The sequence below is a fragment of the Apodemus sylvaticus genome, chromosome 4 (genome assembly GCF_947179515.1).
Source record: "Apodemus sylvaticus chromosome 4, mApoSyl1.1, whole genome shotgun sequence".
Taxonomy (NCBI): Eukaryota; Metazoa; Chordata; class Mammalia; order Rodentia; family Muridae; genus Apodemus; species Apodemus sylvaticus.
The window spans coordinates 79613653-79682453 of record NC_067475.1 but is presented as its reverse complement, the minus strand read 5'-3'; the positions used below and the strand labels follow the sequence as shown (position 1 = coordinate 79682453).

General features: G+C 47.5%; 5 protein-coding genes across 11 annotated transcripts in view; 3 read left to right on the top strand and 2 right to left on the bottom strand.

The window, feature by feature from the left end:
• The window catches only part of Prcc (proline rich mitotic checkpoint control factor), a 27882-nt gene extending 16233 nt beyond the window's left edge, over positions 1–11649 (bottom strand). The window contains exon 1 of the mRNA XM_052180172.1: positions 10925–11649. Coding sequence (XP_052036132.1) covers positions 10925–11386 — 462 coding nt within the window. The 5' untranslated portion in view covers positions 11387–11649. The remainder of the gene's footprint in view (positions 1–10924) is intronic.
• A 16494-nt stretch (positions 11650–28143) lies between these two features.
• Hdgf (heparin binding growth factor) lies at positions 28144–38259 on the top strand. Its single transcript, XM_052180175.1, has 6 exons — positions 28144–28757; positions 35300–35376; positions 35522–35660; positions 36258–36443; positions 36612–36829; positions 37001–38259. The coding sequence occupies exons 1-6, from the start codon at positions 28671–28673 to the stop codon at positions 37005–37007; spliced, it is 714 nt and encodes a 237-aa protein (XP_052036135.1). The 5' UTR covers positions 28144–28670; the 3' UTR covers positions 37008–38259.
• Positions 38260–41972: 3713 nt separating this feature from the next.
• On the top strand, positions 41973–45243 carry Mrpl24 (mitochondrial ribosomal protein L24). 4 transcript variants are annotated; one of them, XM_052180178.1, is made up of 6 exons: positions 41973–42117; positions 43813–44044; positions 44122–44217; positions 44389–44492; positions 44746–44876; positions 45017–45243. In XM_052180178.1, exons 2-6 carry the CDS (start codon positions 43862–43864, stop codon positions 45151–45153), a joined length of 651 nt encoding a protein of 216 aa, XP_052036138.1. In that variant the 5' UTR covers positions 41973–42117; positions 43813–43861; the 3' UTR covers positions 45154–45243. The 4 variants fall into 4 exon arrangements, with proteins under 4 accessions (XP_052036138.1, XP_052036136.1, XP_052036139.1 ...); XM_052180176.1 differs by having other exon boundaries at positions 41973–42171; XM_052180179.1 differs by having other exon boundaries at positions 41973–42192.
• A 52-nt stretch (positions 45244–45295) lies between these two features.
• Positions 45296–53474, bottom strand: Mettl25b (methyltransferase like 25B). 3 transcript variants are annotated; one of them, XM_052180169.1, is made up of 9 exons: positions 53351–53474; positions 52765–53030; positions 49481–49605; positions 49123–49315; positions 48612–48674; positions 48287–48430; positions 46905–47389; positions 46256–46440; positions 45296–45642 (listed from the first exon to the last, which is right to left on the bottom strand). In XM_052180169.1, the coding sequence occupies exons 1-9, from the start codon at positions 53472–53474 to the stop codon at positions 45521–45523; spliced, it is 1707 nt and encodes a 568-aa protein (XP_052036129.1). In that variant the 3' UTR covers positions 45296–45520. The 3 variants fall into 3 exon arrangements, with proteins under 3 accessions (XP_052036129.1, XP_052036131.1, XP_052036130.1); XM_052180171.1 differs by lacking the exon at positions 45296–45642 and having other exon boundaries at positions 46325–46440; positions 46948–47389; XM_052180170.1 differs by lacking the exon at positions 45296–45642 and having other exon boundaries at positions 46344–46440; positions 46900–47389.
• Positions 53419–62691, top strand: Isg20l2 (interferon stimulated exonuclease gene 20 like 2). 2 transcript variants are annotated; one of them, XM_052180173.1, is made up of 4 exons: positions 53419–53517; positions 54265–55231; positions 60802–61002; positions 61451–62691. In XM_052180173.1, exons 2-4 carry the CDS (start codon positions 54419–54421, stop codon positions 61562–61564), a joined length of 1128 nt encoding a protein of 375 aa, XP_052036133.1. In that variant the 5' UTR covers positions 53419–53517; positions 54265–54418; the 3' UTR covers positions 61565–62691. The 2 variants fall into 2 exon arrangements, with proteins under 2 accessions (XP_052036133.1, XP_052036134.1); XM_052180174.1 differs by lacking the exon at positions 53419–53517 and adding an exon at positions 53524–53654.
• Positions 62692–68801: the final 6110 nt, after the last annotated feature.

The window sequence follows — 68801 nt, the reverse complement described above, 5'->3', positions numbered from 1 at the left end:
AAGTACTAAACACTCTCTAGAAATCCAGCCTGGGCTGGAAAGATGGTTCAGTGGTTAAGAGCACTGACTGGTCTTCCGAAGGTCCTTAGATAAAAAAATCTTAGAAATCCAACCTGGGCCATTTATTCTAATGTGCCTGAAGAGTTTCTCTGTGACCTGTGTGATCGATCTGCTCACAAAGAACTGGGATGCCAACAAGCATGACAATGCCCAAATAACTGTGAAATGAAGTAATTAAAAAAAAAAAAAAGCTGGGCAGTGCTGGCTCATGCCTTTAATCCAAACATTTGGAAGGCAGAGGCAGGCAGATTTCTGTGTAGCCATTATGAGTACAGTAGCAGCATGTGTGTATGGAATTTGCGTGCTTTCTTAGGAAGCTCTTGCTATGTAACCTTGGCTGGCTTGAACTTGTGCTGACCCTCCTGCTCCTGCCTTAAGTGCTGTGCTGGGATTTTACTGAGGCGCACCTCTACATCTGGTTACAGAGGCTTCTAATAACACTAAAACCTCAGGGTGAGGGTGGAGCTCAATGGTAGAGCACATGGTCAGTGTGTGTGGTCCTAGTTACCAATCGCCTGGGGATCTGCCCCCAAAGTCGACAGCTGTGTATTGAAGAAAACATACCCATTTCACTGTTTAGACAGTAACACCAGACTGGCAATGTTGGCGCCTGAGGACCACACTAAAGTCACACAGGGTATCATATGGAACAGCACAAATCAGAACACAGGTTTTTGTGGCAGCCGTGTCACCTACTGGGTAGGAAAGGCAGCTACTCACCCTACCCAAGGCTAGCTAGAATACTACTACCCGTCATAGTGACGCTGAGACTGTACCGGCTACTGTCCAAGAAAATGCATATAAACCAAGGTTGCTAGCAGAGCTCAGGGTTATCATTCTCTCTCCCTCACCACAAGAAACACTCAACCAAGAAAAAGGGATACCCCCCTCTCTCCTGCCTTCTGATCCTGGAGAGCTCAAGAAACCCCAACACCTTGCTCTCTCATGTAGACCTCAGGGTCTCATGTAGCCCCAGCAGGCCTCAAAATGACTGTGCAGCCTGGATGCCCTTCAACTTCTGTTGCTGCCTCCAGAGTGCTGAGGTTACTAACCTGCATGGACCACCATGCCAAGTTTTAAAATTCAAGGCTGAGACTCAAATTTAGGTCCTAATGCCCAAGGCACTCTAGCCACTGAGCTGCAACCCCAAACATAGTACTGATGATTATAAAGAAGGGGGAGGGGAGGACACCATGAATATAGCTTCCCATATTATGTAATACAAAATGGAAGATGTATGCTTGGAGCTATTTCTGGAATTCTCAAGACCTAGAGAAGGTTCCGTAATTCAGAGCGTTTGCTACTCTTCCAGAGGACCAAGGCTGGCTGTCCAGCACAAATATGGTGGCTCACAAATCCCTTCCAGCCATCATGGGCACGGCACATCTATGGCACACAGACATACACGCAAGCAAAATACCCATATCTATAAAATAAAATTAAAAAAAAACTTTGAAATAAAAAATGCTGAAAATTCTATTCCAATCTCAAGTCAAAATTCATTTTTTCTTCTCTTTTTTTGAAACAGACTCTCATGTCATCTAGGCTGGCCTTAAACTTAGTAAACACCCAGGGAAGATGTCCTTTAGCTCCTCCCAGTCCTCCATCATCCACCTCCATAGGACTGGGATTATAGGTTACCACCACCCCAGGCACTCATGAAACAATCTTAAAAACGCATTACACTTATTTGTACTGACTTGTGCATGCTGTAACATGATGTTTGCTGGAGCACACAGGTGAAAGCATGTTTTCCTGAAGCAGACACAGTTTTGATATAGCAAGCACATGACAGGCCCATGATGCAGGAACATAAATATGACCCGAGACTGTGAATGAGCACTGAGCATGGGCTTGGTCTGTTCCGCCTCCCCATTCTTCGCTAACAATGCACATGTATTGGTTCACCTTACAGAGCCTTGTCGAGCCCAGCTTCTGGTAACACTGCAATCGAGAGAAACTCACCCAAGAACTACACGTGAGGTTCCAACTTTCCCCTCAGAATACTAAAATATGCTAATCTGATCCTTGCATCACCTTTCTGTCACTCAGATAATAGTGACAGAAAACTATCAAAAGCTTTGTTTTCCATAATTAAGCCATATGCTCCTATAGGAGCTGAAAACTTTGTATAAACAATAGGAATATGGGGGCTGGAGAGATGGCTCAGAGGTTAAGAGTACTGTCTGCTCTTCCAGAGGTCCTGAGTCCAAATCCCAGCAACTACATGGTGGCTCACAACCATCTGTATTGGGATCTGATGCCCTCTTCTGACCTGCAGGCACATATGCAGGCAGAATGCAGTATACATAATAAATAAATCTTTAAAACAAAAAACAGTAAGAATACTATAATTCCGGGGCTGGAGAGATGTCTCTGTGGTTAAGAGCTCCCGCTGCTCTTCCAGAGGTCCTGAGTTCAATTCCCAGCAACCACATGGTGACCCACAACCATCTGTAATGAGATCCAATGCCCTCTTCTGGTGTGTCTGAAGACAGCTACAGTGTACTCATATACATAAAATAAATGAATAAATCTTAAAAAAAAAAAAAGAATACTAAAATTAAGGTCTGAGGTAACTTTGTAGATAAAGTGCTTACCACACGAACATGAGGACCTGAGTTTAATATACAACCTAGATAAGGAAGGAAGGAAAGAAGGAAGGAAGAAGGAAGGCAGGAAGGAAGAAAGGAAGGAAGGAAGGTAGGCAGGCAGGCAGTCAGGCAGGCAGGCACAGTGGTGACCCACAACTAACTGCTTGAAACTCCAGTTCCAGAAGACCCTGATGTCCTGTTCTGCCTGCTCCACAAGGGCACAAATCCACACCACACTCAGACTCACACCTAAGTGTTTATATAAGCAGTATAGACAGTACAGATAGCTGCAAAGATATTCTCTTTAACCTATAGAGCTGCTTACAAGTCCTGCAGAACTTTTGTGGGCTGTCAGCAATGCTCGTTTGGTTGTGAATCCTGAGTTGTGAATTTTTCTTTTCTTTTCTTTTTTTTTTGTTTTGTTTTTTGTTTTGTTTTGTTTTTTTGTTTTTTGGATTTGTTTTTTTTTTTTTTTTTTTTTTGGAGACAGGGTTTCTCTGTGTAGCCCTGGCTGTCCTGGAACTCACTCTGTAGACCAGGCTGGCCTCGAACTCAGAAATCTGCCTGCCTCTGTGTGAATACTTTTTAAATTATTTACCTTATGTGCATTGTAATTTTGCCTGTGTGTATTATGTCTGTGAGAGACTGTTACTCCCCTAGATCTGGAGTTTCAGACAGTTGTGAGCTACCATGTGGGTACTGGGAATAGAACTTGGGTCCTCTGAAAGAACAGCCCCCAGTTGTGAATATTTACAACCCTAATAAACTCCATGATTTCCCAAGGTGGACTTTGGTAGTATATTTGGTGTGTTGTAGGTCCTGCATTTGGAGTAAGGAGACATTGTTTAAAATTCCCCAGGAATAATGTTATACAGCACTGTTGTGTCTCAACCTGTACTACTGAGTAAAACTGAGACGGGGAAGGCATTGATATACCTCTTAGCCTCATGGAACCCTAAACCTCAGTGGCCACCACTGTCCTCTCTAGCTGCCAAGAGTGACATTCTCCACACCCAGAGACTGCTGAGCAAGGGCGGAAGCAGACAAGCTCCATTAGGCCAAGTCCAGCGGGATCTGCGCATCTCTCAGTGCCTCGATCCCCATGGCAGCCTCCCTCTTATCTTCTGAGGCTCTGGTTCTGAGACTCTCTCCAAAAAGCAATCACTGGCTCTCAGGGCCAGGAGCCAAGTAGGAAATCAAGGTTAAGAACAGACACTCCACCTCGCCAGACTCCAAATAAATTATACTATTATCTCATTAGCTGGATTCACCAACTTCTTTAACTCTTTGGTCTCTTATCTGCCCTTTGGTTAGGATTTGTTTTTTGACTTCCTTTCTGATTAGTGCCTGCCCAAGGGTCTTCTCCTTATCTTTTCAGTTAATATGAAGAAGAACCAAGGACTCATAGGTTCAAATCTAACCTCAGCCTCCACTTCAAAATTATATGGTTTGAGGAAACTTGTCAGAGTTCTCTAAACCCATTTCCTTCTAGGTAAACTAGAGTTAAGTGCCTTGCACTGAAAGAAGTGGAGATAGGCGCGTGTCTGGAACACGCCCTAGCATTTGCCAGGTGAAGGCAAGAGGATCACAAGTTAAAGTCACCCTTCACCACATAGGAGAGTTGCTGACAGCCCAGGCTAGACCTTATTTTAAAGGGGAGAGAAAAGAGCTCAGTGCTGTGCCAACATCTTCAGAAGGTGCCCACAAACATGAAGGTGCCCACAATCATTAGCAGGGCCCAACCCCTCAATTTGTAATGTTTGAAATAGGGTCTCACCCTGAAGACCAGTCTAGCCAGAAACTCCAGAGCTCCGCCTGTTTTTTTACATCCTGTGATTTAAGTTTTAAGTGCTGAGAATTAAAGGTGTGTTCAACCACATTCCACAAGGAACCAACCCTAAAAGTTCTTTTTGTGTCAGAATATACTATGAAAATTCTAACGTAAGACTTGCTATCCTAAGTCTGTCTTTTTCAGTATCTTCACCCCATAGGCCTAGAAAAAAAATCAACCAATGACTTTTGTAAGGTTTCAGTAAGAAGAGGAGCAGGGTCTGGTGAGATGGCTCAGCAGCTCCCAGCAACCACACAGCAGCTCACAACAATCTGTAAAGGGATGCAATACCCTCTTCGGGTGTGTCTGAAGAGAGCAGTGGTGTACTCACATAAAATAAATAAGTAATTTTTTCTTTAAAGAAAAAAATTTATTTATTTGATATATGAGTATCTTGCATGCACACTTGCGTGCCAGAAGAGGGCTCAAGATCTCATTATAAATGGTTGTGAAGCTGGGCATAGGGGTGCACGCCTGTAATCCCAGTACTTGGAAGGCAGAGGCAGACAGATTTCTGAGTTCAAGGCCAGCCTGGTCTACAGAGTGAGTTCCAGGACAGCCAGGACCACACAGAGAAACCCTGTCTCAAAAAATAAATAAATAGGGGCTGGAGAGATGGCTCAGCGGTTAAGAGCACTGACTGCTCTTCCAAAGGTCCTGAGTTCAAATCCCAGCAACCACATGGTGGCTCACAACCACCTGTAATGAGATCTGATGCCCTCTCTGGTGTGTCTGAAGACAGCTGCAGTGTACTTACATAGAATAAATAAATAAATCTTTAATAAATAAATAAATAAATAAATAAATAAATAAATAAATAAATGGCTGCTGGGAATAAAACTCAGCAGCCAGTGCTCTTAACCACTGAGCCATCTCTCCAGCCCCCAAATAAATAAATCTTTAAAAAAACAGGTCAGGAACCTGTGATGCTATGGTCTCTTTCAAACAAAACAAACAAAAAGACCAAGAAGAACAATAAAGGGGAAAGAAAAAACAGATAATCACCCACTCCACGGATCATTATTAAGTCAGAAGCCCAGAGAAGCAGGGCTCGAGGCACAAGCCTATAATCCCAGCACTAGGGAAGCTGAGGCAAAGGATCTTGAATGTAAGGATAACTGGGAACTAGGCCAAACACACAGTAAAACCCTGTCTCAAACACAAACACACACACACACACACACACACACACACACAATGGTAGGAAATGATAATCATCAAGGAAAAAAGAAAGCTGTCTTAATTTTGGACAAATTAGTTTACTGGGATGATGCATAAAAGGAAACTTAAAAAACAACCAAACAACCCAAGATGTTGTAGGTGGCTTCTTCCTTTTTCCCCTGAAACAAAGCTGAGAAGTGCTAAAATCCTAAAAACAAAACAAAACAAAAGCTTTCTGGCAGCGACTTATCCATGTGCAGTGGTTTGGAAGAAGCTGCCCCATCGGCTACAGGAAGTAGCACTATTAGAAGATCTTGCCTTTCTGAGGTAGGCAACATCTTTGTTTGGGGGTGGGATTTGAGGTCCCAGAAGCTAAGCCTGGCCTAGTATGTCTCAGCCTCTCCCTGCTGCCACTGGATCTAGAAGCAGAACTCTCCGCTGCCCCCCAGCACCAAGTCTGCCTACTTGCCACCATGCTTGCTGCTATGACAATAATGGGCCGTAAGCCAACCCCAATTAAATGTTTTTCTCTATAAGTTGCCGTGGTCATGGTGTTTCTGCACAGCAAAAGAAATCCTAAAACATTCTGCAGACATGCACAGAAGACCCTCTATATGCACAACATGGTGCTCAGAACCAAAGCTACTAGAACCACAAGGGACCAGGTGACAGGGCTGGAGAGATGGCTCAGCTATTAAGGCACTGGCTGCTCTTCCAGAGGACCCAGGTCCAACATCCAATACCCGCATGAACTAACAAACAGCTCTAGGTCCCTTCTGGGGATTATACGCCCTCTTCTGGCCTCTGTGGACACTGCATGCATGCCATGTAAAGACACATTCTGGAAAAGTACCCATCCACATAAAATATAGGCAGAGCGTTGGTGGCTCCAGCCTTTAATCCCAGCACTCAGGAAGCAGAGGCAGGTTATCTCTGAGATTAAGAAACTGTCTTTCTTGTTTTGGTTTGGTTTTTTTTTTGTTTTTCGAGACAAGGTTTCTTTGTATAGCCCTGGCTATCCTGGAACCCAGGCTGCCTTTCCCTAAAAGTTATGTTCAGGGGCTGGTGAGATGGCTCAACGGTTAAGAACACTGACTGTTCTTCCTAAGGTCCTGAGTTCAAATCCCAGCAACCACATGGTGGCTCACAACCATCTGTAAAAGAGATCTGACACCCTCTTCTGGTGTGTCTGAAGACAGCTACAGTGTACTTAGATAAATAAATAAATAAATAAATCTTAAAAAAAAATAAGGGTGCTAGAAAAGGGGAAATCATTTGAAATGTAAATAAAAAATAAATCGAATTAAAAAAAAAAGTTGTGTTTAAAGAACAAAACTACCAATGTGAATAAGACCCAACTGGGAAACAAACAGCTGGGGCGTGGCATTCACCTGACTGCAGTTCCTCCGCACTTCAGAAGCTCAGTGGGTCAAACACACAAAAGCCTTCCATTTCCTGCCACTTTCACAAACTACAACTTCCACCACAAATCTTTTTTGGCTATATGAGACAAGGTCTTGCTATGTAGCCCTGTTTGGCTATGTAAATTCAGAGGGTCCTAAACTCAAGGCATTCCTCCTGCCTCAGCCTCACAAGAGCTGGAATTACAAATGTATCCGAGCAAGTTGTTCTAATGCTACCTTCCTGCACAAGATGAGCCTTTCCACAGCTGTCACTGTGGAGAGAAGCGTTCCCCAAATTCAGCAAATCCACTACACAGTTAAGTCTAGGGGAAGAGGAGCCGAGGGGAGCAGTAGCAGGCAGCCGTCTCCACTCCACTCATGGGGCAGCCTCTCTCTGGCCACAGTTAGATCAAGGTCAAGGTTAGTTTCAATGGTGAAACAGAAGGCTTTTGTAAAATCTTAGACCAAGAAATGACAAACCTAGGTGAGAATAAAGGACAGGCGATATGAAAGAAAGTTTTGAAGCAGACTGGAGACTCTAGGATCTCCTTCCAGAAAGAATCCATTTTAGTTCACTCATTCAAAAAAGAATGTAGAGTGCTCCCCATCATCAAGGAAATTTTCTCTTCACAACAGATGGAGACCACCATAGAAAACCACAGCAGCAGCCGGGCGGTGGTGGCGCACGCCTGTAATCCCAGCACATGGGAGGCAGAGGCAGGCGGATTTCTGAGTTCGAGGCCAGCCTGGTCTACAGAGTGAGTTCCAGGACAGCCAGGGCTACACAGAGGAACCCTGTCTCGAAAAAACCAAATCAAAAAAAAAAAAAAAAAAAAAAGAAAACCACAGCAGCTAATCAAAATGCAGGGCTGTGAAGCCCAGTCCCAATGGACAGATCCACCTATCAACAACTCCTACACCCAAAGGAGAGGTAACCTTAGAGAAGAGGGGGCGGCCAGATGACCAGGCAGTTTGCTATGACAGGGTGTCTCCTAGTAACATCAGAAGCTACACCCACGGCACACGGCTGCGTAAACATGAGCTGAACAAGGGCAGCAGCCACAGCTCTCCACAGAGAACTACAGGCAGCCATGCTGGGAGAGGACGGTCCTCCCCAGGCAGGAGCACACCAACCGCTGACCAACCGAATGGTCATCCCTGAAAACACAGGTAGAGAACAACATACAGTCTGAGCGTCTGAGCACCTTACATATTTAGAAATACATATACATACACACACACACACACACACACACACACACACACACACACACGCGCGCGCGCACGCACGCACGCACGCATATTAACAACAATAAATTAAAAAAGGACATGAGCCAGGAGTGGTGGCACACGCCTGTAATCCCAGCACTTAGGAGGCAGAGGCAGGCGGATTTCTGTGTTCGAGGCCAGCCTGGTCTACAGAGTGAGTTCCAGGACAGCCAGAGCTACACAGAGAAACCCTGTCTCAAAAAACCAAAAGAAAAAAAAAAAAAGGACATGAATTTGAAAGAAAGCAAAAGGGGATATATATGAAAGGACTTGGAGAGAAAAAAAGAAAAATGATATAATTACAATTATAATTTCAAAAGTAAGAGAAGTTAAAAAAAAAAAGTAGAGTCCTAAGTAACTTCTGCCTTCATGGAGTTTCTATACCAGAGAAGGAAGAAAACCTAAATATATAATGTAATGGAATAAGGTGGCTAAACTACAGAGAAAAACAAAGCAAGACCCAACATGGTGGCTCACATCTCTGACCCAGCACTCACAAAGCAGAGGCAGGGGGAATTTGAGGGTCTATGTAGCAAGTTCCAGGCCAGCCAGGGCTCCATACTAAGACCTTGTCCCCCCAAAAAAAATCAAAGCAGGGAGGGGTGGGTGACAGGAAAGGGCAGGCCAGAAGTGCTTCGAACATGCCTCACAAGCCAAGACTCCACAGAGCGTGATGAAAAGACCAAGACAGCTACTGAGGGAAAACTGGGAGAATCAAAGAACTTTACGTACAAAAGATAAAGATGAGGCTGGAAAGATGGCTCAGCGGTTAAGAACACCTTTAACCGCTCTTAACTGCTCTTCCGAAGTTCCTGAGATCAAATCCCAGCAACCACATGGTGACTCACAACCATCCGTAATGAGATCTGAAGACAGCTACTGTGTAATCACATACAATAAATAAATAAATCTTCAAAAAAAAAAAGAGCCTAGGATGGACCAATTTATTTACTAAAAGATAGAAAGTAGCTGGGCAGCCAGGCAATGGTGGTGCACACCTTTAATCCTAGCACTTGGGAGGCAGAGGCAAAGGCAGGGATGCAGGCAGATTTCAGTTTGAGGGCAGCCTGGTCTACTGAGTGAGTTCCAGGACAGGCAGGGCTACACAGAGAAACCCTGTCTTGAAAAAACAAACAAACAAACAAACAAACAAACAAACGATAGAAAGCAAAGAACTGTCACACGCTGTCTCATTTATCTTGGAAGTCCTCATGGAAGAGGCCTCATCTTTTCCCGCTTAAACATCTGAAAACAATGTAAGTCAGGCATGGTGGCACAAGTCTTTAACCCCAGAACCCAAGAGGCAGAGGCAAGAGGATCTCTCTGAGTGCAAGGTCAGCCTGGTCTACAGAACAAGTTATAGGGCATCTAGGACTACATAAAGACCATCAAATAAACAAACAAACAAGAAAACAATATAATCTTAGCTGCCCCAGCTAGAAATTATACCCTAATCCTCATCTAGCCTTGACAATATCTAGGTGGTGGAACTGAAGGTTTATACAGACCCAGTTGTCCATCTCCATTAAGATCTTGCATACCAGACCACACTTCACATCTGTAAACAGTATGGCAGGGCTAAAGATACAGCCCAGCTGACAAGAATGTGCACCTAGCATGCACCAAGCCCCAGCCATGAAGGTAAGCCGCAGAAAACAGGAATGTGGTGTTCAGCTGTAATCCTAGCACTCAGGAAGTAGATGAAGGAGGAGCTGGAGTTTAAGGCCAATCTTAGCTACTAAATTTGAAGCCAGCCTGGGCTACCAAGCCCTGGTTGAGTAAGTTGTCATCCCAGCTACAGGGGAGACTGAAGCAGGACAATCTAAAATTCAAGTCAGCCTAGACAATCTGGAAAAGCCATTTCTCAAAATAAACAATGGGAAAAGGGCTGGGTTTTGTAGTTCAGTGGAAGAGCATTTACCTAGTATGTGTGAGGCTACAGGTCCAACTCCCTGTGTGTGTGTGTGTAGGGTGTGGGTGTGTGTGTGTAGGGGGGTAGGTCATACTCAAATTCTTAGCCCAGGGATAGCATAGCATACTTTCTAACCCAGCACTAGGACTCTGAAGCCCAGGCTGGGCTACACAGAGATTAAGGAAAGCTTGAGCTACCTTAGCATCTCAAAATAAAGAAACATTCCAACACCACTCATGCCCTTTACCTCCTTCAGGTGCTCTTATTCTCTTATTCTAGAGATGGGGCAAAGGCTAAGGCTGGTCCTGGATGTTCAACAGGAGCACTCTAGTCCTACCAGCTGTCACTTCAGGTACCACTTTTAACCTGACCTCAATATGAGAAGAGAGGCCAACCGAGATGAAGATGCTAAAAGGTAAAATAGTGTCTCTATTCATGCGCCTTGGCCTGTCAGTATCAAGGATACCTACCATGCATCCCTTTCTGCAAGCAAGCCCCAAGTTCCGGAATGCCTCATGGCCAATAACCTAACTCCCCAAAGCAGACAAGTGCAGCTGAATATAACCGCCTTCTAAGAGGATTCTAGCGGCCCTGAGTCAACGGATGCGTTTGTTGAGCTCTATTATGGCTACAAGTCCCTCCTACCTCTAAACTCAAACCCAATGGGACCTGAGGTGCCCCCCTAGATACTCACATCGCCCTTATGCAGCTCCGGCGCCGCTATCCTAACCGGTTCGGTTCTCTTCTTTGGCTTGGGAAGCCCCAAGGGGGGTCCGACACCGCCCACAGCTGGGGGCACACTGAGACCAGGGCCTTGAGGGGACGGCAGCCCCAGCCCCTCCCCAACTCCCGCAGCTTCGGCCGGGCTCACTCCTGCAGGTGGCGGGAAGCCGCCCAGGCCAAAGGGCAAAGGTGGAGGCGGCTGCAGTCTGGGGTCTCCGGTGGGCGGGGGCAGCAATAGCGGCGGGGGAAAGGCTGGGGCCAGCATCTGGGGGGGCGGGGGCAGCAAGGCCGGACCTTTGGGTGCGGGAAGAGAAGCGAACAGGCCTCCTAAAGTGGGCCCCGGCATAGGAGCAGCCACGTCTTCTTCCTCTGGCTCCGGCTCCGGCTCATCCGGCTCACTATCGTCGCTGCTGGCATAAGCAACCAGAGACATGGCGCCTCCCGCCTTTGGGACGCCCTTGCTGGTAGACTAGGCCTACTTGAGACCCGGGATGTCCCGGCGGCCTAGTAGGCCCTACCAGCGGGCAAGGCGGGGAACCGAAAAGCGCTCCCTGCTCCGTGCTCTAGAACTATCCCCGGCAGGAACCCATGGCCAGGGTTGATTTCCACCGAGTAGGAATTCCCGCTACACTTAAGCTCCTAGCACCAAGCAACTACACACAGCTAATGGCCGCCGAGTCACTCCGCCTACTAGTCGCCTCACAGACTTAAGAACTACAATTCCCAGAGAACACTTTAGCAACAACCCCATTCTCTACCTCAGGGAACTCAGTGCAAAGCATGGCGGGAATTGAAGTCTGAAGGTGGAGTAACGGGTGCTCAGAAAGACTGAGAGAACGCTGCCTCTGACGCAGGGATTCCTGGGATTCGTAGTTTGTTTGTTTGTTTGTTGTTGTGTCTTTCAAGTCCTATGTTACTACAAGCCCCATGGATCAGTGCTGTAACAGGGAAGCATTTAGAGCATTTCGGTACTTGAAGTTTCTCAGAACACCTAAGGTTTATGGGAACTGTGGTACCCTTAGAAACTGCAAGTGTTGTCGGGAAAGTGATGATGTCTGGGAAAGTGGACGAGTAAATAGCTTAAAGGGAAAGTTATCTGTAAATAAAATGTGATGCTTCCGAGTCGACCTGGGAGTTAAAACAAAGCACCCCAAGAAAAGCCAAAGCTCCAGGGGATGTGTATAAAATTAAGACTGCAAAACCAGAAAGAAAACGAGGCCAAAGGCATCTGAGAGCAGGGGTGGTGGCACCCAGCCTTTAATTCCAGCCCTAGGAAATCAGACACAGGCGGAGGATCTGTGAGTTCAAGGCCAGCCTGGACTACGAAGTGAGGTCCTGGACAACCAAGGCTACTCAGAAAAATCCTGTCTCTGTCTCGAAGGAAAAAAATAAAAAGGGAAGATGTGATCTCCTTTGTCAGTGCGCTTAACCACTGACTATACCTGTATACATATACATCTAGGACCCGTACACACCTCCCTTGAAACCTATCTCCAATGACGGGTGTGGGTACTTGGGCTCCTTCCGCAGCAGCAACTAGTGAGAAGCGCGGGAAGCTAGGGCGAGGTATTCGAGAGTCATCACTTTACCTCAGTAAAGGGACAGACTATGACCCAGTACACTTCAAAGTTGTGAGGAATCACCCTATGGTGCCTGTGTCTTTGGCATTCATTTTTTTTAAATATATTTATTTATTTTATGTATATGAGTACACTGTAGCTGTCTTGAGACACACCAGAAGAGGGTGTCAGGTCTTATTACAGGTGGTTATGAGCCACCATGTGGTTGCTGGGATTTGAACTCAGGACCTGCAGAAGAACAGTCAGTGCTCTTAACTGCTGAGCCATTTCACCAGCCCCTTGGCATTCATTTAATAGCTGGATATGCTGTCTGCTCTGCCTTTGTGGATCTGATACCCTCTTCTGGTGTGTCTGAAGACAGCTACACTGTGCTCATAAATAAAATAAGTCTTAAAACAAGATTCTCTTGGTTCTTTTTTTTTTTTTTTCAAAAAAAGCAAATACTTGTATTCTGACCTAAGAGGTTAGATGTGGGGTGGATCCCAAAAGTCTGGCTCTTTACGAAATTCCCTCAGTGGATTGCAAAGCAGGCAAACAGAAGATTATACTGAGAAACTAGACTATCAAGTCCTACCTCTCAACTGATGTGGATTGCACAATGCTGACTTCTAAGGCCTGCTTTGGGACCCAGGCTCCTCAGACTGCTCCCTGGGGACCTGGGGCCACCCTTCTCTCAGTCTCTCTTTCTTCCTTTTGTTTTGTTTTAGTGGTGGTGCTTTTATCTGTTTCTTTGTCTCAGTGGGCAGTCAGTCGTTACCAAGGCCTTTAATCCCAGCACTCGGGAAGCAGAGGCAGTCAGTGCTATTCTGAAAAACCAGGAAGAAAAAAGAAAAGAAACAGGGTCTCACTCTGTAGCCTAGGCTAGCTTTAAACTTCCAGTGATCCTCCTCCATTTCCCAAGCGCTGGAATTACAGACACGAACTAGAGATAGGATCCAGAGCTTCATAAGTGCTAGGCCAGCACTCTACCAAGTGAACCATTAAGAATATGCTTCTTAAAAGGAAATTCAGCTTTTTGAGGTGTTTTGTTTTTATTTGTTTGTTTGGGGGTGTTTTTGTTTTGTTTTGAGATAGTCTTTCTATGTAGTCCTGTTCCTGAACTCACTATGTAGACCAGGCTGGCCTTGAACTCACAGAACTTTTCCTTCTAAGTGTTGGGATTAAAGGCATGTGCCACCATACCCACTTCAATTTTTTTTTTTTAGATCTATTTATTATTATATGTAAGTACACTGTAGCTGTCTTTTTACACACACCAGAAGAGGACATCAGATCTCATTATGGATGGTTGTGAGCCACCATGTGGTTGCTGAGATTTGAACTCAGGACCTTAGTAGTCAGTGCTCTTAACTGCTGAGCCATCTCACCAGCCTGCCACTTCAACTTTGAAAAAAAAAATTGTGCGTGTGCGTGTGCATGTGCGTGTACTGGGAGGTCAAAAGGGAGTCAGGTTACCTTGAACTGGAGTTACAGCCAATTTCCAGCTGCCCGATCTGGGACTTGAACTTGGTCCTCAGCAAGAATAATATGTCCTCTTAAACACTGAGCCACCTCTCCAGCAGCTAAAACTAATTTTGAAAAGCTTTAAACCTGCAAAGAGGCTTTCAGAAGAGGAGACATTCTGAAAAGCAGATGGAAACTTCAGGGTACGTTGGGAGTTGACTGAGTGAAAAATGAAGAGAAGCCATGCTGGTTACAGGGAATGTTGCAGTATTGGGGGGCTCTGGGGGGGACCCACTCTAGGTTTAATGAAAGAGATGCAGAGACACGTGTATAGTTGCGGCTGGTGGCCTTTTGCTGGGGCACACTTTCCCGTCTTCCAGCCATTACAGTCCCATGTTCCTTCCCTCCAAACTACTGTCTCCTCTAGTCCATGTCACCACTACCCGCCAACTCAACCTCCAGCCCTTAGTTCTCCAGAGCCACATTCCAGTTTGAACCAATCAGATGCAGGACAACGCCCAATCTCTTTGGATTGCCCTTTGGCCCAGATGAGGGCTATGTGACCTCCTTCAGGGCAGTTTTTTATTTTGTTTTGTTTTGTTTTTTTCCTAAAGATTTATTTATTTTATATGAGTGCATTGTGACTGTCTTCAAACACATTGGAAGCACCCCAACACTGCAGAAGTATCCAGATACTCAGGAGTGGTAGCACCAAGTGGCTCTAAAAGGGGGGTGGGGGGGGGAGAAAAGTGTTGCTTAAAAACTGAGAGAGAAGCTGGGTGGTGGGCATGGGTGGTGGTGGTGGTGGTGGTGATGGTGGTGGTGGCTCACACCTTTAATCCCGGTGCTCAGCAGGCAAAGGAGGATCTCTATGAATTTGAGGCCAGCCTGGTCTGCAGAGTGAGTTCCAGGACAACCAGAGCTACACAAAGTAACCCCCTCTTGGAAATAAAACAAGGCAAAAACCAGGGAGTGCTGGGAGATGGCTCAGGGGTTAAGAGCACTAGCTATTCTTCCAGAGGACCCAGGTTCAAGTCCCAGCAATTTCATGGCAGCTCACAACCATCTGTAACTCCAGTTCTGGGGTCTGACACCGTCATACAGATTGAAAGGATAGAAAATAATACAGCTTAACTCTAATGACCCCAAGAAGTCAGAAGTTTAAAATGCTATCTCGCTTTGTTAGAAACTAGGTAAAAGGTCACATTCCAGAGCCCGCCCTTTGTTTAGACCTAGCAGAAAGGCCTTGAATAGGTGATCCTGGCCTCATAAGGTAACAGGAAATGGGCTAAGCTTATCTTGCTTCTGTAAACTGCTTACGCCATTACCCCTATGTAGGAGTTCACGCAACTATAGACATTCAAGAAAATAGGAAACTAATTGGTCCACAGAGCATGGGCTCCGATAATTTAAACTGATTGGCCTAAAAACTATGGAGTGGTACAAATTGATTGGCTTACATTTCGCGGGCTCTCCATGCTAAGAAATGATTGGTTTGTGATTCCCGGGCTTTGTCATAAAATTATAAAAGCTGCCACAAGCCGGGCGGTGGTGGCGCACGCCTGTAATCCCAGCACTCTGGGAGGCAGAGGCAGGTGGATTTCTGAGTTCAAGGCCAGCCTGGTCTACAGAGTGAGTTCCAGGACAGCCAGGGCTACACAGAGAAACCCTGTGTCAAAAAACCAAATCCAAAAAAAAAAAAAAAAAAAAAAAGCTGCCGCAATTCGGCACTCTTGGTCCACAGTCCTCTAGCCCTGCACAGTGTACAGCTGTGGAACCCAGAATTCTGGAATAAAGAAATCCTCAGCTGGGCGGTGGTGGTTCACGCCTGTAATCCCAGCACTCTGGGAGGCAGAGGCAGGCAGATTTCTGAGTTCGAGGCCAGCCTGGTCTACAGAGTGAGTTCCAGGACAGCTAGGGCTATACAGAGAAACCCTGTCTCAAAAAACCAAATCCAAAAAACCAAAAGAAAGAAAGAAAGAAAGAAAGAAAGAAAGAAAGAAATCCTCATGTTATTGCATCAAGACCATTTCTCGAGAGTGATTTGGGTGTCGCCTTCTGAGACGTGGAGTGCTGGGGCACTCTCGGTTTTTGGGGGTCTTACAAGATGACAGTCAAATCACCAATGTACATAAAATAAAAATAAATATGTTTTTTAAAAGCTAAAAAGGGCTGGGCAGTGGTGGCGTACGCCTGTAGCCTGTAATGCCAGCACTCCGGGAGGCAGAGGCAGGCAGATTTCTGAGTTCGAGTCTATCCTGGTCTTCAGAGTGAGTTCCAGGGCAGCCAGTGCTATATAGAGAAAGCCTGTCTCTAAAACACAAAAACAAAAAAATAGGGAAAAAAAAAAAAGCTGAAGAGGTGAAGAGGTGAGATCTCTGTGTCTGCATGAACAGAGTTTCTTCTCCAAATAAGCAATAAAGGTTTCCTCAGCAGGGAAGCCCAGGCACAGTAAGGGGCAGGGCCAAGGCTATTGAGGCAGGTGAAACTTTATCAAGGTCTGGGCTGGGACCCTGGGATAAGATACTATACTTACCTGATACATCCCCAGGTACCAGCACCAAAAACTAATCAAATAGCTATGACTCCTTCTGCCATATTTCATTGGAATACAAACTCCCAGGACTGTATCCTTCTGAGAAGGTGCTTGGGAAAATTTATCCCACCTAAGAGAAAAGAGTTTCTACAGGTGGTACCCAGAACTCCCCTAGGAACTTCTGGATTATTCTTACATAAACATCTCAGTTGTCTAAGTCATCCCAACTCAGGAGGCTGAGACAGGGGGATTACTAGAACTTACAGGCCAGCTTGGATGCTACATAGTGAGCTCCAGGCCAGCCTGGGCTATCTGAGACCCTGTCTACAAAATAAGGATGAGGAAGAGGAGGAGGAGGAGGAGCAAAGGGACAGGGCCTGCAGCTAATTTGATGGAGCGCTAGCATAACACCCACAAGCCATATATTCCAGCTCCAGCACCAGACAAATCAAACATGGTGGCATACACCTACAGTCCCAGGTCTCTGGAGGAAGCACAGGAAATCCAGGCCAGCCTGGGACACAGGAGCTGGCACAGTGCTCAGCATCTTTAATTCCCAAACCTGGGAGACCAAGACTAGCAGATCTCTGAATCTGAGGATAGCCTGATCTACATAGAGAGTTCTAGGACAACCAGGGCTACACAGAGAAATACTACCTTGGAAAGAAAAATAAAAAACAAAAAATTAAAAAACAAACAAACAAAAAAAAACCACAGCCCAAAATCTCACATTAGCATGGCTGCTGTGGACTAACTTCCCGCTGTGGAGTGTTCAGATGTAGGACGGAGTGAGACCTCTTAAGATGTGATTAGTTCAGGCTGGAGAGATGGCTCAGTGGTTAAGAGCTCTGGCTGCAGCCGGGCATGGTGACCCACACCTGTAATCCCAGCACTCTGGGAGGCAGAGGCTGGCAGATTTCTGAGTTTGAGTAAGTTCCAGGACAGCCGGGGCTACACAGAGAAACCCTGTCTCAGAGAAAAAAAAAAAAAAAAAAAGCACTGGCTGCTCTTTCTAAGGTCCTGAGTTCAATGCCAGCAACTGGAGGCTCACAACCATCTGTAATAGGATCTGCTGCCCACTTCTGGGGTGTCTGAAGACAGAGTCAGTACAGTCCTATATATACAAAATAAATAATACATCTTTTTTTTTTAAATGTGATTAGTTCAAAAAGGGTTCTGGCCCTCATAGACTGATTCATGGATTATCTTGAGGATGATTTTGTTGTTAAAAAAAAAAAAAAAAAAAACTGGGGAAATGCCTCAGCATGTAAAAGCGCTTGCTATGACAGCAAGAGGACCTGGTTGGAGAGATGGCTCAGCGGTTAAGAGCACTGACTGTTCTTCCAAAGGTCCTGAGTTCAAATCCCAGCAATCACATGGTGGCTCACAACCATCAGTACAACTACAGTGTACTCATATACATAAATAAATAGCCTGGCTGTGCTGGCGCACATGTTTAATCCCAGCACTTGGGAGGCAGAGGCATGTTGATTTCTGAGTTCGAGGCCAGCCTGGTCTGCAGAGTTCTAGGACAGCCAGGGCTACACAGAAACCCTGTCTCAAAAACCCAGAATAAAAAAAAGAACATAAATAAATAAATATTTTCCAAAATAAATAATATCTTTCCAAAAAAGAGGACCTGAGCTCTACATGCCTACCCACACAAAGAACCAGTCATGGCTGCAGACGCCTGTAATTCCAACTTTACAAGTCGGTTCAGGAGCCCAGTAACCAACCCGCCTAGTAGAAATAGCAAGTCTCAGGTTCAGTGTAAACCCCTGACTCAAAAGATTAAGGTGGAAGACTAGAGACATGGCTCAACAGCTTTTTTTTTTTTTTTTGTAAGAAAAAATCGCTGCCTGCTTTTCTAGAGGATCAGGGTCCAACATCCACATTGAACAACTCACACCCAACTCTAACCCTGCTTCCAGGAGATCCAAAGCAAGACAAATAAATACTAAATAAAATAAACATTAAAAAACTAGGCCCATCTTTTTGTTTGTTTTTGGTTTTGTTTTTTCGAGACAGGGTTTCTCTGTGTAGCCCTGGCTGTCCTGGAACTCACTCTGTAGACCAGGCTGGCCTCGAACTCAGAAATCTGCCTGCCTCTGCCTCCCAAGTGCTGGGATTACAGGTGTGCGCCACCACCACCCGGCTCATCTTGAGACTTTGGAATGACCAGAAAGAAGGCCTACACCAGCTCATGCCCCTGGACATTTAAAACTTAAGACTGTGAGCCGAAAACCTTAATTTAAACCTTTAAAAATTACCCAGCCTGAAGTATTCTGCTATAGCAACAGAAACTAGATGAAGGGAGAGCCAACTATCTGATAGGCCTGAGGATAAGACAGAGTAATCTCGAGATTTGTGAGTTTCTCCAAACCCTTCTAATGCTGTGTATCTTTTGTTGTTTTGTTTTGTTTTTGTTTTGTTTTGTTTTTCAGAGACAGGGTTTCTCTGTGTAGCCCTGGCTGTCCTGGAACTCACTCTCTAGACCAGGCTGGCCTCGAACACAGAAATCCGCCTGCCTCTGCCTCCCAAGTGCTGGGATTAAAGGTGTGCGCCACCACCCCCTTGCTTCTTTTTTCTTTCAGGCTGTGTCTCATGTAGCCAGGCTGGCCTCAAACTTGCTATGGAGCTGAGGATGACTTTGAAGTTTCTTTTATATTTATTTATTTTTATTTTTATTTCATTTTTTTCCTTCCTGCATGACACCATGTCCATGCTGGGTGGTTGCAGAGACCCCAAGAAGGCATTAGATCCCTTGGAGTTACAAATGGTTGCAAGATGCCATATGGATACTAGGAACCAAACTTGGGTCCTCTGCAAGAACAATGTTCTTTACCACTGAGCCATTTTTCCAGTGTGTGTGTGTGTGTGTTTCATGTGCTTGCTGAGCTCAGCCAGAGCCTCTGGACCTGGAGCTGTAGACACTTGTAAACTATCCAGTGTGAGTTCTGAGAACCAAGTCTCAGTCCTCCTCAAGAGCAGCAATCCTCTTACCTATGGATCTGTTTTCCCAGCCCCTGACATTGATGTTAGTTTGTTTGATAACTGGAGACAAGTTCTCATTATATGTTCCTAGTTGGTGTGGAGCTCAATGACCTGGGCCTCACCCAGACCTGCCCGCCTCTGCCTCCCAAGAGCTGGGATGAAAATCATGGGCTATGATGCCCAATCCTCAGCATCATTCCAGCATCATTTTTTAAAAGAATTATTTATTTTATGTATAGGTACACACTGTAGCTGTCTTCAGACACACCAGAAGAGGGTGCCAAATCACATTACAGATGGTTGTGAGCCACCATGTGGTTGCTGGGAATTGAACTTAGGACCTTCGGAAGAGCAGTCAGTGTTCTTACCTGCTGAGCCATCTCTCCAGCCTCCCAAATGGATGATATATGTGGCCCATAGAGGGATTGGACCGAGACCTTGGTGTTATCAGCACCTTGCTCGAACCAACTGAACCAACAGGCCAGACTCAGCATCATTTTTTATTTTTCTGTGTGTTTGTATGGTTTGGTTTGGTTTGGTTTTTTGAGACAGGGTTTCTCTGTGTAGCCCTGGCTATCCTGGAACTCACTCTGTAGACCAGGCTGGCCTTGAACTCAGAAATCCACCTACCTTTGCCTCCCAAGTGCTGGGATTAAAGGCATGTGCCACCACTGCCCAGGGTAGCATCATTTTTTAAAGAAACAACTAATGTATGTGCTTAGAAAGAGCTAAGTACCAGGATCGCTGTTAGTATTAGATCGAATGTCCAGTCTATGGGATATCCTGGCTTCTAACCCCAATAATAAAAATGAAGAAGAGGATTGAATTTAGGATTTAGAAAATACAGTAGTAGTACATACCTTTCATCCCAGCACTCAAGAAGCAGAGGCAGGTGGATCTCTGACTTAGGGGCCAGCCTGGTCTATAGAGCAAATTCTAGCAACCCTATCTTAGGAAGAAAGGAAGGAAGGAAGGAAGGAAGGAAGGAAGGAAGGAAGGAAGGAAGGAAGGAAGGAAGGAAGAAACAAAGAAACAAAGAAAGAGGAAAGGGAAGAAAAAGAAAAGTCTGGCATGCTACAAGGTCAACGGAAATGCCCAGGGCAGCGTGGAGGAAGGCGGGAGGAGAGCTAGTCCAAATGCAAAAGGTCACCAGTCAAAATAGATCAGTGGCTGGCGAAGGAGAGCAGCGAGAGGTGAAGCAGGTGGATACCTGGTCTAAGCACTTTGAGGCTGAAATGGGGAGTTCATGCCTCATGGATCACAGCCTGGGAAAGTGAGCAACAAGAAACAAAAGGTTCTGGGAAAATGAAATGTGTGTAAAAGGAAAATAAATGGAAGAAAAAGGAAAAGCCGGACAATGATGGTGTATGCCTTTAATCCCAGAATTTGGGAGACAGAGGCAGGCAGATTTCTTTTCTTTTCTTTTCTTTTTTTTCTTTTCTTTTCCTTTCCTTTCTTTTTTTTTTTGGATTTTTTTTTTTTTTTTGATTTGGTTTTTTCGAGACAGGGTTTCTCTGTATAGTCCTGGCTGTCCTGGAACTCACTCTGTAGACCAGGACAAATTTACTCAGAAATCCACCTGCCTCTGCCTCTCAGAGTGCTGGGATTACAGGCGGGTGCCACCACTGCCCGGCCTGCAGGCAGATTCTAAATTCGAGGCCAGCCTGGTCTACAAAGTGAGTTCTAGGACAGCCAGGGATACACAGAGAAACCCTGTCTTGAAAAACCAAAACCAAAGAAACAAAACAACAGGAACAGAAGCCGAGGCCCTGGAGAAGCACTGGTTACTGTCTTGCTCCCCGGGGCTTACTCATCCCACATCCAGGCCCACCAGCCCAGGGGTGGCACCACCCACAGAGAGCTGGGCCCTCCCATATCAACGGTCTATCAAGACAACAGGCTTGGCCGCAGGCCGATTTGGTGGTGACTTTTTCTCAGCTGGGACGCCCTCTTCCCAAGTGACTGAGTTTGTGTCAAGCTGACATGGAGCTAGCCAGCAATCTCCCACAGGGTTAGCCCACAGCTGATGCTTAGGATTGAAGAACGCGAAGGATAGTCATAAAAGCACAGTAGTTAGTGAGATGGTGGAAAGGCACCAAAAAGACGTTTCTAATGCGTCGAATGTTAAATGGGAATGTTGTCTCTGGAGAGAGGAAATAGAGGAATTTGGATTACAGTTTCCTGGAACCGTGTTTCCTGAAAGTCTCTGCCTTTATCTTCTGCCATTGCTGCTGTTGCTGAGCAAAAGTCTTGCTGTGTGGCCCACACTGTTCACGAATTTGTGATCTTCCAGCCACTAGAGCTGGCATTAGAGGTTTGGGACACCATGTCTCACTGTGTGCATCCTTGGAATAAAAATGTCAGACTGGGCTACCTCAATGACAGCACATTTTCTCAGCATCGTAAGGATCTGGGTTCTGGAGCTGGAGAGATGGCTCAGTGGTCAAGGGCACTGGCTGCCCCCTCTTGTTGTTTGTTGTGATGGCCATTTCTGAACTCCATGGGCACTGCATACATGTGGTGCACAGAGGCGTACATGAGGCAAAACACCCATGACATCTAATAAAGTAAATAATATCTTCCTGTCTCTACCTACCTTCTATGCTGCCAGTTTCTTATTTCTTCCTTCCTTCCTTCCTCCTTTTTATTTATTTATTTTTATGAGTACACTATCCTATTACAGATGTCTTTGAGCCACCAGGTTGTTGCTGGGAATTGAACTCAGGGCCTATGGAAGAGCAGTCAGTGCTCTTAATCACTGAGCCAGCTCTCCAGCCCCCTTTTGTTGTTTTTTCTGCCTTTTCCCTTTCTTCTGCTTGCTCCAGATTTGTTTCTCATTACAGATGGTTGCGAGCTACCATGTAGTTGATGGGATTTGAACTCATGACTTCCCGAAGAGCAGATGGTTCACCTAACCTCTGAGCCATCTCACCAGGCCTGTTTTTTGTTTTTTAAGACGGGGGTTTCTGCCGGGCAGTGGTGATGCACGCCTGTAATCCCAGCACTCAGGGAGGCAGAGGCAGGAAGATTTCTGAATTAGAGGCCAGCCTGGTCTACAGAGTGAGCTCCAGGACAGCCAGAGAAACCCTGTCTCGGAAAAAACAAATTAATAATAATAATAATAATGTGAGTGTGAATAATATGGTACCTCTCCTTTCCCACAGGAGTCAGACCCCTGCCGCTTTTCTCTCTACTTTGAAGCTAGAAAGGGGTTGAGGTCTCTGCCAGCAATACTGCTCACAGGAGCTTGTTGACAGTGGACCACAGAGGGCATGGGAGCCACCAGTCTAAGTCAGGAACCTCGAGTTCCTCTGCTCTCCTTGTAGTCCCCGGAGACTAAAGGACAGCTTTGGAGGCAGAGTCAGAAGTCAGTTGGGTTTGACATCTGGTTACACCCTTCATTTCTCCATCGAAGGGTGTTGCCACAGAGATACAGGGGACAGGAAGTGAGGGGGTCTGCGTCTCCCCATCTGGACTGATAAGATTGTTAAGCCCTGGTGGGCTCTCTGCCTCCTCCTCAGGGATGATAACCTCTTCTGTTGTCAAGCAGAAAGTCTGGCACTGCTGCAGAAGGCTGATTGTCGTTTCTGGTGAGGACAGATGGCAGTGGTGGGTACTGAAAGGCCATTTTACCACATTCTGCCTGTGGGGTGGGCTCCAGGGCTTGCTTCTTTTGCTTGTGCCTTCAGTTCTCCCAGGATCTTTCTTGGCTGCTGGAGGGCAGACCTTGGCTCGGCCCTGGGGCTTGGGAGGGACAGCAGGGTGTGGTAATGCACACCTTTAATACCAACACTTGGGAGGCAGCAGAAAGTAGATTGTTGTGAATTCCAGGCCAACCTAGGCTGTAATGTGAGTTTCAGGCCACCCAGAGCTACATAATGAGAAATGAGAACTTTGTCTCAAACAAACAAACAAACAAACAGGAAGAAGGGGGTAGTTGTGTATCAGAACTGTGAGGAGCATAAAGAGACTGCTCTTCAGATCCATTCTGCTAGTCACGTGGGCATATTCTGTCCTTGCCCTGCCCACAGTGGGACAGTTTGGAAGCTTATAATATGTATTAATGCATTTAGTTATTATACCATTAAAGATGGAACCCAAGACCTTTTTTTGGTTTGTTTTGTTTGTTTGTTTTGTTTTTGCTTTTTGTTTTTTCAAGACAGGGTTTCTCTTTGTAGCCCTGGCTGTCTTGGAACTCTCTCAGTAGACCAGTCGCGCGCCACCACCGCCCAGCTTCACACTCACATTATTGATGTTAACCAATGACAGTAAGCCACTCAGTCCCAGTTGAATGGGGCCTGGGGAAACCTACAACAGAGAATGGGTGACCTTTGCATCTTCCCAGGAAGGAATCTTATATGTACTGCTAAAAAGAAATGAGGAGGGGCTGGAAAGATGGCTCAGCAGTTAAGAGCACTGACTGCTCTTCTGAAGGTCCTGAGTCCAAATCCCAGCAACCACATGTTGGCTCACAACCATTTGGGTTTTTTTTGTTTTTTGTTTTTTTGTTTTTTTCAAGACAGGGTTTCTCTGTGTAGCTCTGGCTGTCCTGGAACTCTGTAGACCAGGCTGCCCTTGAACTCAGAAATCCGCCTGCCTCTGCCTCCCAAGTGCTGGGATCAAAGGTGTGTGCCACCACAACCCAGCTGCTAACAACCATTTGTAATAAGATTTGATGCACTTTTCTGGTATGTCTGAAGACAGCTACAGTATACTTACATATAATAAATAAATCTTTTTTTTAAAAAGACATTGTATTTTTAAAAAAAGAAAAGAGGAAATGTAATGAGTGTGTTGTGGTAAAATTCATGCAAAAGAAACACACACACACACACCTTAGCTTTGTTTGTTTGTTTGTTTGTTTGTTTTTCCATGACAGGGTTTCTCTGTGTAGCCTTGGCTGTCCCGGAACTCACTCAGTAAAACAGCCTGGCCTTGAACTCAGAAATCCGCTTGCCTCTGCCTCCCAAGTGCTGGGATCAAAGGTGTGTGCCACCACAACCCAGCTGCTAACAACCATTTGTAATAAGATTTGATGCACTTTTCTGGTATGTCTGAAGACAGCTACAGTATACTTACATATAATAAATAAATCTTTTTTTTAAAAAGACATTGTATTTTTAAAAAAAGAAAAGAGGAAATGTAATGAGTGTGTTGTGGTAAAATTCATGCAAAAGAAACACACACACACCCCTTAGCTTTGTTTGTTTGTTTGTTTGTTTTTCCGTGACAGGGTTTCTCTGTGTAGCCTTGGCTGTCCTGGAACTCATTCAGTAAAACAGCCTGGCCTTGAACTCAGAAATCCGCCTGCCTCTGCCTCCCAAGTGCTGGGATCAAAGGTGTGTGCCACCACAACCCAGCTGCTAACAACCATTTGTAATAAGATTTGATGCACTTTTCTGGTATGTCTGAAGACAGCTACAGTATACTTACATATAATAAATAAATTTTTTTTTAAAAAGACATTGTATTTTTAAAAAAAGAAAAGAGGAAATGTAATGAGTGTTGTGGTAAAATTCATGCAAAAGAAACACACACACACACACACCTTAGCTTTGTTTGTTTGTTTGTTTGTTTGTTTGTTTTTTCCTTGACGGGGTTTCTCTGTGTAGCCTTGGCTGTCCTGGAACTCACTCAGTAAAACAGCCTGGCCTTGAACTCAGAAATCCGCTTGCCTCTGCCTCCCAAGTGCTGGGATTACAGGCGTGTGCCACCACTGCCTGGCTGAGGTCTCTCTTCTTCAAGCCCTAGAATGGCTGGTGCCCACTCTGAGAGCCCACTGAGAAGAGCCCTTCTTCCAGTGAGGCAGATATTGATGCATTAGCTTCCCAACGCTCAGATATATCCCTTGTTTAGATTGTCATTTTTTCTGATACTGTTTTTGTCTTATTTTTAGGATTTTTAAAAAATTAATTGCTGGGCGGTGGTGGCGCACGCCTCTAATCCCAGCAGTCTGGGAGGCAGAGGCAGGCGGATTTCTGGGATTTCTGAGTTCGAGATCAGCCTGGTCTACAGAGTGAGTTCCAGGACATCCAGGGCTATACAGAGAAACCCTGTCTTGAAAAAACCAAATCCAAAAGACCACCACCAACAAAAAAAAGTAAAAAATTAATTTATTTTTATGTGCATTGTAGCTTTGGCTGTATGTGTGTCTGTGTAAGGGTGTCATATCTCCTGAAACTTAAGTTACAGACAATTCTGAGGTACCATGTGGGTGCTGGAAATCAAACGCAGGTCCTCTGGATTAGCGAGCAGCCAATGGTCTTTACCACTGAGCCATCTGTCCAGCCCTGTTTTAGGATATACTTTTATTTATGTGTGTGTGCTGTGGGTAGGTATGAATGGATGTACACATGTACTTGCGGTATCTGCAGAAGCCAGAAGAGAACACGGGAGTTGGCAACTCAACTCCAGCCCTCTCCAAGGGCCAAGCAGGTTCATGATGGCTGAGGCCTATTTTACAGTCCTATCACTTCTATAAGTCAGGATCTTATACATCTCAGGATGGCCTCAAACTTGCTCTGTCTCTGAGGATGGCCTGGAGCTTCTGATCCTCTGCTGTGGGTATTGTACACTGTTCCAGGTTTATGAGGTGCTGGAGATCAAACCCAGGCCTCAGGGATGCTAGGCCAGCGCTCTGCCAACTGAACTGTATCTCCAGCCCTTTTATACTTTTATACAAAAAATATCAAAAAAGGAGAATCAATAAAGTTTTATTGCTTAGATAAATGTTCATTTTCCTTTTAAGTGATCACAATCTTGAGACATGCTGGCACTTTAAGGAGACTGTGAACAGGACACTGTACAGTTAGAAAGTGTGAATAGGACACTAGACAGAATCAGTGTGAGGATTTTTTTTTTCATACCTGTGATGGTCTTTGTCACAGGTTTATTTATAGGTGAGGTCTTAACTGAAGGCTAGAAAAACCAAAACGCCAGTCACCCTTCCTTGAGGCCTTATTGTTCCAATGGTGGCGGTTTGCAGGTGCTGCTCTGTCTTACAGCTTGTTAGAAATGCACACACCCGCAAACCTGGCGAAATCTGCTCTTTAAATTCCCAATCTCAAAGAACAAAGGGAAGCCTGACTCCCCTAGGGTACAGGCTTCAGCTCAGACTGTAACTGAACCTCTGAGGTTCTTGGCTTGGGTTAGGGCAGCTGGGGGAGTGGGTGTAAGAACGTGGATATTAAATTGCAACCGAAGCCAGGAAGGTTACAGCAACAAAAGGAACACTACTTGTGGCTGCTGTTGGCATGGGCTGTTGAGGAGGGAGTGGCTAAGAGGCTGCTGCCAGCAGAAATGTGTGTGTGTGTGTGTGTGTGTGTGTGTGTGTGTGTGTGTGAATGAAACTGGGTATCAAACCCAAGGCTTCTTTCCTGCTCTACCACATGAGTTCCATTTTCAGCCCCATCAAACATTTAGAAGTTGCTGTTCCTGTCTTCCCTTCCCTCTCCATTCCCATCCTCTCTCCAGTGTTTGTGGCCTCTACTCCTTTAGTCTCTCTCTCTGGCTCTCCTCTCTCTCTCTCTCTCTCTCTCTCTCTCTCTCTCTGCCTTTCTGTCTCTACTATCCCCTCAACCTCCCTCCCCATGCCCTAAACATATTCTATACTACTACTACTACTAATAATAATAACTTAGAAGAATTATTGATACTTTTTAACCAATGGGGGAAGGGTCAGACCCTCAGTTTTAACTAAATTGGAATGTGCATGATTTGAGTTTAAAAACAGGTAGAACTTCGTACTCATAGGACACAAGAAAACTCATGAAACTTCTTTAAGAACTTGTGATTAGGGCTGGTGAGGTGGTTGGTTGCTGCTCTTCCAGGAGACCCAAGTTCAGTTCCCTGAAGCCATGCTAGCGGGCTCATAGTGACCTGCAAGTCAAGCTCCAGGGGATCTTCAGGACACACTCTTCCGCACACATGTAGCATACATTCACAAACACAAAAACTCCAAGTCTCTTTAAAAGGAGAATATGTGTGGACCTCTGTGAATTTCATCCAGGCCATCCAGGGCTACACAGTAAGACTGCCTCAATAAAAATAAAATATAAAACAAAAACCATGTAAACAACAAAACCCCCACTACACAAACAGAGATGTAATTACAACAAAATCTTGTTTGGTTTGAAATCTGAGATCAAGTTTTGGGCACATCATTCCTTAGAATATAACCCAGGCAAAATACGGTCTTCCAGAAGACTTCCCTCTCTGGAAATACTTTATCAATACATTATCAAATACATTATAAAAGTATTTACCACTTTGGTAAAGTCCTCTCAAATGAATAGTACTATAAATCTCCAAACTAGATTTAGTGGTCTCCAACTGTCTTTACCGTTTAGGACTTTCTTATTCTAGTGAGGTTAACTGGTGGAAGTCCAGCTGCTAATTTCGAGCTTTTCCTCTATATGGTAGGTTGAAATAGTAGGACTCGAACTCTAAATTCGCCGCCAACAGAAGCACGTGGAAGCCCGGGGGGTTGGGGGTGGGGAGGCTACGCCTCTTGCCTTGGCCGGTCCAACTAGTCGGAGGCACAGAGCAAATACGTGGGTTGGGACAAGGCACGTGGTAGGGGGACATAGCGCTAGGAAGGCCACAGTAGGCCCCGCCTGGCCAGGGCGCCCAGCGGAGCCAGGGGAGGGGCACGTGCAGCTTGTCCAGCAGGCGCCAGCTCCTTTTGGGCTGGCACCCACCACCCGCCCGCACACAAAGCCCGCTCGGCGCGCTCGGGATTCGGCTCTTCAGGCCTGTGCCTCTGAGCTCCGCCTGGCGGCTTCCAGGTTGGGCGTGAGGCCCGGGCAGGCTGTAGGCGTCGATTGGCTGCGCGCATCGAACCGCCGCGGGCGGGAGCGCAAGGGGAGGAGTGGGCCGCGGGGGGTGGAGGAAGCGGCCTCGCGCTGAGGAGGGAGCAATTGAATTTCAAACACAAACAACCGCACGAGCGCTCCCCGAGCCGAGCGTTGCCCACCGCGCCCGCCCCGTCCGAGCGGCGCGCGGGCGCAGACGCCGTGGCTGCTCCGGAGCTCGCGTCGGGGGCCGGCATCGAGGCGGGGGCCGCGCGAGGGCCGGAGCGCAGCGGCGCCGCAACCGCCGCACGCGCAAACTTGGGCTCGCGCTTCCCGGCTCGGCGCGGAGCCCGGGGCGCCCGCGGCCCCGCCATGTCGCGATCCAACCGGCAGAAAGAGTACAAGTGCGGGGACCTGGTGTTTGCGAAGATGAAGGGATATCCACATTGGCCGGCCAGGGTGAGTGGTGCGGCCGTCGCGGGCCCTGGTGCGGTTGCATAACGCTCCGGAGGGCACGGTCGCCGAGCGCAGAGCGGGCGGAGGGGCAGGGGTGCCAGGCCTGCTCTCTCTGGCCGGAGCCCACCATCGCTTACATAACGGAGGCGACGGGGCCAGCACCTGGCGGGCAGCGCCGCGTGCTCAGTTCGCCTTCAGCCCTCGTAGCGGCCGAGGCTTCGGGCTTACGGTGGGGGAGCGGCCCGGTGGTGTGTCGCTTCTTCTGCCGCGATCCCCAACCCCTTCGTGGAGCCCCGCTGGAGCCCCGAGGCTCCATTGATAGTTGCCTCCAGTTCAGGTTTCTCTGGCTGGACAAACGGTTGCGAAGGGTCTCAGCCCACAGAGGGTTAGGTGGATGTAGAGTTGGCGACTAACAAACTTTCTTCGAGCATTTTGTAGGAGCTCTGAAGTTGGGAGGGTCGTGGAGTGTTTGGGGACGACTTTCTTAAAAAAATGGTCTGCCGGGCCGGGTAACTCTGCCATAACCAGTTCAGCCCTCCGCTCTCCAAGAACATCCCTCCATATGCCTCCAGCTCAGACTTGGAACTGTAGGCAGCAGGGCCCCGTGTGCTTAATCAGTTCAGACAACCTTAGTGAGGTGGGGGGATTGCAGGGAGCTTCCCACTAGTGAGCTTCTCCAGCCTGGGAGGCCAGTGTCTGCCATGTGGTTGTTCCTACCCGCCAAGAGAAGGGCCTTCCCCATTCCAGCGCCTGGCCAGGTGGGAGGGTGGGGCGGGAAGCCTGCGGTGTTTATCACCTTTCCTCCAAGGAAAAGGCTAGGTGTGTGTGGTGGGGGGAGGGTTGCTTCTGCTAATCTTTCAAAGCGAGTGTAGAGGGGGCCCTCGGTGCTGAGGGAGGGCATGACTCAGCCCCTTAGGGTGTGGAACTTGTGTAAAGTGAAATCCTAGGGCAGAGAGGCCTGGAGGGAGGGGTCCCAAGCGATTGCCTTGTGAATTTTTTAGTATGGCTGTTCTCCCATCCGGCTCCTGAGGCTCCATGCTGTCCTGGTTCCCATTCAGGGTGTCAGGCCACCTTGGTCTTTGAGAAAACTCAAGTGGCCCTCCTTATTCTCTCCCTCCAGCCCAAGGAGTGTGCCCGGTCCCACTTGCCTGTGCTTCTTGCTCGGTGAGACTTGAAAATGGGCCTAATGAGGTCTGGGTCTGGCCTGGGCGAAGCCAGACTCTTTTCCAGAACCTTCGAAGGGCCTCAAGGGCCTGCCTGAAGCCAGGCATCGTGGTGGGTGGTGTGTGCCGTGTAAACACCCCTGTACTTTACCTTGCACCCTCTGATCCATTGGCTTCTTGGCCCAGGTGCCAAGGCACTGGTAGGCAGGGCGAGAACTCGACCCAGGTCCCTGCTGCTTCTCCCTGCTGGGGGTGAGACAAAGTTCAGAGGTAAGCTTTGTTGGAGGAAAGAGAAGTAGTTATGGAACGTCGATTTACAGAACCTTCTGGTACGTCTTACTCCCTGAGCTTTGGGGCCCTATGAAGGAGCCCCTCTGATTTTTGGTGCCCTTTGAACAGAGGATAGCCCTCGTAGAAGCTATACCATCAATTACTTTTCATTCTGAGTGTCTAGGAGAGAAGGGCAGGACAGAGAGGCAGTTTCTTTCTCTATTGAAGCCTGAACCTTTGAGATAAAGTTGTAAGTGGGGCTCAGAGAGGCACCCCAACACTTGACTTAGCTTCATTGTGACACTTAAGAGAGACGCACCAGGCTATCACCTCGAAGGCATTCCCCCTTGACTCCCCAAAAGACGAAACTGAGTCGTGGTCTTCCCCACCCCCAGTTCTTTAGAACCTGTCTTAGCTCTTCCTGAGATGGAGGAGGAAGCCTCGTGGCCGCCTGGCTGGCTGCTCCAGGGTGTAACCAGAATCCCCAGCCACTGTGCAGGCCACCACTTGTACCTAGCTTCTGCTAGGGAACATGGGTGACAGGGAAAAGACTCAAAGGAAATTGAAGTCATAGGGGCTACATGATAGCAGGACCTGACTGGAAGAATGTATTCCGACTCCATCTTTTCCCCTCTTCCTGCCTAACTTACTGGAGGATCTCCAGACAACTAGCAGTGATGAGCCCTAGCCCTGAGCTTCCCCTCCCCCCTCCCCTCTCCCCCTCCCCCCAGTCCTGGAGAAGTTCCTGAGCAGCCTAGAGTCTTCCTTTTCCCTCTGCCCCCTCACCTTTTCTGCCCTTGGGCTTGCCATACTCCCTAGCCCAAATATCCGAGCTGCCTGCTGCCCTGGACATCCGGTTCCTCTAGGCAAGTCAGTCTGGCCCTAAGTATGGTGGTCAGTTAGCATGTTCTTATCTTTCCTCAGCCTTCCTAAATGCGTGCTCTTAGACCTCTTTGGGCTCTGAGTGTCCAATCTTCCTGCTCCTCTGAACACTTCAGATGGCTTCAAAGGACTCTACCCTCACAGGACGGGATTTCGAGTGCTTGAAGCCTGTCTAATGGAGGCAGGCAAAAGCAGAGAGTGAGCCCAAATGGTTAGGAAGTCTCAGGAGCTCCCTGCAGTCTCTAGAGGAGGAAGTGTGCTAGGGTCTCCAGCACATATGGCCCCATCCTGACTCCTTTTTTTTTGACTCGCTTAGTTTGGTAACTGGATGTAGATACAGGGCACCACCTAGGAGACAGATTCAGGTACAGACTTTTCTTTGAGACTTAATAGCTGCTCTTCACGCCGGGCGGTGGTGGCGCACGCCTGTAATCCCAGCACTCTGGGAGGCAGAGGCAGGCGGATTTCTGATCTACAGAGTGAGTTCCAGGACAGCCAGGGCTACACAGAGAAACCCTGTCTCAATAAACCCAAATCCCCCCCCCAAAAAAAAATAGCTGCTCTTCACAGGAAAGAGTTCTTGTAGCTTGAGGTGTAGGGGTGCTGCCGCAGAATTGACTTCTGCTTTGTGGCGGAGGGGGCTGGAAATGCTGTTGAGTGGAAAGCACTCCCAACCCTATCTTACACTCTAAGATGAGCAGGGTTAGGATAGTTAGGGAATGAGTCTCCTCAACTTTAGGTAGGAAGCCCAAGTGGCCCCATTACCACACACCCAACCTTTCTATAGCAGGAAGTTGGCAGGGCAAAAGGAGTTGGTGAGTCTCATTACATCTTGTTCTTGGGACTGGGCGCTAGAGGCCTTTGGGGTCTCAGGCCACACGGCTTAGATTCTGTTTGCTGTTTGCTCCCTGCTCTCCATGGGAAGCTGGGATATCCAGTTGTTGCAGTCAGTGTTCTTGGAGAGAGCCTCAGGCCTGACCCTTCCCCCACCTCGTTTCTTTTGGAGTCACCTCTCCCTTTTCATTTCACGTGTATTAGCATATTAAAAAGTACACTAATACCCTGGCTTGGGTATGGGCACGTTACAACGCTTTAGCTCGAGGCGCCGCCCCCACCCCACCCCCGGGCGTAGGTGTCAGGCCTTCGGCCTTCCACCCCAGAGAGGCCTACTGGAGAGTCTTTTTAACCACTGTCTCTTGGGATCTCTTAGGCTCTAGAGGTCTTCATTTTATTTTTGTTAACGCCCTCGGAGAAGAGGCTAGCTGATTACTGGAGCCAGGTATCTGGTACAGCTCCTCCCTGTCCCCGCCCCTTAGAGCATGCCCCCACCCCCACCACCTTCCTGTCCTAGCTTAGTTTCAAATACACCCCAGGACCTGAATGCCAGACTGTGGCCTGGGGGGGTGGGGTGTGTTTAGTGTCCCCTCCTCCCCAATCCTGGATGGAAGGCCTGGGGGAGGGGTGGTCACATTCCTGGTTGCTGAGTGGCCCCGGGGGCGGGGTTGAGTTGTCATAGTGATGGGGATCACGTTTGTGGAGGAACTGCGTGCCTTTCCACCAGGTTCCCACACCCCAGCATCTCCTGATTGTTGGGCTGGGCCTAGTGGAGTTGTGCTTTCTGAGGGGGCGGTGCTGGGCCGAAGTCCCCAGAGGCCACGGGGCAAGGGGGAGGGGCTCAGAAGCCTAAAGACCTCCAAGTCTGGGGCAAGACGACTTTCCGCGTCGCGTCATGCCCACTTAGCTCATTCTACTCACTCAGTTTCCCTTCTCCCCAGTGCTCCCAGTTGCACCTTTTATCTCTAGTCACTGTTTTGGTCTTTCTCTTAGGCCTGGGTCTGCAGCCCCAGTCAACATGGCTACTTGGCCTCTGGGAAGAGGGCGGGCATCTGGGGCTGTTGCAAGGGTTGTTGGGAGTTGTAGTTCCCATCCCAACAGCTTGGCATGACCTGGACTTCCCAGGACTTAATTTGAGGCTAACCAGTTGTTCTCTCTTGATTTCAGACTTGACCTTAGACCTCAGCACTTGCTACCTTTACTGCAGAATTTCTCCTGGGGCAAGGGATTGCCTCAAGAAATTAGGTCTAAAATGAAAAGATACCTCAGTGGTTAAGAATACTGGCTGGTTTGCTGAGGACCTGGGATTCTATTCCCAGCACCCGGATGGCAGCTCACAACCATTTGTAACTCTGGCCCCAGGGGATCCAAGACCCTCTTCTTCTGGCTTCCTCAGGCACTCATGAGGTGCACAGACACAATGCTGAAAAATCCCTACACATAAAAATAGCACCCCCCCACCCTTTTTTTCCCCTTGAGAAATTAGGCCTGAAATTTGGTCCTTATTATATTGTGCCCTGTTATCTTGGGAACGGCATGTTTTTAGGGTACAGTCTCCTCTGTACAGTGATTTGACTGGTTTTACCTGCTTTCATTTCATAGTGGTACACAGAAGTCTTCTAGAGCCAACGACTAGGGTTTTGTTTGGTTTTCTTGTCACTTTAATCAGAGCAATCTTTTAGGGTCCATAGATTCAATATTTGTTTTTCTGTGAAATCTTGCTAAGTTAACCAGGCTGACAGAACTTGTGAGCATCCTCCCTCGGCCTTAACATTGCTTCAGATTTCATATTTATTTATTTTGGTGGTGGGGGTTGTTATTTTGAGAGTTTTAGACATGATCTCCCTTTGTAATTCTGGCTGTACTGAAATTCTCCTAGTATACCAGACTAGCCTTGAACTCACAGGGATCTACCTCCAAGGGCTGAGACTAAAGGCATATGCCAGCATTGCCTTTTAAGATTTTAGACCTGTAGCCGGGGCGGTGGTGGTGCATGCCTGTAATCTCAGCACTCTGGGGGGGGCAGAGGCAGGCGGATTTCTAAGTTTGAGGCCAGCCAGGGTATACAGAGAAACCCTGTCTCAAAACAAAACAAAACAAAACAAAAAGATCTTAGACCTGTACCATCAGGCCTGGCCCATTCAGCAAATACTGTATTTCTACTGTGTGTTGGAAATGAATGCAGATCTGAGCTGGGTGTGGTGGGTACTACTTCAGACCACAGAATGAGTGCTACCAGCCTGAAGTGTATGGTGAAGACCCCACCACAAACACACACACAGATAATCTACATGAATATCAAGCAAGTAATAAGATATATTTGTAAAATTGGAACTGTAGTCAGGCAGCAGTGGCACGTGCCTTTAATATCAGCATTTGGGAGGCAGAAGATGGTGTTCAAGGCCAGTCTAGTCTAAAGAGCTAGCTCTAGAGCTGGAGAGCTGGCTCAGCAGTTAAACGCACTGGTTGCTCTTCCAGAGGTCCTGAGTTCAATTCCTAACAACCACATGGTGGCTCACAACCATGTGTAATGGGATCTGATGCCTGATTTTGGCATGCAGGTGTACATGCAGATAGAGCACTCATACACATAAAATAAACATCTTTTTAAAAAAGGAGCTAGCTCTAGGACAACCAGGGTTATAGGAAGAACCCTGTCTCCAAAAAGGAGAGATATCAATGTGTGTCAGGGGTGTGGGGGCTGACGGTCAGAGATAAAGCTTTCTGAGTGGCATGATGGTGGGGTGGCAAGGTTGAGCTTGGCAAACTTGCCATTGAGAAGAGGTGGTCCCTGGTCTTGAGAAGGCATTGAAAGAGTTAAAGTAGCCAGGCAGTGGTGGCGCACGCCTGTAATCCCAGCACTCTGGGAGGCGGAGGCAGGCGGATTTCTGAGTTCTAGGACAGCCAGGGCTATACTGAGAAGCCCTGTCTCGAAAAAACCAAATTCCCCCCCCCCCAAAAAAAAAGAAAATAAAAAAGAGTTAAAAATGCTCTGATTGACATTTCATAATTGGAGATGGGTGTGTTGGCATGGGTCTGTAGTTAAGAGGCTGAGGCAGGAGGATCTTGAATTGGAGGCCAGGCTGGGCTTAGCCAGGCACTGTCTTAATATATAAAGAAGTGACAGCATTAGTCTTATGAGTGGCAGAGATGTGGCACTTTGGCCATGATTGGGCGCTGGAGAAGATGGTCTCTGGTAAAAGGGAGGGAACTAGTTCTGGGTTCCTTGGGCTTTTCTAATTCAATTTGAAATATTTTACAAATTGGATAGTGTCTGGAGCCTTGTTCTGTCTGGCTCTACACAAAAGTATAGGTGGTTACCCGGCCCCACCCAGCCCCGCCCGAAGGAAGAGCCTGGGACTCTAGCTCACATTTGTTCTCCCTTTCTCATCCCAGATTGATGAGATGCCTGAGGCTGCAGTGAAGTCAACAGCCAACAAATACCAAGTCTTTTTTTTTGGGACCCATGAGACGTGAGTGAGGGGCCAATTGGGTGCAGGTGGGACACCAAGGGGACACGGGTGTGGTGACGGGGTGGTGATGTCACCTGTTCCTGTTTGGCTGTTTAGTTTGGGGGCATCTAGGGACTTGAAAGCACAGTCTCCTATCTCTTACCAGGGCTTTCCTGGGCCCCAAAGACCTCTTCCCTTACGAGGAATCGAAGGAGAAGTTTGGCAAACCCAACAAGAGGAAAGGGTTCAGCGAGGGGCTGTGGGAGATCGAGAACAACCCTACCGTCAAGGCCTCTGGCTACCAGGTGAGCAGTTAATTGCCCCTCAACCTCCTGGAAAGCAGGTGTGTTGTGGGCTCCAGGAACCTTGCCCAGAGGCAAGGCTTAGTCTTCAGAATATCAGGGCCTTTGGGGTGGTAGAGATGGGACATTTGCAAGAGGGACTGGGGGTTGGGGTTGACTTTAAGTTAGGGGCTACTGTCAATGGCTTTTGAGGGCAAGAACAGGATGGAGGCGGTAAGTGGGGAGGGCCTTTGCTGGGCCCATCATTAGTAAGAGGACACAGCCTTCCAAGAGGAGGTTCTTGTGAGCCGGGCAGGACAAGGCGGGAGGGCAGGGGAGCGGGGGTCGTGGGGAACGGGTCCCAGATCCCTTTGGGAGAAGTTGACCCGAGGTTTTGCCTCCTGCTCCAGCCCTCCCCCCTCCTGCACAGAGCCCTGCCTGCCCGGCCTGTGGGTTAACCCCAGGGCTAATCCAACAGAGGTGGGTCTCAAATCATTTGTGAGACTGGGCACCTGGGTGGGGGTGGGGGAGAGGTGGGCAAAAGAAGGAGTGAGTGTCCGAGGGGGTGGTTGGGAGGGGCTAGCCTCTGGTACTGCTCAGCCTCTGACATCTCCACCACAGTCCTCCCAGAAAAAGAGCTGTGCAGCAGAGCCTGAGGTGGAGCCTGAGGCCCATGAGGGTGACGGTGATAAGAAGGGCAACGCAGAGGGCAGCAGCGACGAGGAAGGGAAACTGGTCATCGACGAGCCAGCCAAGGAGAAGAATGAAAAAGGCGCGCTCAAGAGAAGAGCAGGGGACATGCTGGAGGTAACTGCCAGCGTGGCTCTTGGGCACTTTGTGTGGCCTCTGTCACAGCCTGGTGTCTGAGGTATAAATCCAGAGACCCTGAGGAGGAGTGGAGGCGGAGGCATAGGGAGGTGAGCTTTGACGTTCTCTGTCTCTAGCCTCAATTCATGTCCTCTGATATCCACCCAGGACTCCCCTAAACGTCCCAAGGAGTCAGGAGACCATGAAGAGGAGGTCAAGGAGATAGCTGCCTTGGAGGGTGAGAGGCCCCAACCTGTAGAGATGGAGAAGAACAGCACCCCCTCTGAGCCAGATTCTGGCCAGGGACCTCCTCCAGAGGAAGAAGAGGGGGAGGAAGAGGCTGCCAAGGAAGAGGCTGAAGCCCAGGGTGTCAGAGATGATGAGAGGTGAGTGAGGTACCCGGGCAGTGGGCTGGGGGCCTAGCCACTAGGAGAGGACATAGAGAGTGGCCTGCAGTGGAGGCTGGGTGGGCTCTCCCTAGAGACCTGCGCTGGCTGGGGTAAGGCCAGGCCAGGGTCACACCATTAACCCTTCTCCCCTCCCACCCTCCCCTGCAGCCTGTAGCCACCAATGTTTCAAGAGGAGCCCCTGCCCCGTTCCTGCTGCTGTCTGGGTGCTACTGGGGAAACTGGCCATGGCCTGCAAACTGGGAACCCTTTCCCCCCCAACTCACCCTACTCCTTCACTCACTCTCTCTAAGCCCACTCCTGGAGAGTGCCGTGACTCGCACCTCCAGCTCCTGCTCCCTTCCTATATATACACACCCTGTGACCTGAGGCAGGGCCATGTGCCCCGTAACAAGTCGAGCGAGGCCTTGGATCTCCTTACATTTGTTAACTAGGGTTTCTGTTGGGGTCTGAGCTGCTGTTTCCACCTCTTGACACCTCTGCCCTGCTGCAGGCATTCTAGACCTTTGGGGTGGGTTGGGGCAGGAGTGGAGGTAAAAGCATATAAATTAGTGTGGCTTCCTGTGAGTGTGTGAGCTCCTGTCTCCAGCCCCCACATCTATTTTCCCATCTGCCTACATTCAAGAAACACTGTGGGACACTGGGAGAGAGGCTACCATCCATTCATTATCCTTGATGACTTCTGGGGGACACTTTCCCCCTGACCCCAGGGTTCAAGGAGTTATAGTTTAACATCAGAATTTGGACTTTCCAAGGCGGCAGGCAGGGCCTAGGACCTGGGGGAGCTGAGAGCTGAGGGAGCAACTTGTTTGCTGTCTCTTTAGATCTCAGGGCAGACGTGTTAACCTGGGGAGACCCTGCTGCCTTCATCCCACTTCCCAATGCTCAAGGCCAGCCAGTAGTCAGACATTTCACCCAGACATAAAAGAAAAGACCATTTTTTAAGGAAACGTTTTTAATAAAAGAAAATTACAAAAAAAAAAACCCACAAAAGAAAACGAAAAAAAAGTTAACCCGCCTCTTTGTGTGCTGCCCTTGCTGCTCCTTTCTCCCCACTGCTGGCCCGTGCTCCCCTTTCTCCCCACTACTGGCCCGTTTTTTGAGGTTCACCAGGAGGCTCACCTGATTGGTTGACTTTCTCTTTGGACCTGGGGCTTTGATGTTCTTCTAGAGTTGGTCTCTGGTGTTTTCACACATCCAGTTTGTAGCCCACTGAGAATACAGGGGAAAGTGCCCTCCAGCCTCTCCTAGTGGTTTCTTATATGCCCCTCTTCCTTCTCATGTCGTTTACTCCTATCCCTCCTCTGGGCTCTGAAGAAAAATTGCTGACTGTAGCTTTGGAAGTATAGCTCTGAGAACAATAGACAATTTGAGTTCTAGGAAAATAAAGCCGTTGATTACTATCCTGATTCTGACTAATTCTTTTCAAATATCTGGGTTAACTGAAGAAAGGGGACTAGACAATCTCTAGATGTCTTTCTCAGATTGGGGGCGCGGACCTCAGCCTCCATTCCCCACCGTGCCTGCAAAACCCACATCATCTAGTCTACCCTTGCAAGCATCTTGGAGGTTCTAAAACAGTTTTATACATTTTTGAGTGTTTTGTCCACATATATGTGCACCACATGCAAGCCTGGTTCCTGAGGAGGTCAGAAGACAACATTAGGACCCCTGGAACTGGAGGTTGTGAGTCCTTGTGTGGGTTTTGGCAGTCAAGCCCTGCAAGAGAAGCCACCACTCTAACTGTTGAGCCTTCTTTTCAGCAAACAGTCTAAAATATTTTAAGCCAGGTGTGGTAGCACAAGTCTGTTCCTGCAGCAGTGGGAAGGTAGGTAGATCACAAGTTCAGTGCCTGCTTGGGCTATACAAAAAGACCATGTTGAACACACCTTACCCCTACTCCAGCTGTGCAGACAGACAAACTTACATAAATCCCCAGCACTTGAGGACTGGAAGCAGGGGAATCAGAAGTACATACTCGCCCTGTAGATCCAGTTACCTGAGTTTTATTCCAGACACCAAACAAACTGGGTGAACTATTAGGTTGGTTGGAATACAGACAAGGGACTCATCTGGTCATGAATCATCTGGCTCTAGAGTGTGGAGGGAGAGACCTGATTCCTGGAAGAGAGCTTTTAACCTCCATGGGTGTATGGTGGCACAGGTGTCTGCACTCAAGCATATGTAAAGAAATACTTCGTTGAGAACTGAGGACTAAAACCAGGGCCTTGTGCTGGGCTGAATTCCCAATTCAAACAAGTAAATTAAAATGACTTGTAATAAAAGTAACAAATCAGGGGGCTGGAGAGAATGCTCAGTGGTTAAGAGCAAGCACTTCAGTGGTTAAGACTGCTCTTCCAGAGGTTCTGAGTTCAAATCCCAGCAACCACATGATGGCTCACAGCCATCTGTAATGGGATCTGATGCCTTCTGGTGAGTCTGAAGACAGTGACAGTGTACTCATACACATAAATTTTTTTCTATATTCTTTGTTTACATTCCAAATGATTTTTCCCTTTCCCTGCCCCCCCCCACACATAAATCTTAAAAAAAGTAACAAATCCAGACTACACAGTAGTTGGAGAGTTGGCTCAACAGTTAAGAGCACTTGTTGATACAGAGGACCTGGGTTCAGTTGCCAGCACCTACACAGTGGCTCACAACCATCCATAACTTCAGTTCTAAGGAATTGAGCACCGTTTTCTGACCTCTGGCATGGCACATATGTAATAAACTTAATATATGCAAGCAAAATACAAATCTAAACTATTACTATATTTTACTTTGTGAAAGTGTGCCAAGGACAATTGGCAGGAATCAGTTTCTCTTACTATGCGCAAATCCAGGATTGAACCCTGATCAGACAGGTAGGAACCTCTCTACTAAGCTGTCTGACTATCCCAAGAAACTCTTTAAAAAGTCCTTTAAAATCATCTGCAGATAAGCTCTGGAACAGCCTGGGGTACACATGAGACAGTATATATATCTCAGGGATGGGAGATTCAATCCCCTGTACTTCAAAAAAGAGAAATGGAGGATAGAAATGGGAAGCGCATGATTTTTTTTTTTTAAGATTTATTTATTATATGCAAGTACACCGTAGCTGTCTTTAGACATCAGATCTCTACGTATGGTTGTGAACCACCATGTGGGTGCTGGGACCTGAACTCATTACCTTTGGAAGAGCAGTCGTTGCTCTTTGAGCCATCTCTCCAGCCCCAAAGCGCATGATTTTTGTCTAAGACAGGGACACATGTAGCCAGGACACACACTATCACACCTTAAACCAACTCTTCCAGAATCTCAGCGGTAGACATTCTTAGTTGCTTTTTTGTTTTGTTTTAAGTAGGGTCTTAATTGGTCTCAAGCTTATGATCCTTTTGCCTCAGTCTATAAAAGTGTTGGGAAGAAGAGTTTGGTTCTAGAAAAGTCTTAGCCAGGCACAATGGTGTACAATTCCAGCATTGGAATCTGAGCTCTAGGCCAGCTCAATCTACATAATGAGTTCCAGGACAGCCAGAGTTTACTTAGAACCTGCCTTAAAAAGAAGGCTGGGGCTAGTGAGATGGCTCAACAGGTAAGAGCACTGACTGCTCATCCCAAGGTCCTGAGTTCAAATCCCAGCAACCACATGGTGGCTCACAACTATCCATAATGAGATCTGACGCCCTCTTCTGGTACATCTGAAGACAGCTACAGTGTACTTACATATAGTAATAATAATGTCTTTTTTTAAAAAGGAAAAAAAAATAAAAGGCTTTTATAGGTAAGAATTATGACTTTTAAGATAAGTGCTGGGACTGGAGAGAGGGCTCAGTGATTAAAAGCACTGCTGCTCTTCCAGAGGTCATGAGTTCAAATCCCAGCAACCATGTGTGGTGGCTTACAACCATCTGTAATGAGATCTGATGCTCTTTTCTGGTGTGTCTGAAGACGGCTACAATGTACCTATATAATAAATAAATCTTGAAAAAAAAATAAGAAAAGCGCTTACTGACATGCAGTAAGCCTTAGGGCTGGGTTCAATCTCGAGCACCATATAAAGCAAGGTTTGATGGTTAGCCCTAGAACCTGGGAAGGAACAGCAGAAGCCAACTAGCTAGTTTGAGGTGAGCCTGGGCTACAGGAAAAAAAAACAGCTGAGAAGATAAGAGGACTCTTACTCTAAATTTATCTCGCGAGGTTTGCTGGTTTAGGGTTAGGCCAGGTGAGGGCCTGCCTTCTCCCTAAGGCTTCAGGCCTAGAAGGGTCAGTCCTAGTGATTTCTCAGAGGTGGAGGTTTGAGGTCAGTGACACATATCTAATGCTGATGGCCTCAGGAATTTTTTCCTAGTCATACACATCCTAAGAACAAAGATAATTCTTCAGGCTTCAAGTCACCGGTTAGTTTGGCCACTAATGAAGTTTCTAACATTACAAACTGTACGGTTTATAGGGGAAAGCCACTTTAAAGTTTTTTTTTTTTTTTTTTTTTTTTTTTTTTTTTCGGTTTTTTCGAGACAGGGTTTCTCTGTATAGCTCTGGCTGTCCTGGAACTCACTATGTAGACCAGGCTGGCCTTCAACTCAGAAATCCTCCTGTCTCTGCCTCCCAGTGTGCTGGGATTACAGGCGGGCGCCACCACCGCCCGGCTCAACTTCAAAGCTTTTAGTCACCAGCAGACTCAGGAATGAAAGGAAAAATAACCCAATCAGATCAGGAAGGTGAGTGGAGTAAAATAGCGAGCTGATAAGAGAGATCTGGTCTCTGCTAAATTTTGCTAGGGATGCCTGCCAGGCCACAGATGGTGAGAGGACACCATTGAAATCTCCCGGTACATTTCACACAAGAGTGATTGCTAATCTAATACTGGAAGGACCGATAATCATTCTTTTCTCCGCAACGGCAGGGCATTTTTTTTTTTAATTGCCGTATTCTGGTCTCTCAAGCAGAGAAGAGCCAGGACATAAAGGTTGTGATCTCATCTGGAAATGGATACCCTTTGCTTTGAATAGGAAGCTATAATTACCAAGAAAATGGAGCCATGTTCTCTGTGAACTACAACTCCCAGTGGCCTTCACGTAGGAACTTACGCAGCAAATTAGCATATCTTTCGCCTTCAATTCCCGACATGCCTCTCCCAGTCTAGATTTCCTGCTGTTGGCTAAATTTCCTGTTTCCTGCTCGATTTGTAGCGACGGTCTAGAGTTCCCAGATGCCGTGAGGCTTGCTTCGGTTTTGTTTTGAGCCTTTCTTTCCGCAATTAGACTACATCTCCCAGAAGTCCGGTGGGTAGGGCCTGCCGGTTTAGAGAACGCACGTGGGAGGAAAGTTGGGGGAAGGTGAGGCTACTCAGCGACGGGGTACGTCGGAAGGTGGATAAGCGACGGGACTTTTCCTGTCTTAAACAGGGGCTTGGGTTTCTCTTTACTAGGGAGGTTGGAGCTATCCGCAGATCTGGGTGAGTCTGACAAGGGAATTGCTTGAGGCGGTGACCTTAGGACTTATTGTACTGGAGAAGAAGGCCGGCCCCACCACGGAAGTGACACTAGCTAGCATCTCGGTTGTGTAGAGAACCAAAGGGAAAGATGGAGTGGGGGTGTGTCCGGGGCCTAAAGGAGTTTTTAAAACAAGCAAGCAAAGACAGCTTCCCTCCCAGTCCCCAACTCCCCACTTGTGATGAATATGAACTAGGAGAGGGCAAGGTTTTTCTGGATCTTGATGTTTGCATGCCTTCCTGAGTTCTCAGTTTTCGGCTTGTCAGATAGTAGTTAGTGCTTAGTAGTCACGTATTTGATCTAGTCCCCGCGTTTCTCTAGCATCATGGTAACAGTGGACTTTGTCCCCATCTCCCACTCTGAAATGTGTGTGTGTGTAGTTCACTTATACAAAAATGCTTGCCTGTCATATGCGAATCCCCAAGTTTGAACACCAGCACTACATACACATACAAAGTACAAAAATGTGACGAGATTATGGGCAACTTTTCATCGCTGTTGTTAGGCTTCTGTGAGATGCTATTTAGCATAGGCCCATACCAGGAGCAACTGTTTGGAAAGCTTTCCGAACGCTAGGCTAGCATTCTACATTGATCCTTTTTACTTTGTTGTTTTTATTCAGATAGGCCTCGCATTGTAGCTCAGACTGATAATGTTTTTATAAAAACCACAGATATGTTTGAAGAGTGCAGTAAGGTGTGGTGGGAGGCGGTACCTCAGCAGGCCATGCTGAGGGATCCCTCCCCGCCGAAGTACCAGCCATATAAAGGGTCTAGTATAGAATAGAGTTTATTTAGGGAATGGGAAGGGAGATGAGAAGGAATTAGAGGCAGAGAAAGAAGGGACAGAAGGACAGATAGAGAAGAGGCCAGTCAGAAACACATGGAGGGGAGATGGGGAGAAAGAGGTCAGAGAATCTGAGAGGCCAAACAGTCCTTTTTGTAGCGAGCTGTAAGCTGTTTTCACTTGCTATCACTCTGTTCACTTGTCTTGCTACTGCTTGCCTTCAGGGTGTCTTAGTGCTTTCTTCCATTACCTGCTTTCCTCCTGCTCCAATATTCTTGTACTCACATAACTGTCTTAAGTATCTTCAGTGCCAAGCTCTCCTGAGATAGCAATCCAAGAAGCTAGATTGTGTAGCCCCTGGCCTCATGAATTTTTTACTCAGAAGTATGGAGGGTTGAATACTGACGTCCCCATGGATGAAAGTTATATTACCTTTTTGTTTTCTCATTTATAAAGCTAGCCTGTGAGGAGTATCAGTGAGATGAAGTCCTCTATGCAAGAGTCAGTCCTGGGGCTGATATGGTGCTACACACTTTTAGTCCTGGCACTAGAGGAGACTGGAGATGGATTTGAGAATTCAAGGTCAGCCTTGTCTACACAGTGAGTTCTAGGTTAGCCAAAGATATATAGTGAGATCCTGTCTCAAAAATCAAAAGTTCCTTCCTTGTTCAAATCTTCATTCTGTTTTTCTTGACTCAGCTGGCAAAGTTTCTGAGTCTTTCCCTGGTGAGAGTTCTCACGTCTAGCTATGCGGCTTTCAGTCCTGCTGGCCTTGGCATCCAAAGCCACGCTGTCCCCCTATTACCGCTATGGAATGAGCCGTCCAGGTTCCATAGCGGACAAAAGGAAGAATCCTCCATGGAGCAGGAGGCGACCAGTAGTGGTCGAGCCCATCTCTGATGAAGACTGGCACCTCTTCTGTGGAGACATGGTAAGGACCTCAAGGCAGAGGGACAGGAAGGCTAGTGGGCAACAATCTCCTGCCCTCGTCCTTGCATCTTCCTACAGGTGGAAATCTTAGAAGGCAAGGATGCGGGGAAGCAGGGCAAGGTAGTCCAAGTCATTCGGCAGCGAAACTGGGTCGTCCTGGAAGGGTTGAACACGGTGAGTCTTGAGAAGTCCTCCCCATCTGTCCCTTTTTCCCTAAGAGCAGCATGGGGAGACAGGAAACTGGCTAAGGGGCAGGCTGTACAACTGGACTTGGACTTTACATGCTAACCAATAGTGGGCACACTCCCATCGCACTTATTTTCTGATCTGTCTTCTCTTGGACAGCATTACCGCTACATTGGCAGAACCAAGGACCACCGAGGGACCTTGATCCCTAGTGAAGCCCCTTTGCTTCACCACCAGGTCAAGCTAGTGGATCCTGTGGACAGGCAAGCACAGGGGCCTCTGGTCAAGTGGCTCCAACTCGAATTCACACGGGTGTTGGGCATACCCATTTACCACGTGAGAATAGTGTTGGATATGCTGGAACTCGGGGGTCTGACTTGTACACAATTCTGTCAGTAACTCTGATTCAGACAAAGACAAAGGTGGTAACCCAGATGCTCTCAACCACTGCCCTTGCTTTGGGGCTGGAGGGTGACACAAGCTCCAAGCTAGATTCACTTTTTTCTTACCCATCAGGAAACCCACTGAGGTGCAGTGGAGATTTACTGAGGCAGGAGAACGTGTTCGAGTCTCTACAAGATCTGGGAGAATTATTCCCAAACCTGAATTTCCTAGAGCAGATGGCATTGTCCCTGAAACGTGGACTGGTAAGTTGAGGGTGGGCAGGAAGAGGGTAGGGTTGCTGCAGCTAAGACTGTACCTTTGTGGTAGGGCACTTGCCTAGGATGAGTAAGGCCCAACACTTCAAGGAATAGAGAGTTAGAAAACTCTTCTTCTGACTCAACAGATGGCCCCAAGGACACATCAGTGGAAGATGCTCTAGAAAAAACTTACGTGCCCCGGCTAAAGACATTAGAAGAAGATGTGATGGAGGCCATGGGGATCCAAGAGACTCGAAGATTCAAGAAAATTTATTGGTATTGAGTCTCAGTCTTCACCTTGAGAGTGGAGGCCCTTCTTTCTAAAATACCAATAAAGAGCCTTGAGTGCAGCTGCTGACTGCACCACCCCTCACCAGTCTTTTTCTCCCAAGTGCTTGCATTTTGGGGAGCTCAGGAATGGTGCAGAAGTTTTAAGAATTTTAATAAATAAAAATTACATGGTATTTATAGAAAAAAGAAGTTAGGTCTTAAAAGTTCTATAAATAAAAATTATACAGTATTACATGTGAAGGGAAAGAAAGGGTACAAACTGAGGTTTGCAAAGAGCCAGAGTCCCAGCAGGATGAGGGTGCTCTAAATAGTGACGAGTTATGGCATCTAGCCACATTGGCACTGGTGGTTTCAGACTGTCAGCTATCTTCAGTTTCAAGAGTGGAGAAGGCCTGACCCAGGGGTGTCTTGGTGGCCACCAGAACCAGATTTCTGGGAGAGAGTTTAGGGCTGAAGATAGGCAAGAGCTCAGCATAGAAACCTAGGAGACAGAACATGAGGCTAATTAGAAAGGAATCTACAGTCTGGTCCAGGCTCTCTCCACCTGGCCTGTAACAGCTTCGTATTCCAAAGTGCTTCGGAACCACTAGCTAGAGAGGCAGTCCATGTGCTTTTTTCCTTTTTCTTTTTTTTTGGGGGCGGGTAGTGGTGCCTCAAGACAGGGTTTCTCTGTGTAGCCCTGGCTGTCCTGGAATTCACTCTGTAGAAGAGGCTGGCCTTGAACTCAGAAATCCGCCTGCCTCTGCCTCCCAGAGTGCTGGGATTACAGGCCTGCGCCACTACTGCCAGGCCATGTGCTTTTTTAATATCCACCTCATTGGTGCAGAAGAGGGCTCGGGTTAAGAACACTTACTCTTTTAGCATCCTCAAATTTGGTTCCTAATACCCAAATCAGGTGGCTCGTAACTATTTGCAGCACCAATTCCAGGGGACAGGACATCCAGAAGCATGGGGTATATGTATACACATTTTAAAACCAAAACCAGTCTCAGGAGGTGCTACTAAGAATCTCCATTTGTCAACAAATGCCTGACCCATCAGGTGGTAGCCATGCCCAGCAGACTCCAAGGAACCCCAAAACCTCATAACCTCACCTTGCTCCTGAAGATAGAGCATCCGGTCCAGCAGAATCAATGTTTCGACCAGTGGGGCCAGCAGGAGGGCCAAGCTGAAGAAGGCCACCACACGATTCTCTTGGGCCTGGTGGGCCTGGAGGGCAGCCAGATCCAAAGGCAGCTGGGGGTCCAGACCCACTCGCTCTAACCCTTGTTGCACATATCTGTGGGACCAGCCGTAAATCAGTTAGTTCTAGAAACTTCTACCTCCCACTTAAATTTTTGTCTAGAAGTCGATTTCTACTTTGATTTGCTTAAATAGTTATTTTAAAAGGTCATCTTTGCCCAGGCTTGCCCCACCCTGAGTACAAGTATCTTCCTAGCTCAGCCTCCCTAGGCAAACCACAGTACCTACTCTAACATTTCTGGTTTGTGTGAGTGTTTGAGATAGAATATATCTATGTAGTCCTGGAGTTGGACTTGTGGTCCAGGCTGACTTCTAACTCCCAGGTGTCTGGTATCTCTCTAGCATGAGATACTAGGTCTGCCAGTTTCCTGTTTTTGAGACACTCTCACTTATGTAGTCCAGTCTGCCCTCAAATAAAATAAAATGCCCATTCCTCGGATACACATTTTCTTTGGCTACGGTAATAAGTGGAGATGGGTGGGGAGCCTCCCCAGACCTCACTCTTCAATCTTGAGTTCATGCACCCGGGGGATCCCTTGCACACCAGGCCTCCGAAGCTCAGGGCAGGCTTGTCGGATGACTGACTCCAGTGCTGCACGGAAGCAGTGCGTTTGCAGGCCAGGCCCTGCGTTCTGTAATCTCTCCGCATAGTCCTCCAGAGCATGGCAGGCACCCTCCCGGAGCCTGTAGGGTAGCTCATGGCCAGGCAGCCCAGCTATCCACTGACTCAGTGGGTAGCTGCCAGCGTCACTGAGCTTCATGTAGCAGCAGCCCACCGAAGCCAGGGCTACCACCTCAGGACAGCAGCAGAAGTGTCTCAGCAAGGCTACACTTAGGTCCCCACAAGCATGGAGGCCCGTGAGAAGCAGACGTGCACTACTCTGGCCTGGTATCTCCAGAGGAAGCAGAAGCTCGTCACACAGAGTTGTGGGGCTGACCCACTGAACCACGTGGTGGGGCCGGTGGCGAGGGCCTCTTTGCACCATCTATGGGGAGAGGAAAGACAAAGGCAGATACAAAATTAGATAGCCATCCTCAAGCCTCAGTGGGTCCTCTGAGTCCTGTGGGTGAGAAGCTAGGCACAAGAGTTAGACTTTGAACAGGGGATGAGGTCTTTGCTACAGACTGTGGACCTTTTAGTTTTTCATGCCATCTTTCTTTCTCTCTTGGGTGGCATAGGTGTGAGACAAGGTCTTGGCAGCCCCTTCTCTCCTGGAGCTCAGGATGTTGACCAAGCAGGCAAATCTTCATGGATCCTGTTAAGTCTCCCCAGTGGTGAGATCATGGGCATGTACCACCAGATCTAACTCAGTTTCTCTTTTTCTTTTGGTGGTGCTAAGGATAGAACCCAGGGCTTCATAATGATTCCACAAGTGCCCTGCCACTGACCTATACCGCAGTTCTTCCAGTTTCCTTGTAGGGAATGCGTCTATCACAGGACTGTGGGTTAGGGATTAGCTCAGTGGTGATGGGCTTCATCTCTAGCACAACAAATATTACCCATCTGGCCATATCGTAGTTTACTATGAGAACATATTGGTATGGAAATTACAAACTAGAAAGTACCTTTGAGCTGTGTGGATGCTTTGGGGAAGGAACAAAAAACCAGCAGAAATAAATAAGAGAAATTTGGAAGTAGAAAGTGAGTCTTAGCTGGGCAGGGGTGGTGCACGACTTTAATCCCAGCATTTTGGGAGACAGAGGCAGGCGAATTTCTGAGTTCAAGGCCAGCCTGGTCTACAGAGTTGAGTTCCAGGACAGCCAGGGCTACACAGGGAAACCCTAACTCAAAAAAGAAAATGAGTTGATATTAATGAACTTAATAGATAGTTCCAGCCAAGCACCCTGCTCCAATAGTGCAGGCTACAAGGAGGGCAGCTTACCTTTGGGTGCCTCTTCTCCATTTTGTCCAGAGCCTGCAGGAGCTCCTGGTCTAGACGCTGAGCTCTCTCTACAAGCCTCTGATTCCCTTCAAGGCTCTTCACCATCAGCCCCAGCCCCAGAGACATGAATCGGGAGAGGTGGCCCTGGAGTCATGAGGGAGGACAGCATTGTTCAGAGCCCTATTGACTTGGCACCCTATCAATGGTGTCAACTGGGTCGTGGGCTCCATCAAAGGCTTAATAGTCCACCCCCGCCCCGACTTCCCACATCTCAGCACCTGCTTCCATGGGCTTGCTACTCTGCCTTCCCTGGAGTCTGGCTCACCTGGCCTGAGCCCACATCCACAACTTGGGTGCAGCCAGTGATATCACTAAGCTTCTTCACCAACTGAAAGAAGAAACAAAAGATTCTTCTTGGTACTGGCACCTGACTCCTGATGCAAAAACTCAGAAGGATGGTAGGAGCCTAGGTGGTATGGAAACATTGGGGGTACTACATCGATAAGGGATGCCAAATCAGATCCAAGGACAACGGTAGGTTTCTAGCCTCGTCTGCTTGTTCCTTAAGTCAGTGACTCAAAAGCAAAAGCCCTGTAGGCTATAAAGCCAAAAATTGACTCCAGTGAACAGGAATAAAAGTCACGCACGCACAGCTACCAATCAACCCAGAAAAAGGACAGGAAAGCCTTCCAGCACCAACAGATAAGGCTCTAGCATGTTTGCTAGGATGGGGACTTCTGAAGTTGTTGGTTCCTGTATTTGCAGTAAGGCATCTTCACAACCCACAGGCTTTAGGAGTACTAAGCTCTCAGTCTAACCTCCAGCAGTCTCCTCACCTCTCCCAGCCTCCGGATCTCATGCTGCTTCTTGGGCTTGACATGTTTCCGAAAAGGAGCTGTTAATCGGGAGCTCTGGCTGGGGTTCTCCAGGAACTCTGATGGGGTGTGAAAGCCAGGTGTCCGGGTAAAGGCGAGGGCACAAGCTGTGGACTTCAGGGCCAGCAGGGTGAGTGGCCACACAGACCTGTACCTGAGATAGTCCAGCCCAGGCTGCTAGCGAATAGCCCACAAATGCATCCTGAGTGTACCAGCTTCTGACCTGGCTGCCCAGGAAGATCCAAGGAGACTATCTACACAAGACTCATACATGACTCTGCTCATTCCCCCTCTCAGGGCTCCTCTGGCTCATACATACCTGATTTCCTCCCCTTCCCTGGGCATCCCTAGCAGCAGGGTGGCCAGCTGTGGTGGGTTCAGTCCATCCAGCGCTTCTTGCCATGAGTGCGGGAGTGTGCCCCACAGGCTGTCAGTGAAAAATTCCTACAGGAGGAACCAAGCAGTTGGAAGAACTATTCCCATTTCCTCAGCCCCATCTCAACTCTCCACCCCATTACCTGCCTTTTTTTTTTTTGTTTTTTTTTTTTTTTTGGCACTAGTGCCCGAGATGACAGTCTGCTCCCCACCTCTACTAGCACCCATGTGGTACAGACTGTCCTCTGTACATACCTCTCATTATTAATGCCCCATTTATTTGTGTCTTTCTCCATTTAGTATCTTGTTTGGTTTGTTGGTTGGTTGCTTTTTCAAGACAGGGTTTCTCTGTGTAGCTCTGGGTGTTTTGGAACTTGCTCTGTAGACCAGGTTGGCTTATGCCTCTGTCTCTCTGTCTAGGATTACTGGTGTGTGCCATCATGGCTTCTTGTTGTTTTTGTTTTTTTGTTTGTTTGTATTTTTGAAGATGGGGGTCTCTCTAGCCTTGGCTGTCCTGAAACTCATGTAAAAGGCTGGCCTGGAACCTGGAACCCAGAGATCTATTTATTTGCCTCTGCCCTAAGGCATGCACCACAACAATACCTAGCTTGACCAAATTTTTTAAAATTTATTTTTATTTTATATACACTGATGTTTTGACTGCATGTATGTGTAGGTGAGGGTGTGGGTGAGAGTGTCGGATCCCCTGGTAGAGAAGTTACAGACAGTTGTGAGCTGCCATTGGGTGCTGGGAGCTGAACCTGAGTCCTCTGAAGAGCAGCCAGCGCTCTTACCCGCCAAGCCATCTCTTCAGCCCAACCATTTTTTTTTTAAAATCATGCATCACTAGCATGATTGACGACCGACCACAGCATTAACAGGTAACCACTCGGTAACCTGCTATTTTATGGTCCAGACAGCTATGTAGTTTAGTTCATTCATTTGCTCTTTTTAACATTCTGGGGATGTGGGGGCCAGGTATGATGTCTATTATTAAAGGATCCCAGCACTCAGGTGGCAAAGGTCAGAATAGCTCCATGAGATATTTCAGCATAGTGAGACCCCATCTGAAAACAATCAACTAATTAAAGAACAATTATAAGCTAGTGATTCAGACTCTGGTCTCCACAACCCTGAATGGCAAGATCATCTATTCTGTCATCTGATAAATGGCTTCCAACCAAGCAAAGTAGCACACACATTTTCCCAGCACTCATGAAGCAGAGACAGGAGGATTTCTGTGAGTTCAAAGATTGATCTGTTTCAGAACAGCCAGAGAGACCCCACCTCAAAAAAAAATTCTGGGGCCTTATTTATACATCAAAATCTATTGTAAACTTGAAGACAAGAGTCTTGTTCCTGCAGTACACTTTGTTTAAAAAAAAATAGCAAAGTTGGGCCATGGTGGTGCACACCTTTAATCCCAGCATTTGGGAGACAGAGGTAGTTAGATCTCTGAGTTTGAGGCCAGCCTGAACCACAGAGTGTGAGTTCCAGGGCAGCTAAGGCTATACAGAGAAACACTGTCTCCAAAAACCAACCAAACAGGACTTTGACAATGGAGGTGTAAGTCAATGTTAACAAGTGCTTATCAAGCATACATGAGGACTTGGGTTCTATTTCCAACATTGCAAGCTAATGCAAATAATGACCTTAACATAAACATCACATTCAATAAAGCACTAACAGAGAGCTTAGTGGAGAATACTCTAAACTCCATAGAGAAAAATTATGAGCTGACACCGGTTCAGAGTTGTCATGTAAGAAAATACAAGCAAAAGTTTGTATTTTCACGCATACATTTTCACTATTCTGAAAACACTTAAAGCAAGCTTTTGGGTTTTTCTTTTTTGAGACAGGGTCTTAATATGTAGCTGTTGCTGGCTTAGAACTTAGGAGACTACCTGTCTTTGCAATCCAAGTGCTGGGATTAAAATTTTGCAATACTTAAAAGAGATTTAACCCAGGGCCTCATACAAACTAGACAAAACTTTTGAAAAGTATTTTTACTCTTATGTGTGTATGCGTGTTTCATCTGTGGATTCATATGTGCATGTAAATGCAGGTGCCCATGGAAGCCAGAGGAGCTGGAGTTACAGATGGGTGTGAGTCACCAGCTGTGTGGGTGCTGGGACAGAACTGGTCCTCTGAAAAAGCATGAAGTGCTTTTAACCACATAGCCATCTTGCTAGACCTAGACAAGCATTTACTCTAGAACAGTGGTTCTCAACCTGTAGGCTGGGACCTCTTTGGGGGTTCACATCTTAGATACCCTGCATATCAGGTATTTATGATTCATAACTAGCACAATTACAGTTATATAGTAACAACAAAAGATAATTTTATAGTTGGAGATCACAACATGAGGAATTGTTTTGTTTTTTTGTTTTGTTTTGTTTTTTTTGTTTTTTTTCCAGACAGGGTTTCTCTGTGTAGCCCTGGCTGTCCTGGAACTCACTCTGTAGATCAGGCTGGCCTTGAACTCAGAAATCCGCCTGCCTCTGCCTCCCAGAGTGCTAACATGAGGAATTGTATTAAAGGGATGCAGGATTAAGAAGGTTGAGAATCACCCCACCCCCAAGCCTTGTAGGTGCTTTTCTATGTGTGTGTATGGGGGTTGGGGGAAAGTGAGACAAGTCTCAACATTCGTTTGAGCTGGCTGCAAATCAAAACAATTCTTCTGGCCAGGCGATGGTGGTGCACGCCTGTAATCCCAGCACTCTGGGAGGCAGAGGCAGACGGATTTCTGAGTTCGAGGCCAGCCTGGTCTACAGAGTGGGTTCCAGGACAGCCAGGGCTACAGAGAGAAACCCTGTCTCGAAAAAAACAAAACCAAAAAACCCACAATTCTTCTGCCTCAGTCTTCTGAGGGGCAAGATTACAGGAGGGTAACTTTATGTATGTCTGCCCTATTTTGTTTCCCCCTTTTTAAAGTAACATCTTCCAGTCCAGGCAGCTCTAGAACTTCTTTTGTAGCCCTGGTGAACCTTGAACTCCTGATTCTTCTGCATCTAATTCTTAGGTGCCAACGGCCCAAATTTTGGTTGTGGTGGGTTACAAAACAAACAAAACTTAAGTATTAGAGACAGAAGGCTGGGTAGGAATTATTCTAGTCTTCAGCTTTCCTTGTTAGGAAGAGATAAAAGCTGTCTCCAAATTTTCTCTGCAGTGGGCTCCTAATCACCCCCACCATAAGAAGCACCCTTCCCCTTAGCCCAGTGGCCTCACGATGATGTAGGCGTCCAGGATGGAACGGTAGAGAGCCAGGACGCGGGTGAGGTCCACAGCCAGTTGCCTTCTCTCCTCACGCGAGAGGCCATGGGCTGAGACGCCCGGCATCCTGGGGCGCGACGGTCCGTGCAAGGAGGGAGGAGGTGAGGACACACAAGGTCGGTACCACGAAAAGCATACAACCCAAGCCGGGCTCAATTCTGCAGGTCCAACGCAAAGCAGAACTCCGAACCGGCAGACAACACCTCTTCCTGCAATCGCGTCTAATTACAAATCCAAATAATAGGCGCAGTTGGCAAACGTCACAGCATCCATTGAGCAAAGCCACTTGCGCAGACGCCAAGGGTTTCGGTGACGTCACAAAAGCGCGCCCAGTCCCAGCTTACTGTAAGGCGGTCAGCTGCAGGTCCCGCCCTCCCTCCCGGAAGTGGGACCACGGTTCCGGCGCGCTTTGTTCCGCTTCCTGCGGCCCACCACCTTCGAGTTGTACCTCCACGGGGCCCGAGGGGCCGGGGAGCGCATCCCGCCCCCGCCCCCACCCACGCCGCCGCCGCCGCCACCACCGTTGCCGCTGCTCACGCACTCCGAGTCGCTGGCCTCGCTGCCTGAGGTGGGGGCGCTGCGGGCGCGTGTGCGCCGGCCGCCTTCCCGTTGCCGCCCGCGTTCTTGTCGTCCGGGCGTACGTCGGCGCGCGCCTGCGCCTGCATCCGGTTCCGGGCGCTTGCGATCTTAGTGAGACCCAATTTGGAGGTAGGTGCCTAGGGTGTTCGGGGGACGGTTCCGGGACTGTAAAGAATGTCGTGGCCCAGCTGGCCGGTCTGGATTCTCCTCCACTTAGATCCTCCGCTGCGTGGTGTCACAAGTCCTTACTATGGGGGACCTGTAAGGTACGTGAGGATATCGCCTCCACGTGGAGCTGAGGGAGAATGATACCTGGATTTGCTCATTTTGTAGCACGCTGAGGATTCCTGGGTGGTCCAGAGGACATCTGTATCCTCTCAACCACTGGCAAACGTAATTAGAAGTTTCATCTGTCTGCTATTTCTGTACACACTTGTTTTGACTTAGTTCGATCCCGGTGGGCCCCACATCTCTTTACTCTCAGCCTTAGCACTCTCACTTTATGTTATTAGACTTATTGTGTGTGTTTTGTTTGCATTTATATATGTGTAGCGTTTAATTGGCCTGAAGCCTGCAGAGATAAGAAAGCATCTAATTTTTCTGAAATTGGAGGTACAGATGCTGTGAACTACTACCACATGGGTGCTGGGAACTGAACTTTGCATCTCTGCAAGAGCAACACGTTATAACTACTGAGTCATCTCTCCAGCCCCAGCATCTTTAGTTTTTAAAATGACACAGAGATCTGGAGAGGGGGGAACAACCCTTTTAAGACCAACCTAAAGGTGAATTGTGGGGGCTTCCTTAGTTACCCAGGCTTTGGGCTTTCAGGAGTATCACTGAAGTCTTCCAGAATTGCTTTTCTTTTTCTCTCAGGCCTATGGTGCAGGTATCAGGATTACCTTTGTCCCCAAGGCTAATTGCAGAACTCCACATGTTGAACTATGGGCTTCCACAGAGAATGAGACTCTCATCCTTGTGCCATCAGTGAGCCATTCTTCCCTGCTTTCACCCACCTTTCACTGACCTCATGTCTACCATACTCCTGAATCTGGACTTTGGGGAACCTTCGAAAAAGGCATTTGGAGGAAATGCCAAACATCAACGTTTTGTCAAGAAGCGACGGTTCTTAGAACAGAAAGGATTTCTGAATAAAAAGAACCAACCCCCTAGCAAGGTGTCTAAGTTGAACTCAGAACCTCCAAAGAAAGGGGAAACTTCAAGAGTAGATGGCGTTTTGAAGATGCTTCCACGCCCAAAGAAGAAGAAAGAAGCAACTGCTTCCAAGAGGGACTCAGAGCAGTCCAAAGACAAGAAAAAGAAAGCACCATTGTCTTGGCTGACCCCTGCTCCTTCAAAGAAGACTGATTCTGTTGTGGCTAAAATAGATTTGCTAGGAGAGTTTCAGAGTGCTCTTCCAAAGACTAAGAGCCACCCACCTCACACCCAGAAGAAGGGCTCCAAGAAGAAGCCCTTGAAAAAGAAAATTGCAACAGAGAACTCCACCCAAGCTCAGTCAAAGGATAAAGGCTCCAAGAAGAAGCCCTTGAAGAAAAATGCTGTACAGAACTCCACCCAAGCCCATTCCGAGGATAAGTGCTCTAAAGTCTCCCAAAACTTGCCAGGGAAGATGGTGGCAATAGACTGTGAAATGGTGGGCACAGGCCCCAAGGGACGTGTTAGTTCCTTGGCTCGCTGCAGCATTGTGAATTACAATGGAGATGTGCTTTATGATGAGTACATCCTCCCCCCCTGCTATATTGTGAACTACCGGACCAGATGGAGTGGCATCCGGAAGTGCCACATGGTTAATGCTACACCCTTTAAGACTGCTCGGAGTCAGGTGAGCATGGGACAAGACCGAGAGAGGTCTGGAGAAGACTTTCAGCAAGTGATGTTCTGGGGAGGTGTCAGAGGCGTAAAGGAAGGAAGAATAATGCCACAGGACATTATTAAGAAAGCGTCCTTTTCCTGTTGGAGTAAGGAATTGCTTTTGTGACTGCTGTGACAAAATACCTGAGCAAAGGAATTGAAGGAATTTATTTGGGCTCAGAGTTTAAGCATTTCTTCCATCACAGTACATTGTGGCAGCAAGAGCAGGAGGTAGCTACTGGGCAGCCAGGAAGCAGAAAAAAAAAGCAGAGCTTTTTTTATTCAGCCTAGGACTCCAGCCAATGGAATGAATAGGTTATTTTGTTTTGTTTTAGTTAATTCTTTTTACATGGGTCTTCCCTCAACCCAATCTGAAAGCTCACAGACATGCTCAAATTGTCTTCTAGTATAATCCTATTAAGTAGACAATTCTATCACTAGTACATCCCTGTCAACTTATGACCAGACATCATACTTTTTAGCCAAACTTTCCGTCCTTGGTCCTCATAAACCCCTAGCTGTCCTGTAGTACAAATTGGATTTCGTTCAATTTCAAAGGTTTCTATCGTTTCTAATAGTCTAAACAGAGTCACTGAAAGTTAGGAAGACTCTTAACTGTGAGCCCCAGCATATTGGAAAACAAAGGCTGAGTGTGGTGGAACACACTTTTAAACCCATTACTTGAGGGGGCAAAGATAGGAGGATAGCCGATCTCCAGGTCAGCTAGAGTTACATGGTGAGACCCTGTCTCAAAACGAGTTTAGAGATGCCTCATTGTGTAAAGTGCTCACTGCACAAGCAGAATGACTGAATCCAGAATTCGTAGAGCCCAGCTGTCTTAGTCAGGGTTTCTATTGTTGTGGTAAACCACCCCGGCCAAAAGCAACCTTATAAGGACAGGAAGGGTTTATTTCAGTAATAGTCCGGTATGAGGGAAGTTAGGATGGGTACTCGGGGCAGGAGCTCCATAGCAGAGGCCAAGGAGGAATGCTGCTGCTAGCTTGCGCCTTCCTGGCTTGTTCAGCCTGCTTTCTTGCCCTACCTACCTGGGGGAGTGGCTCCACCCACATCAATCCCCATAAAGAAGTGGCGACACAGACTTGTCTACAGGCAAGTGGAGGCATTTTCTCAAGTAAGAGTCTCTCTTCTCAGGTAAATGTCTCAAGATGACTAAGTAGTTGACTTGTCAGCTTAACATATCATTATTAAGTCAACTTTTCCTTTCTTGTTGTTTCCAAGATATCACAAGTAATATCAACATCGCAATATAAAACATACTCCAGATGTTAATAAAAGTCCCATAGTCTTTAAAAATTCAAACACTTAAAAAATTTAAGTCTAGCCAGGCAGTGGTGGCGCACGCCTGTAATCCCAGCACTCTGGGAGGCAGAGGCAGGTGGATTTCTGAGTTTGAGGCCAGCCTGGTCTACAGAATGAGTTCCAGGACAGCCAGGGCTCTACAGAGAAACCCTGTCTGGGGGGCGGAAGGGGGGGAGGTTTAAGTCTTTTAGATATCTAAAGTCTTTAGTATTCCAAATTTCTCAAAGGTCTCATAATTGTGGGTCCTTGTAAAATTAAAAACAGGTTAAATATTTTATTTCAAAAGGAAAGAGCCAGGATACACTCATAGTCAAAGGAAAACTGAAATCCAACATTATAATGCTTCAGTGTCATGTTCTGAGACTCACGACCTTCTAGGTTCTGAAGGGCATGCACAGCACACACAGCTTCTCCTGGCTCACTCAGGCTGACTCCACTATAAGTTGCTGCAGTTCTTGGTGGTCATCCGGTGCTGCTGGGGTCTCCCCTGCAACAGGGCACCTTTACCAGTAGCCTCTCCTGGGCTTTCTTCAGGGACTGTGGCCCTGCCAGTTAGTGCCAGGCCATGATCCCTTCAATCTTGGGCCTTCTACTGCAGCTAAAGCTGCACCATCACCAATACCTCTCCATGATCCCATCATGACTTCAAAAGCAGCACCACATTGGTGACTCTTACATGTTACCAGTTTCGGCTGCCAGCATGAGATGCAGCCCTGGCCCGCTGTGGAACAGAGCTTCTGTGTGCTGATCCTGGGGAAGCACTTGCTAGAAGATTTCACCTGAGTGATGATTTGTTTTTGTTTTGCTCTGACTGTCCTGTAACTCACCATTTTTACCAGGCTGGTCATGAACTCAGAGACTCTCTTGCCTCTGCTTCCCAAGCACTGAGGATGAAGGTGTGCACTACCATGCCTGCCCTTAATAAATCTTCCCTCTGAAACTTTACAAGTCAGGCAGGCCTTCATCTTCTGCACTGCTCTCACCATTATCCTCTTAAGTTCTCACAAAGGCTCAGTAAGCATTTTTTTTATGTCCTAAAAGTCAGTGGCATAGCAGGAAAAGGCAGCAGGACAAACACCAGAGCCTCTAGTTCCTGCCCAGCACCCTGTACTGTTACTCTGCTATCTGGACCGCCAGGTCGGTAGGTAGGCTGGCCCTTCCTTGCAGCTCTGCTGCCTGTAGCGCATACAGCCCCTCTTTTGGGCCAGCTTCACTTTGTGCCCGTAGTTTTCTTGACAAGTGGACTGTGGTCCTGACATTTCCAAAATCCCAGAGCCTCCTTTAGATCTTCACCTTTGTTTACAGCTTTGTGCAGGAGCCTCCTTTTTTTTTTTTTTTTTTTTTTTTTTTGGTTTTTCGAGACAGGGTTTTTCTGTAGCCCTGGCTGTTCTGCTCACTCTGTAGACCAGGCTGGCCTCGAACTCATAAATCCACCTGCCTCTGCCTCCCAAGTGCTGGGATTAAAGGCATGCACTACCACCACCCAGCTGGCCATATCACTTTTCATAGCCTGTAGCTTCGAATGTGTGGAATATGGTCCTTTCCCCAGCAAACTAATTTCCCCTATATTTTAATATCCTACTTGCTGTAGATGTGGATAGGAGCGGTGAGCAGTCAACCTTTATACAGAGCCTTGACTAGTACCCTGTGTAGAAATAGCTTCTGCCAGATAAATAGTCCATTACTTTTTTTTTTAAAGATTTATTTATTTATTATATGTAAGTACACTGTAGCTATCTTCAGACACTCCAGAAGAGGACATCAGATCTTGTTACAGATGGTTGTGAGCTACCATGTGGTTGCTGGGATTTGAACTCAGGACCTTCAGAAGAGCAGTTTGTGCTCTTAACCACTGAGCCATCTCTCTAACCCCCAGTCCATTAATTCAGCCTCACTCAAGTTCTCTGGACTCTGATCAGCCAGGCCTTCATTGTTGGAACTTCTCTTGGCAGATTCTTTGAGGATCCCCCAGAATAGCCCATTCAGCCCTGTGTGCAGCATTCTGGTTCTCCTCTAATCGATTACACAGCTCTAAACTACATCCCCTGCCTAAAACCAGTTCCAGAGGCCCAAGAACCCCATGGTCAGTTTCTAACTGTTCTGCTATGAAGAGACCGTGGCTAAGGCAACTCTGATAAAAAGACAGCTTTTAGTGGGCTTACTAGTTTTAGAGGGTTTATCTGTGATCATCGTGGCAGGAAGTAGACCTGCATAGCTGGAGTAGTAACTGAGAGCTTTACATCTTTATCCATACACAACAGGCAAAGAGAGACAGATAAACCCTCCTCCCCCAGTGATGTATCTCTACCAAGACCACACACATCTTAATTCCTAAATAAGTCACCAACTGGGGACTGAGCAATGTTGACCATAGTCAGGTTATCACAGTAATAACCTCACCTCTCATTACTATTTTTCTGTATTACTTATTGTTGTGATCAACTTAGTTTAAGGAATACAGTGTTTAATAGCTTGACAGTTCCGTACACCGTGGCAGCAGGAGTATGAGGCAGGGGGTTACCACCAACACTTAGAGTGGGTCTTCTGCCTTAGTTACCTCAGTATAGACCTCCCTCACAGGCACCTCCACAAGTTTGTCTTTACCTGATTCTAGATCCTGTCAAGTTGGCAAGATTAACCATTCATAGGAATGCTAAAGTCAGGAAGTTACAACCTGGTGGTGGAAGTAATTTTACTAGTTGCGATCCACAGTGTCTAGTAGAGTTGACTTCAAGAATGAGTAGCAGCAGTGATAAAAGTAATGTAAACAGAAGAACAGCAGGTGTGAAAGTGGTTTGGGGCTGAAGGTGTTGGTAGCAGGAGGCAGAACTTTTACAAAATTCAAACTAAAAGCTCCCTGGAAAGGTACCTCAGCAGTTAGAGGCCCTGATGCTTCTGAAAGGACCTGAGTTCAGTTCCCAGTACCTATGTGGAGATTCATTCATCTTCAGCCATCTGGAACTCCAGTTCCAGGGAGGGATGCTCTTCGAAGCTGAGCTGAGGCATAGCTATATTGGTTGGTGAGCATCTTGGTGGCCTGTAGTAAGATACAAGAAGACACCTTGTGTGTAAGGGTTCTCTGAGGGAGAGGGATGAGGAGAGAGCCTGCTGCTCCTGGCGGCCACCAGGGGGCACCATTGCTTTGCTTTCTCTAGACACACTTCCAGTGCTGCTTTTCCTCGGACAGGGTTTCACATAGCCCAGGCTGGCCTCAGACTGGCTTTGTAGCTAAAGATGATTTTGATTCTCTTGTATCTATCTCCTGAGTGCTGTGATTATAGGCATGTGCCACCACACCTGGCTTACAGCATTGGGGATTCAGCCCCAGGCTATGGTATGCATGACAGGCAGGCACCGCACCAACTGAGCCACACGCCCAGCCCCTCCAATGAGTCTTTTTTTGATTTTTTGGGTTTTTTTTTTTTTTGTTGTTTTTTTTGTTTTTTTTCGAGACAGGGTTTCTCTGTGTAGTCCTGGCTGTCCTGGAGCTCACTCTGTAGACCAGGCTGGCCTCAAACTCAGAAATCCGCCTGCCTCTGCCTCCCAAAATGCTGGGATTACAAGCGTGTGCCACCACCGCCCGGCTTCTCCAGTGAGTCCAAGTTTATATAACTTGCCTAGTGATTAATCTTTTGTAAAACTTTATCTTTAATTGTGCGTATATGTGTTTTTACATGTGTGTGCAGTGCCTTTGGAGACCCAGAGGGTGTCAGATCTCCCAAACTCTGATCACAGGCACTTGTGAGTCACCCTATATAGGTGCCAGGAGCTAAACTCTAGTCCTCTTGCAGAGTACACACTCTTTACTACTGAGTCAGCCCCATGATCAGCATCTTTATGTTCCATTAGAGACTGAAGGAAGCAGCTAGGGATAATGGTCAGTGGTGGAGCATTTACTTGGCATATACAAGGCTTCAGGTTCTTCAGGGATGGCAGGCCGGGGACAAGATATTGATAACCATTGTTGGGATGGAAATTAATAAACATGTAAGGAACATGTAAAGTGATATAGATCTAAACCGGATTACATAGCAATTCTCTAGGGAATGGAGAGAGGGAGTTCTGAAGGAGGAACAGTTGTGGAAGGGGGCATTGCAAGAATGGGGTGAAGGTGGAGGTGGTGGGGTGGTATGTTGGTGATGGCCATGTTGGGCCTTCACAATATAAGGAGCTCCACCTTTGAGTATGGCTTCTCATTACCTCCTTGTGTGCCCATTCTAGATCTTGAAGATACTCTCGGGGAAGGTAGTGGTAGGGCATGCCATTCACAATGACTACAAAGCCCTACAGTACTTTCATCCCAAGTCCCTTACCCGAGACACTTCCCAGATACCACTCCTCAACCGGAAGGCTGACTGCCCAGAAAATGTCACTTTGTCACTGAAGCATCTCACCAAGAAGCTGCTGAATCAGGACATCCAGGTAACTTCTCTCCAAGTGCCCCCATCAAATATGACCTAGTAGCTTCCCTGTCTGCAAGGAGAAGTAATTCTGGGTACCAGATGGTACAGTGGGGAAAGAAGACCACTCAAACATTTCACATATTCAGCAGTAAAGGACAGTGGGCACAGAATATGGAGCTGTGGGTACATGTCACACGGAACATTAAAAAAGAAGACCCGGACAGTCTGTTTGACCTGAAATGCCCTGCCTCTGCAGAGCTTAATAACATGATACACACATATTGTCGCTGAAATGAACTAGCTTTCTGGGAGTTGAAACATGTACTAGGGAGGAGGGCCCCAGTAGACTTGAACTACAATTCATAAACTATACAAGATAAAGTATGGGTGACTAGCAGGTTGCTAGGAGTCTAGAGTTGTCTGGAGAAGAAACAGGTCTTCTTTCTTCATGTTCTTTTCCCCTTTAGGTTGGAAAAAGTGGACATTCCTCGGTGGAAGATGCCCAGGCTACAATGGAGCTGTACAAGTTGGTTGAAGTTGAATGGGAACAGCACCTGGCCCAGAATCCTCCAAAAAATTAGCAATCCCAGGGAGACACATGCAGTAGAACAATTCACAGTTCTGCCAGCTTCTCACCTGCAGAAGCTAGAATCACTGGGGAGAGGGGCTTGACCAGAGACTTAATACCCATTGAAATTTCATCTCAGCTATTGTGGTCACTGTGTGGTTAAGTGTCTCATGGAAGAGGAGAGCCTTCATGTTAAAGCCTATCCTGGTCAGGCAGGTGGCCCAGACCTGTACTCCCAGATACTTGGGAGGCTGAAACCGGTTATAGACTAAGGTCTGCCTGGCTTACAGAATTATTTCTAGGCCAGTGAGACCCTGTCCTATCGTAAAGAGAGGGCCAGGAATAAAACCCAGTGCTAGAGCATTTCCCTAGCATGCATACACCACTAGGTATAGGCTCTAGTAGTGGGGTGGGGGAGGGTAGGAGGATGGAACACAACGTGATGAACTGTAATTGTTTATTTCTTTAGAGTGCTAACCACAGTCACAGGGTGCTTGTGCCAGTCAGCCTTGACTTGGAGGGAGCCAGGCACACCAGGGAAAACAGTTTCCCACACTATCTTATCTATGGGACACACATCAAGATGTGTCTCCTTTTGGTGGGGAGTGGGATAATAGCTGTGTTGCCAAGGCTCGCCTTAGACACTTGGGCTCAAATGACTTCTTCCTCAGCCCCATGAGTAGCTGGGACTACAGGTGTGTGCTCACCACTGTGCCTGGTTCTTCTAATTTTATGGGTTTTTTTGTTCTAAAGTAATTAACAGTATCTTTTCACTTTCAGATGAATCCTGATTGGAGCTAGGCATGATAGTCTGTAATCTCAGGATTCTGGAGGCCAAGGCAGGAAGATCAAAAGTTTATGACCAGTCTGAGTACATAGAAAAGCGCTGGCTCTTAGAAGTAGGAAAAGAGAAGGAAAAGATAGTGTGGTTGTTTGCTGGATTTTATAGCCACATTACATAGTACTGAATAACACAGTTTACTTAATTTAGGTTCCACTTAGTTTAAAAAGAATGTATGTAGTTTTATTAGTCTTGCGAATGTGGCCTCTTAATTCATATGATTCTTTTTATGAATTTTTTTAATAGAGAACTGGTGGGGTTTTTTTTGTTTTTACATATAAAGATGTATTTTTATTTTACTTGTGTGTGTGTGTGTGTGCTTTCGGGGTCCAGGAGAGGGTGTCAGATCCTTTAGAACTAAAGCACAGGCCAGTGTGAGTTTCTGGGAAATGGGTGCTGGAAGAGAAGCTCAGATCCTCTGGAAAGAGTCATCTCTCCAGCTGAGTAGTGGATTCTTTTTGGCTTTGTATTAAATAACTTCTCAGGATATGGAGGGCTGTGTAGTCCTGTAGGATGATTCCCAGGTCCTCTGGCTCACTGGAGCCCTTATTTGCTGGATGATTTGAAGCTCTGGTAAGCTTTTGTCACACAAATAGTGCTTTATCTTTCCTATCACACTGAAGTGACACCCTAAGCCATGTAGGTACATACAGAGGGCATGTGATCAGGGTAGTGTGGTGGAGTGAGTCTGTGGGCATAAGGGAGGGACAGCGAGGAAGGGTGCTTGGTGACGACGCAGCCTGGCAGCTCTTCTCGGTGGCACACACCCCTGTCTCCTGAAGGCCAGTCTTGGGTCTGCAGCATGGCTGTCCCTTCTCTGTAGAGCTGCGTCTCCATCCCTTCACACTTTCATTTTGTCATTTAATTCTTGGAGTTTTAATATGAAATCCTGAGTTCTACCCTTGGTTTATATGGGATAGTAATTGATTATGGTGGCTATGGTAAGACTGCTGGCCTCCAGGAGAGCTTCCCTGCCCTGTCCTATGCTGAGCCCTTGAAGTGCACCGTGTCACTCTAGGCTGGGTGGGGTGTTTTGCCTACATTTATGACTGCACTGCTTGTGTGCCTGGTGCCCATAGAGGCCATTAGAGTGCATCAGATCCCTGGAACTGGGTTTATGGACAGTTGCAAGTTCTCACATAGGTGTTGGGAATCAAACCCAGGCCCTCTTGAAAAAAGCAGCCAGTCCTCTTAACCACTGGGCCGTTTCTCCATCCCCTCAAGGTAGTATTCTAACTACAGTTGAGAGTGAGGTTAACTAAAAGGTCAGGAGTCTTTCCCAGGCCAAGGAGGGAAAGGTTGCATTGGCATTCAGATTTGTTGAGTAGGCCTGAAGTCCCTGCTTCACTGTTAGCATCTGAGTAGTATCTGGCAGGATACAGAGCTCTACACCCAGCTTCTGCTCTGTTCTGGGCGGTGTGTTAGACACTGGAAATGGTATTATTGTCTTTGGCCCTGAAGAAGAAAAGCTAGGAAACCTCATTGAGCCATGCATTTGCTGTCTAGAGCCAAGATTTAATGCTGGTTATATGATGAGCAGGTGTGTATTTCTAAGACAATGCTGTCTGCTGTAGGTAATCTGCACTGGGGAAGGACCAGGAGGTGAGCCATCTGTGGAGTGGGAGGAGAGTGAGTATCACAGTAAGTGATATTAGCAGGACCAGGAAATTGGGGCAAGAGGGACAGATGTGTTGAATGCTTGTGAACAAAGCCCAGTGGAAGATTCACCAACAGAGAGTTTGAGAAAGTTAAGGTGGGTAGTTCTTGGCTTCCGGAGCAACTGTAGGCAGCCAGCTGGGTAGTTGAGACAAATTTAGCAGATTTAAAGAGACCTGAGCCTGAAAATTTAAGGTTTTGAGTCAACATTGTAAGGCTGGGTTTTGGTGGCTCATATCTAATCTTGGCCCTCCTGAGGTAGAGATGGGAAGATCACAAGGTTTGGGGTTTGAAATGGTCTCACTGTGGAGTCCTGGCCTGACTGGAACTCATGTAGACATAGCTGGCCTCAAACCCAAGAGTTTTACTCTGCCTCCATTGGGGTTAAAGGCTCTTGGCTTTCCAAAAGTAAATCTTTTTCTTTAGTTTTTTTGAGACAAGGTTTCTCTGTATAACAGCTCTGGCTGTCCTGAAACTCTTGTAGATCAGGCTTGCCTTGATCTCTGAGATCTGCCTGCCTCTGCCTCCCAAGTGGTGCCAGCCCAAAAGTGAATCTATTAAAAAAACAACAACAAAGCCAGGTAGGAGGGCACATGCCTTGCTTCTTAAACATAACAAGCCCAGGTCTGTTCCAAGGCCTCTACATCTATCATCCATCTGGCATGGTCTTCCATGAGTTACTTACATCTCTTCCTCATCTCTTGCATGTACCTGTGCATATACACATGCAGTCTCAGCACTTCAGAGGCAGAGGTAGGCAGCTCCTGGTGAGTTCAGGACTGGCATGGTCTACATAGTTCCAGGCTAGCCTAGGGTTAAACAATGAGATCCTGTTTTGTTACGTTTTTTTTAAAAAAAGATTGATTGGGGGGGGAGGGGGGTTGTCTGTGAGATGGCCCTAGCGCCCGTATCAGCCCTCAGGAACTATGTGCAGGGAATCTAGCACCTGCACACACATGCATGCACACATACAGATGAACAGGTAAATACGGAGAGAGGGTGGGAGCTCGTTTGCAGCAGTTTGATGCCCTGCTCTGAGCAGTGTCTGTAGGACTCAGACTGAGAACATGGAAGGTGCTGAGCTGCACTGTGTTGGTGGAGACCTGTAGTTCCAGCTGCTCAAGGTCTGCTTGGCTACAAAGAATGAGCTAGAGGGGGGAGAGGAAGGAGAGGCCCAGGACTGCAGTCAGGGTGAGTGCATGGAATCTGGTTGGTGAGTCAGGAGAGGCTAAGGTGCTTGTAGTTGAAGGGGATAAATGATAGGAAGAAAGGGGTATATGTGTGTGTTACACACAGTGGTACGTGCACTTGGGAAGGGCTCTTTGAGATGGTGGCATTTATGCAGAGACCTGAAAGATAAGAGAATGCAAGTTGTGTAAATATCCAGAGGAAGACTGCCAGACGAGTGGCAGGTGCAGGGCCTTGGAGCAGATGTGTGCTTGTGTGTTTAAGGAAGAAGCGAGAGGGGCTGCATGGCTGGAGCAGAGGCCAGGAAGGAACTGGTAGGTGAAGTCAGAAGGAGGGGAGGCAGTCAGATAACAGGCCTGGCTGTACCTAAGAAGGATTTGAGGATTCACACTGCATGGGATGGGAAGCTGCTGTAGGCTCTCAGTGGAGGAAGGATGCACACTAGTGTAGGATTGCCTCTAGCAGCTGGGAGGGACGACAAGTCCAACTCTAGGCAAGTGGTTGGACTCTAGTGTTCTGAGTGGTAAGCAGCTGTTTAACCCCAGGATAACTGGCCTTTTTAACCCTCCCCAGGGCCCCCTGTACCTGTTTTGCCAAAGAACTCTGAGCTAATGTCTGTACCCAGAGAGTGGTGGACCCAGGCAGCCGTGGTCAAGGGTAGAGCCTGGCTGCAGGCCCTCTGGGCAGTCATCAGGGCAAGTGGCATCTAGTGGCACTGCCAGGAGCAGTTCAGCTTTTACATGGGTGCTGATTCATTGCTGTAGTGAACCAGGCCTGGAGAATTGCATGGGTTTATAGCAACCTCATCCCCCAATCTCCTGTCACTTAGCCATGCTGGGGTTTTCCTAGTTTCTCTTTTATATATGATTTCTAGTCTTACTAAATACATTATCAATTCTATACTTCTTTGAGAAAGCATAGAATGCCCAGGATTTCCAGGGAATGAATATACATGGGCAATATTGTGAAGAATTCTGGGGTCCAGGCTCAGATGGTGAGACAAGCATGAGGACCTGAGTTTGGATCCCCTGTGTGATGTAAAGAATAGGTGTGGCGGCACATGTCTGAAACCAGCACTGGCAGAGAGAGGCCACCTGGAGCTCAGTGGCCAGCCAAACTGTTTAGCTGAAGCAGTGCCAGCAATGTTCAGTGAGAGATCCTGTCTCAAAAGGATGAAGCCGGATGTGGTAGTACATGCCTTCAATCCCAGCACTCAGGAGACAGACAGGCAGATCTCTGTGAGTTCAAGGCCAACCTGGTCTACAGAGTGAGTTCCAGGACAGCCAAAGCTATGAAGAGGGACCTTGACTTTGTCTCAAACAAAATACCCACCATTAACCTCTGGCCTCCACAGGTGTACACAGGCACATACATGTGCACTATGGACACACATGTACACATACACACATGAATAGAAGTGTGGTGTCTAGGTAGACATTGACCAGAAGACTTGTGCATGCATAATGTTAGCCTGAGTGAGAGGTTTCCTGGCCCAACCTTTCTGAGTAGCAAGCTGCACAGCGGATCTCTGCCAGATCAGCCAGCTCCCCAAAGGCCGAGCCCTATGATTACACCCCGTGGAATCCTGCTCAGCTGAGTGTCTTAGTTTGGGTGACTACCGCTATGATGAAACCACGGGAAGGACAAATCGGGGGAGAAAAGGGTCATTTGGTCTACACTCCCACGTTTACTGTCCATCCATGAAGGGAGTTAGGACAGGAACTCAGAGCAGGAACCTGAAGGCAGAAGCTGGTGTAGAGACTGGAGAGGTGCTGCTGACTTGCTCAGCCTGCATTCTTACAGAACCCAGTACCAGCCTAGGGATGCCACACCGACAATGGGCTGGGCCCTTCTATATCAAGTGCTAGGAAAATGTTCTACAGGCTTGTCTATAGCCCAATCTTATGGAGGAAAATACATTTTCTTAATTGAGATTCTTCTCAGCCTTAGTCGGTGTCCACTTGGCATAAGATTAGCCTGCACAGTTGGTTACTTATTTGTAGGGAGTCTGAGAGACCCCAGATTATAATTCAAAGAGGAAGAAGGCAGAAATACAGTGCCGAGCTGTGCTGTGCTGTGACTGGCTGCTGGGGAGGCAACTGGAGCCCGTGCCCAGAGAATCCAGCCTGGCCGCCCTATACTGGGCTGACTGGCAGAGTAGGGAGAAAGGTGTCCTTGTGAATCCTGGTCTCTGGCTCTGGGCCAGATATCAATGTAGTAGGAAGACCCACCACTGACAACCCAGAGCACTGGGAAACCGGTGCTACCAGGCTTGGGAGGTGTGAGACCAAGACTGAGTGAGAGTGTGGTTGGCAGCTGTAAAATCCAGGAAATACCTGCCTGATTCTCACGGAAACGTTCCTGCTAATTCCCAAGTTCCAAAGCTCCTACTTGGATGGCTTGGCTCAGGTTAGTAAAGGAGTGGCAGGCAGGAAAGAGTTGGGGACATCATTTGGGTAGCATACATACTTGGCTGGGCTAACAAGTTCTCGGGCTTTAGCCCAGTGCCCACTGGGACTGAGGCAGCCTGGAAACCTGGCAGGCCAGATGAGGTCGTGGTTTGGGGTGGCTGTGAGCAGTTGAGTTTTGCTTTGACAACTGACATTTTCCAGAACTAGTGCCCACAGGGAGGAAAATCAGAACTTGCCACTTCATACATCTTTCACCCATTTTCTCCATGCTGCCCAGAGCACAGTATAAGATCTAGGTGAGTGTGGGGGCCTCCCCTCCCCCACCATGCTCATTCATCCACTCTCTGCCTTTGCTCTTAAGAGGGGAGGTCAGGTGAAGAACAGGGCCTTAGACTGACTAAGGCACCGGATACTTGAATTCTTTTTTTAATCTATAGCCTTATTATTTATGTGTATGTGCTTGACTGCATTCATTCTGTACACTGAATGCATGCCTGGGCCCCAGGAAGGCCAGAAAAGGGCATCAGGTTCACTGGAACTAGAGTTAAAGGGTTTCGAGCCACCATGTGGGTGCTAGGAGTCAAACCTAGGTCATCTGGAAGAACAGCCAAGTGCTCTTAACTGCTGAGCCCTCTCCACCCCTAAAGTAAAGTCTTGTAACACTCCTTATCTGCTGATTCAAGATGGCAAGGGTTCGGGGGGAAGACCCCAGATTCTGGGCTGCTTGCCTCCATCTCTTCCAAACATCAGCATCTCAGTGGCGAGGGAAATCAGAGGAGGGTTTCAGATCTCAACTCTTTTTCTGTTTCCTACTCTTGGGCCATGGAAGGCAGCACCAGGGAGGTGACCGGATTGCAGGTTCTCCAGCCCCAGTGCCCTCGGCAAAGCAGCAAAGTTGAAGAAGGCTGGGCTGTCTAGAGCCATGTGTCTTTCAGAACAGGCCCCTTTCCCCAGGTGCCATAAAGCCTATCTGTCCTGCCTGTTGAACTTGCCCATGGCCACAGCCCCATCACTCCTACCCTGGCTGCTAGGGCTGTTTGTGGCAGATGGGTACAGTACTGGGAACCAGACCATAGAGCCAGCCCAAGTGTAACTGCGGGTCAGTCTTCCAGCCGGGGACTGAGACTACGTCTGGACACGTCCTCAGCCAGTGC

Coding starts and splice junctions, on each gene's coding strand:
- Hdgf (XM_052180175.1), top strand. CDS start 28,671: ATGTCGCGATCCAACCGGCAGAAAGAGTACAAGTGCGGGGACCTGGTG. Junction 28,758..35,299: donor ATCCACATTGGCCGGCCAGG/GTGAGTGGTGCG, acceptor TTCTCATCCCAG/ATTGATGAGATGCCTGAGGC. Junction 36,444..36,611: donor GAGCAGGGGACATGCTGGAG/GTAACTGCCAGC, acceptor ATATCCACCCAG/GACTCCCCTAAACGTCCCAA.
- Isg20l2 (XM_052180173.1), top strand. CDS start 54,419: ATGTCTACCATACTCCTGAATCTGGACTTTGGGGAACCTTCGAAAAAG. Junction 55,232..60,801: donor TTAAGACTGCTCGGAGTCAG/GTGAGCATGGGA, acceptor TGCCCATTCTAG/ATCTTGAAGATACTCTCGGG. Junction 61,003..61,450: donor TGCTGAATCAGGACATCCAG/GTAACTTCTCTC, acceptor TTTCCCCTTTAG/GTTGGAAAAAGTGGACATTC.
- Mettl25b (XM_052180169.1), bottom strand. CDS start 53,474: ATGCAGGCGCAGGCGCGCGCCGACGTACGCCCGGACGACAAGAACGCG. Junction 48,675..49,122: donor AGATCCGGAGGCTGGGAGAG/GTGAGGAGACTG, acceptor TTCTTCTTTCAG/TTGGTGAAGAAGCTTAGTGA. Junction 46,441..46,904: donor CATGAACTCAAGATTGAAGA/GTGAGGTCTGGG, acceptor CTGGTCCCACAG/ATATGTGCAACAAGGGTTAG.
- Mrpl24 (XM_052180178.1), top strand. CDS start 43,862: ATGCGGCTTTCAGTCCTGCTGGCCTTGGCATCCAAAGCCACGCTGTCC. Junction 44,045..44,121: donor ACCTCTTCTGTGGAGACATG/GTAAGGACCTCA, acceptor ATCTTCCTACAG/GTGGAAATCTTAGAAGGCAA. Junction 44,877..45,016: donor TGTCCCTGAAACGTGGACTG/GTAAGTTGAGGG, acceptor CTGACTCAACAG/ATGGCCCCAAGGACACATCA.